This window comes from Sus scrofa, chromosome 8 (assembly GCF_000003025.6).
Source record: "Sus scrofa isolate TJ Tabasco breed Duroc chromosome 8, Sscrofa11.1, whole genome shotgun sequence".
NCBI lineage: Eukaryota > Metazoa > Chordata > Mammalia > Artiodactyla > Suidae > Sus > Sus scrofa.
In genome coordinates, this window is record NC_010450.4 from 99,773,239 (window position 1) to 99,845,327 (window position 72,089).

At 36.7% G+C, this 72,089-nt stretch overlaps 2 protein-coding genes across 5 annotated transcripts; one reads left to right on the forward strand and one right to left on the reverse strand.

The window, feature by feature from the left end:
* Positions 3,070-10,401, reverse strand: LOC102159784 (atherin-like). The gene is made up of 3 exons (XM_021100545.1): positions 10,351-10,401; positions 9,160-10,022; positions 3,070-3,490 (listed from the first exon to the last, which is right to left on the reverse strand). Exons 1-3 carry the CDS (start codon positions 10,399-10,401, stop codon positions 3,397-3,399), a joined length of 1,008 nt encoding a protein of 335 aa, XP_020956204.1. The 3' UTR covers positions 3,070-3,396.
* ANKRD50 (ankyrin repeat domain 50) lies at positions 9,559-55,417 on the forward strand. 4 transcript variants are annotated; one of them, XM_021101614.1, is made up of 5 exons: positions 9,559-9,825; positions 11,164-12,261; positions 40,950-41,179; positions 46,779-50,326; positions 52,346-55,417. In XM_021101614.1, exons 2-4 carry the CDS (start codon positions 11,750-11,752, stop codon positions 50,321-50,323), a joined length of 4,287 nt encoding a protein of 1,428 aa, XP_020957273.1. In that variant the 5' UTR covers positions 9,559-9,825; positions 11,164-11,749; the 3' UTR covers positions 50,324-50,326; positions 52,346-55,417. The 4 variants fall into 4 exon arrangements, with proteins under 4 accessions (XP_020957273.1, XP_020957274.1, XP_020957272.1 ...); XM_021101615.1 differs by having other exon boundaries at positions 9,572-9,825; positions 11,380-12,261; XM_021101612.1 differs by lacking the exon at positions 9,559-9,825 and adding an exon at positions 9,856-9,872 and having other exon boundaries at positions 11,380-12,261.

The window sequence follows — 72,089 nt, forward strand, 5'->3', positions numbered from 1 at the left end:
CTTTCAACATTGTCACTGGAATTTCTTGACCTTTATGCAAACATATGGACTCTCCAATTTGAACTTTGAAAAATTCTCTTATGGGAGGATTCTCCCTCTGAGAAATTGATCATTTTATGAGAGTTCCCTTGTGGCACAGTGGGTTAAGGATCTGGCATTATCACTGCAATGGCTTGGGTCCCTGCTATGGCATGAGTTAGATCCTGAACCTGGGAACTTCCACATGCTCCAGGCCCAGCCAAAAAAGGGGAAAAAAAAGAAATTGATCATTTTACATTCACTGTGTCTTGACTCAAAGATAATTATATATCTAGATCATTTATTCTATATCTTTTTGGCTCTGTTTATTCTTGGTCTGAATAAATGCATATAATATGAATTTATATATAATCTAACTTAAACAGAAGGTATCTCAATTCAGTTGTCACTGATGACTTATAGATAAATGGTGTTTTTTCTTAATCCATGATTTATTCAGTAGTCCTCTGACATGAAAATGCTTCGCTTAGCTTTTCACATTCATTTTCATTAAAATGAAAATTTTAAAAATCTTTCAGTTAGCAACTCACCTGCTGTTTTTATGTTAGATTTTCATTGTTAATGTCTTTATTGATTTACTATCAGTGTAACAGAAATATTATAATTTTAAGACAAGGAGAAGTAAAATTTCCTCTCTAAGTTCCAGAATGTTAAAGTAAACAAAATAGAACTACTTGGTGAATATTAAGTTGAAGGGAAATAACCTGAGGCCAATAAAATGAAAGAAATTGACTTTCTCATATCAGTTTCTCCCTGGGATTTAAAAAGAATCTTAATACTTTATTCTAGATTTCTAGTCTTCCGTCATTTTTCTTAATAGGTGACACATCCTTTCTAGCTTTATTGAACTTCTACCCTAGTATGCACTGTGTAACCAGCCATTTCAATAGTGACATGCATACACAAAACTAATGTGTTTCCTTACCATTCTGATATCTTTCTTTGACAATCTCCAGGCCTGGTCAGCCCTCCTTATCCGCTTTCTTCATTCCTGCTCCAAGGATGCTGAGCATTCCTAGTGAGAGAAAGTCACAAAATAATGCAGATACGGCTAATTGTCTTCCTAATGAATTTTTTCTACTTTCTTACAATAGAATCCTGTTTTGTTTTGTTTTTTTTTTTTTTTTTCAGGGCAGCAGTGTTCTAGCTGAAAATACAATCCATTTCCCTGCCTACCTTCTATAGATCTGGTAAATTAGACATGCACCGAAAATTACTGGGAAAGTTCAACTTTCCTGATACAGATGCCACCTATTTCTTATTTTCTAATTCTTTCCTCCCATTCTTCCTCGCCCCAGTAGATATGAGAAGCTGAAAGAAGAATGCCATCTTGAGATCACGTAGGGTGACCTACTGTCCTGGTTCTGGTTTACCAAGGACTAAGGAACTTTCTCAGAAGTGTAACTTTCGGTTTTAAAACCATGACAAGGTAGTCATCCTTCCATGAGGTGACAATGAAATGAAAACTATATACCTAGGATGACAGAGAGAAAGATGAAGGGGGCTTCCTGAGGACTGTTGAGCTTCTATACAAGCCATACTTCAGGCTTTTTATTACACAAGAGAAGTAAACCCTTATGTATCAAAACATTGGGTGTGGGTTCTGTTACATGTGCTCATATATAATCTCTAACCACACTCACTTGATACAGTCTAATCCGCCTGCGTGAAGTGCATTCTAGGCCATTTGAATGATGTCACCTGCAATTGTGTAATGAAGAGCCTATGCAACTGTATGTGGTGACCCTGACCCAAACTACACTTCCCTAAAGCCATGAGCCTCCTAATGTGGACCTTACAGACAATGCTGTTTCTCAGATACAACCTTTCTCAAAATATCTTCAAACCATATTCCATTTTTGACTTCTACGTGAACTCTTAAAAAAAAAAATGATTACTGGAGTTTCCATTGTGGCTCAGCAGATTAAGAACCTGACAGTGTCTATGAGGATTCAGGTTCGATCCCTGACCTCGATCAGTGGGTTAAGGATCTGGCGTTGCTGCAACCTGCAGGTTAGGTTGTAGATGCATCCCAGATCCTGCATTGCTGTGGCTGTGTTATAGGCTGGCAGCTGCAGCTTCAGTTTGACCCCTATCCTGGGAACTTCCAGATTCCACAGATGTGGCCCTAAAAAGAAAAAAACTTCTCCTTCTCAAAGTGTACCTCTCCCAGGATAAAGTTGATTACTTCTTTTCCCACCTTCTCTGGGCTCTTAGACCACTGATTTGATTGAAAAAAATATTCAGTTTTATAATCCTTTTTTGATTATAAGAATCAGTTTGGTGGGATTCTCACATAAAGATATGATCCTTGAGTAAACTAGTTTGCCTCCATGTTAAATATTCTAGTATTCAAAAGAAAAATTTGAATAATTTATTAAAGAGCTTGTTCACCTGTATCATTCAAAATTTAGATCTCTCTCTTAGCTGCATAAGTTTCTTAATAATGTCTTCTGAGCAAATAATAGATTTCCTCTATGAAAAATGAAACCGGAATGAAACAAAAGCTTTTATTATTTAAGGTTAATCCTAAACAAAAATGTTTTATTCTTTTCAAATTTCAAAGTAGTCAAACTCTAGGCATTCAGAAATTAAATCAATGTCATTGAGTTAATGTGCTTCTGATTTGGATTACTCTCTGACACACCTTCCCAGTCAAAGCTATGTTGGTAAATTGAGAAGGCAGCTTCTGATTCTCATTTACTATAAGACAGTATGCTAGAACCAGATGCTATTTATGTTTAGAAATATGATATGGCTGTCTGACAGGCTAGAATCAGAAATGTTCCTATTGAGTAAAGGTTTCTAATGTAATAAGAAATGTCTAGTGAAGATAAATACACCTTCTCATTCAATCTATATGATTTTAAAAAGTTCACTTTTATCTCATTTCTCCATTTCTCAAATGGATAGTGTTATGTACCATAGAAAACTAGGATGGTATAAATGATGTTGTTTCAGTTCTTCAGAACTACTTTAATTGCCCAAGAGACTAGATGAAGAGAGGGACAGAGAAATAACACGTAATAATTGCAGAACACTAGAAGATTTATTATTTCCATCAGGTAGGGTTTTAATCCTTTATTACTATATAACAAATGACTCCACAACTTAGAGGCTGAAAATAGCAATCATTCTAACATCTCTTATGGTTCTGTGGTTCGACTGGGTCCAGCTGGACAATGCTTTCACTGGGCTCACTTGGGGTTCTTTGTGAGGTTGCAGTTAATGGTGACTAGGGCTGGAGTCATCAGGAGGCCCAAATAGGATGCTGGACTGGCTGGGCCTCTCTGCATCTCCATCTGACCTCAAGGCTTCTTCACATGCCCTGCTGTGTGGTCTCTCCACATGGCCTCTTCAGGAGGGCGGCCAGGTTTCTTCAATAGTGATTTCCAAGAGGTGAGCATTCCCAGGTATGACACAGAAGCTGCTGGTCCTCTTCAGATCTCGCCTGGAGTGAATATAACATCATTTCTGCCACATTCCTTTGCTCAATGCAAGTACTACCCATTAACTGATTAAGGGTGTAAATTTCATTAGGTGAGGTTCCTTGGGGGGGTTTCTCTGTCCTACCTATCTTGGACAACAGCATTCATAGTTGGAAGAAAGGCATAAAGATATTGCTTCCTTTTTCAGGAGTGTGGGGATCTATGCATGTGCCTTTCAGAAAATAATTTTAGATGGTATTTTCCATACATTTTCAATACATTCCTAGTATGGCAATTATCTCTGATAATCCCTTGCTGTGTTTCATTGTTAGAAGAACTGGCAAATGGTGCGCCTCAACCAATTCAGTTCTAGACTTAGGGTTTTAGTTATATTTTTCTGTCTGAAGAATTTTTAAAAACAGAGGGGGCTTAATCAAAATTAACTGAATAATAAGGGATGACCTAAAGGAATAACCACATTTTCCGCTAACTGGAGAGGGCTAATAAGAAATACAGGCACCTAGATAAAACTGGTAAGGAAATTACCAATTACCTTATGGAGGTCTTTTGACATCTGACCTAGTGGAGAAAAATGAAACAAAACAAAGTTTCTGAGAAGTTAACCGCCCTGCCATAGGTCTCTAGGTGCTGCTATACTATACAACTGTCCCTGTCTCCACCATCAATATAAATAAATATACTGGCAACTTGTGTTGGGTGGGAAGTGTGGGATTCCCAGGAGCTTCTGTGACCTTAGAAAAATGTATTGTAAGAGGAGTTCTTCCCATAGACATTTCGTTCAGTTTATTTTCACGCTTTCTAGTATAGAATATTTATCTTCCAAATATAATTTACCTCCCAGAGGTTGCTAATACCAAAGTATGCTGGTCTAGTAAGTAACAGACCTGGAAAAAGACAAGGTATGCTTTTAGAAGGGCAGAGAGACTTAACGACAATACATAAAATGACATCTCTCATTTACCTGGGAACCTATCACGTTTATAATTATGTGCAGCAAATCAAGAGATTAAATATGCCTAATATTTCACTGTAATTTGGTCAAAGAATGCACAGAGGACATGATTAAGTTATGGAAGTCCATTTTGATGAATGACACTTGGCATTAGTTTCAAATTACTATAATTATATCCAATTATTGCTATTTTTATATATAACCATATAACATAGGGTCAGGAATATAACATTGCTAAATCAATTTCAACTGTTCCCACATACTTAAAACTAGGTTCAGAGAATGCTCCATGAATGACCTTTATCAGGATGAGAGATTTCATAAAAGGATGGTGGTGACTCTGTGGTTGATATGGACGTTTAAACTATATATGAGCTTACAGAAGAAAAGGTAGGAAAATGTAATTATGAAAATCTATTGGAGGGACATATTTTGGAGGATCCTAATTTACTTCTTTAAATTTCTTGCTGTGGAGTTCTCATTGTGGCTCAGCGGAAACAAATCTAATGCCCACGAGGACGCAGGTTCAATCCCTGGCCTCTCTAAGTGAGTTAAAGGATCGGGGTCTCCATGAGCTGTGGTGTAGACTGGCAGCTACGGCTCTGATTCGACCCCTAGACTGGGAACCTCCATATGCCGCAGGTGCGGCCCTCAAAAGACAAAAATAAATAAATAAATAAATAAATAAAATTTAAAAATAAACTCCCTGTTGTACTTGAGAGGCAGACAACAACACGAATTTCAGATTCATACCATCATGTGTTCTGTGGGTATAATATTGGAGTCTATTGAGAGTTTTTGCTCTAAGAGCCTGTACAATATGGTGGAGCATTGTAACCAGCTATTCAGTAACCACAGCTAGTGAGTCTTTATTCCCCTTGGCTGGTAATTCTACAAAATAAATCTTATTTTGGAGTTTGTTTAATTCTTTGAAGGAAGGGTCTGTGCCTTACACAGTTTGTAAGAAAAAAAAAAAAAAAAAACCACCTATTTTTAGGCTTGTCTTCAAGAACAGGAACAAATACAGCTGGCAATGGCACTTTTAAATGTAATGTGTAAATAAGCATTCTTCTAAAAAGTGTATTTAAGAGGGCAGTCACAGCTGAATGTTCCTAAAATTATACTTACTTTGTCAATCAAAGACTTTCTATACTCTAGGACCATATCAAGTCCAACCAACATAACTAACATAACTTGTGCATGTTTGTGTAAGCAAGGCACTGTTATTAATAGTGGTATTAAAATAATCTGGAATGGGTTTGGTAGATCTTCCATATCTATTTACAGCTTCGGCCATGGCCATGTTTAATAGAGTGTGAGATGCATTAGCAATGAACAGAGTTCTTTAAATTTGGGGGGAAAATCTGAAAGCCTACCAGCAATGACTCTTTTCCAGACTCTATCCAGATGCAAAGTAACTAACCACTTCCTTTCAAGGATACTATGCAGGATACTAGCTGACAAAACAAAATTCAACTTGATATGAGAGGCTAGGTATAGCCAACTCCATGTCTCGTTGGTAGTCAGTGAAACTTTCATGCTAGCTGATCCTACCAGGTACTTGGTGTGCTAGTCAGGTGCACTGGCCTGCTGCTTCTGCCTTTGACATGCATGAACTCACCAGGCTGCCACGTCTGAGAATCAATGGTAAATGCAGAAAATTAAAGGTAAGATATATCTGAAATATGCGAAACAGAGGCTGAGTCACACTGTAACAGAGCATATATCAAGTAGGCTGAAAGCTTTTGTACAATGAACAGAGTTCTTTAAATTTGTGATATAATCTGAAAGACTGCAGGTGATAACTACTTAAATAATTACTTTGTCACAAACTACTGTGTATAAAAGAGATAAGTAAGAGGATATATTGTGTAGCATAGGGAAATATAGCCATTGTTCTGTAATAACTTTAAATGAAGTGTAATCTATAAAAATATTGGATGTTGTACCCCTCAAACTAATACAATATTGAAAATCAACTCTAATTAAAAAAAAAATTACTTTGTAAATAAACTTGGAATTTACTAGTTAAACTAGAGGACTAAAATGAGCCCTCTAAGTTTTCATAACATTTCATTTAAAATTATTGAAACTCTAAAATCAAAATATTTGTCTTCTGCAGCTTTTTAAAGTATTGTAATTTCTGAAAACAAAGGAAGATATTGAAATTTATCTCTACCAAAGAAAGAACTAAATGTATTACATGATAACAGTACAAATACTATAAAAGACAGTTATCAAATTTATAATTGGGCTTTGGAATATTGCAACTTGGGAAAATCATTTGATGGAGCTCTGATTTTAATTGGATAAAATTATATTTTGTATCCAAATATATTAAAAATCAGAAGACCTATAATTTTGAAGCATCTAAATTAATTGAAACCACCAACATAAATATAAAATTTATGAGTTTTGTCTTATAAAAATATTTGCTGAAATGTGTTACTCTGAGTTTTAAAAAAGACATATCCATAAAAAGATCTGAGCTGAAAAATTTGTATATTTCAATATAGAGATTAGAATATAGTTTATATGTATATATTTGCTTTATCAGAGTTTGCTTTGAAGTAACTAGGTACCTTGGCATTTATAGATAAAGGTTTCAATTAAAAATATTATGGTCTAGGAGTTCCCGTTGTGGCGCAGGAGAAATGAATCTGACTAGGAACCATGAGGTTGCCAGTTAGATCCCTGGCCTTGCTCAGTGGGTTAAAGATCTGGTGTTGCCGCGAGCTGTGGTGTAGGTCACAGACGTGGCTCAGATCTGGCATTGCAGTAGCTGTGGTGTAGGCCAGCAGCTGTAGCTCTGATTAGACCGCTAGCCTGGGAACCTCCATATGCCATGGGTATGGCCCCACAAAGCAAAAAAAAAAAAAAAAAAAAGAAAAAATTATGGTCTACATTAGTTGAATGTATCAATAATTTCAAATTTATGCAACCATGAAGATTTCAGGCAATTTTATGAACAAATTAAAAATAAGAAAAGTCATTCAATAAAATGCATTCTTTATATTTTTACATCAGTATTTGTTGGGTGGAGAAAATATGCTAAGAAATTGATTAAAGTATGTGAGAATGTATCGAGAGTAATTACTCTGCTTATACCATTCTTAGCATTCAGGTAATTGATAAAAAGACATTTTGTAAAATTTGGTATATATATGTTTTTACATGTAGAAAATATATATAATTTTTTGACGGTGGGGATTTCAGACTTTAGGTGAGACAGTAATCTAATCTAGAAGTTAGAAAGAGCTTAAAAATATCATTGTTTTACATTAAAAATTGGTGAGATAAATGGATATCCTGAAAAGAATGGCTAGAGCAGTCCCAAGTTTCTTTTGTCCTGTAAACAGCCTCCCAGACTTGAAAAAACTGTGTCCATCCATCTTTATAATCTGCTACTATGCCCAACATAATACTGTATGCATAGAAAGTGTCTAAATTAGTGATTGTGGCATGAAAGAAAGAACAACCCTGCTTTCCATGCAGGGAACCTTGCTACACACCTATAGAGGTGTGTAGAGCATATCTCTGCTTTTCAAAAGTTTTTCTATTAGGGAATGCAAAAAGCCATAAATGAAATGGGATTAAAAACTTTAAAAAAATTCTAAATTAATCTGAAGATTAATTATAGCTTAGTTATTGCTAAAGTTATTTAAAACAGTATTTCATGATGGTTAGTTACCTTAAAAAACTAGGCTCACTAAACCAAGAGTTTCTGTAACTCCTCTCTCTAATTGGCAGAAATTATTTTAATCATTGTATTAGCAAACAGACTATCCATGATATACATATTCCTTATTTAAAATTTTTTTCTAAACATTATTTTACAACCATGAAACTGAAGGGGTCATCTTTTCCAAGGACAATAATATATGGCAAACAAGTGGTAATTAAAATTGCTTAAGCAAACATATAAAAGTTGTATCTTTTTAAAAATAATTTTTCATCACTAATTCTGGAGAATTTATATTCTGCCATTTTTTGCTTGTGTTTTGGAAAAGAACTTCAAAATTCAGAGCAAATGCATTAAAGTTAAATATTAAGATCAACAAACCTCAAATGCCATGGGTAGTCTGGCCATAGCCCATTTTTCTAGTTAAGAGTGACAGCTATACTTTGAAATTCCTAAAAACATATGGGAAACTCGCTTAACATTTAAGAAACAAACACATTTAAATTAATGGAGAATAGGAGGAGAGCTCATGGTTTTAGCACAAATAATAAAATAATAAAGACTACATTTTCTACCACATCAGTTGACAATGCTTTCCCAGCAGAAATTTGGAATTTGAGTAATCCAGGTCCACGTGAATGCAAAAAACTGGCTTGTCTAGTTCAAAAGTAACTGCCCTGTGGTCAGGTTCTCTAGGACAGTTCATCTGGTTCTGCATTCTGACCTCGACCATGGTTTTTTTTCCCCCTCTGCGGTCATCAATCCAAACATGATTGCTTACAACCACTATCCGGTGGAGACCCCATAACGCAGGTGGAAGCATCCTCCCATATCCCTATTTACTTTTATTTTTACAGCCTTCTTCCCAGTCCTTACTTGATTTTCTTAATCCCAGGCCGAAAAAGTAAAAGCATCACCGCAATTTAATAGATTGAAAGGGGACCCAGAAGACTGAGGAACAGGACGGACATCCAGTGGCCTTTGTGGACAAGAGGCTTAAGGGAGTGGCAAGGGGCAATTCTCCTAGCTCAACTGACCCTCTAAGCAGCGGTATGGCCCCCAAAGCAACGACTCTCTCAGGCCTGGAAGACAAAGGAAGGCTCACGGCCGAGTGGTGACGGGGTGGGTGGGGGCAGCGACTCGCGTGAGCTCGGGGACGTGAGAACGCAGCCCCCGCCCTCTTCCCGCCTCCATCCCTGAGACAGGCGGAGCCGCCGGGCCGCCCCCAGAAAGGTCTCCCGGCGGGGCAAGCAGCGAGTCCCAGGAGCCCGCACACGCCCAGGCACGGGCGACGGCGGGACTGCGCCGTGAGGGCGGAGCTGGGCGAGAGGGCGGAGCCGGCGGCCGAAGAAAGGCCGAGCGTCCGAGGGGGCGGGGCTTGCGCCGGGAGGGCGGGGCCGAAGGCGGGGAGGAGCCGGCCGGGTCCGGGGCTGCCTGAGACAGTCATTGCCCTGGCGGCGGCGGCGGCAGCGGCGGCGGTTGGCCAGTGGGGGTTGGGAGGAGCGCGGCCGAGGCTGCTGGGGCAGCTGGAAGTGGCAGTTGCCGGGGGCCAAGAGAGGCTCTGGACCCAGGAGCGTGCTCCGGGCCGGGCTGAGGAAGCGGCTGCAGCTGAGTCCGGGGAGCGCTGGCGGCGGCGGCTTCTCAGCGAAGCAAGTGCCTGAGGCTGAGAGTCCGCAGCGGCGGCGGCGGCGGCCGGGACCGAGGTAACCGAGGGGCGGCGGCGGCGCTGGAAGCGAGGCCCCACCCTCAGGTCGGAATCTCGGGGGCTGGGGTTGAGGCTCCGACCTGACCCACCCACCCTTTCCAGCCTTCGGCCGCAGACCCTATTTCTCCGGTGGCTCCGCTGTGGGCCGGGCCGGGGCGGGAGCGGCGCCCGGGGTGGGGGCGCGGAGTTGGACACCTATCGGAGGCGACCCCTTATCAAGGATTGGCGAGGACGTCGTGCACCCCCTCCCCCTTGAAAGGACACACCCCAGTCTCGAGGCGGGGCGGGGTGTCGAGGCGTTCCCAGCCTTCTGGAAGGAAGACCTCTGTGTGGAGGCTACACCTCCGTCCTTGGCCTCTACGAGGTGGCCCCCCTGTGGCTCCCTGGGGCTGCTGAACCCGAGGGAGGTTCCCGTCTTTGGGAATCCCGGAGTTCCTTTTGTCTATCAGCTGAAACTAGAGGCCGGAACTGTAGGCAAACACCCACCAGCCCCGAAGCCCTCTACTCCTTATCCCTTTCCTGCCTGGAAGGAATTCTCCCAGGCAGCCTTTTCTCCGGTCACAGTAGATTTCATTCCTTACCCCATCCGAAACCTTACTCTTTGGCGCAGAGGAAGGAAAGATTCACGTTGTATTGGTGTTTGGATTTATCATTCATGTAAACTCATCTCCCTCCTCCCCTCTTTTTTTCTTTTTAATCCATTTCCATCCAGCCGCAATCCTGATAATCATCTCCAAAATTTTGCGAACTATCAACAAAGAAGTGTGGCTGGTCAAGTAAATAGACCCCTTGATTGGCTGGTCTGTGCAAGTTAATAGAGCTTTTTTAACGGCGCTCTTCTACCAAGCTAGTCCCAAAGACCTTTCTGGCTAGTTAAGGATGTTACTGCATGTGAATAAAGTGTTCTTTTCTCCTTTCTCCAGCGAGATTTTAAAAATCTAGGGTAACTTGATTCAGATGTAGCCGTTTGGGAAGCCTAACTATAGAGAAAGGAAAATATAATTCTGGTTTTGGGTTAGTTGCCCAACTTTTTAAAAGTGCTAGAGATGAAGTGTATGGATTTTTGATATTAACTGGTAAATTGTATTCTTTGCTAAGTAGGCTTTTAGCCTGCGGTATTTTGCACTAAGATTTTTTTTGTATATTTTATTTGAGTGACTAGGGAATTACTGATTACCTGGATATCTTAAACCGAGGAACCTGTGGGCAGGTTAATCAAGAATCTATCTTAAAAAATTGCATTTAATGAATGCTTTGAATTAAGAAGGTGTTAACAGTGGTTTGTCATTTTTGCCACGTAAGAGACCATAATCTGAAACAGTTCTCTCCCTCGCAGTTGCCCATATTTCAGAAACTGGCAAGGTCTCATACTTGGAGTGACTGTCCTTCAACAAGAAGTGTAGCACTAACAATCTACTGTGTAAATTCAATCTCTTTGATAGCATTTACTATAATGGACACCTCTTCTGGATCCAATTTTCAGATACAAAGTTAACGCTTGAAATCTGGAGAAGCATTTTGTACAGATTGAAAGATTGGGCTTTCTCTTTAGTTTTCCAGATGTATTGTCTCATCTACATACTTGAAACATCCACAATCACTTAAACTCCACATGTAACCATGGAGTTACTCGACCCATCAAGATATAGGAAAAGTGTTGCCAAGGTTCGGAACCAGGCAGTTTTCCACCAGTTCCGCAATTAATATAAACTAATATATTCTCTGCTGATTATCAAGAATAAAGAGCCAAGTAAAGTCATGCACATTCTGTTGGCAGACGGACTCTGTGGCTGTTGAATTTTACTGTAACTGGTTATTACTGTGTCATTCAAAGTCAACTTAATGTGCAAGTTATGTCCTAATGGATGTAAAGACCTTGATGTATCCAGATTCTAGCAAATGTTGAAGATAAGAAACCTATTATGACTAATCCTTGGGAAGAGAAAGTCTGCAAAATGGCTCAAACGAGTTTACTACAGGGGAAGCAGTTTTACTGTAGGGAGTGGGTTTTCCACAAGCTTCAGCATTGCCTCCAGGAGAAAACTAACTGCTGCAACAGTGTTGTCAACACACAACCCCTAGTAATGAATTCTGGGAATAATGCTAGTGTTATCTCTGGAAAAGGAGCTGCTTGGGGTGTATTATTGGTAGGAGGGCCTGGCAGTGGCAAGACAGCCCTTTGCACTGAGCTCTTATGGCCAAGTTCACCTACAAGCTTGCAGAGAGGTTTACATCGCCAGGCTTTGGCTTTTCACTTCTGCAAAGCCCAGGATTCTGACACTTTGTGTGTTGGAGGGTTCATTAGAGGTCTGGTTGCCCAGATCTGCCGCAGCAGACTACTCCAAGGATATGAAGACAAGCTAAGGGATCCAGCAGTTCAAAGCCTCCTACAGCCCGGGGAATGTGAGAGAAACCCAGCTGAAGCATTTAAAAGGTAACTGTGAGAATGTCATGGTGTTCTGTTTCTATGCAAAGATTAAAGTTTTTTGTTTTTTTGTGTTTTTTTGATTTTTGACTTTGTGGGGTACTTTTACTACTGCTGGATATTTGCAGATAATCTGCTCACTTTGAATGCTGAAGGAAGTAAAATTTAAGCTTTGTATTGTGAGGATATCCATTAAACGTATGTCTTTTACTTGTTTAATAACAATGTGAAACAAGAAACTTAGTTTGAGAGGTGTGATTCTTGCAGACTTTGTAATGTGTAAGGGCTGTCCACTAAAACTCTGGCAAATAGGGCAAATCTGCTATTAGCTATCAAAATCAGGGTTAGAACTGTTGTATCATTCCTAAATTAAGGAGGAAATTTTTCAGGCAATGCCTGTATCACAAATATGGCACTCTAGGTTTGATGGGCAGGGTTCAGTATGGAATCACTGTGTATGGAGTCATAATGTAGTCTTGACTTATTACTTTTCTGAAGATAATATCACTAGTTGAAGAACTGAATTTTCATTTCTTATAAGTAATTTCATGAACTATGGATTTATTGAAACTTTAGAAAATGTTTCAAAGGGCTTAGTCTGAATTGAACTTGGTCTAACTAAATTATGTAATTATGCATTTTATTGGGATTAGTTATGTTAAATATTTATAATCAAGCCCTTTAACTATATTTTTGATATATTCTGATCATGAGGAAATCTTTCTTTATAGTATCAGAGGTTTTCTTTTTTTGAAAAAATATCCTTCTACTCAGATGGTTTTTCTATAATTTGTTTTCCCTATGTGAACTTTAGTTACTAATTGAAGGGAAATAAGCAAATAGAACTGTGCTTAAAAACCACACCAGGCTTGATTTTCTGATTGACAGAGGAGCTGATCATTTAGTATTTCCACTTAGGTAGGGAAAGTCTAGACTTTACTTGAGCCATTTTGGTGCTCTTAATCTTCCACTAGATCTTTCAAGAACTTAGGTCACTTTCTTTTTCATTAAGGTAATGAATCATTAAATAAATTAGGTAACTTTGGTATTGGAACAGCTGTTTCTGGGAGTTCCCATTGTGGCTCAGCGGTTACCCAACTCAACTGGCATCCATGAGGACGCGAGTTTGATCCCTGGCCCCGCTCTGTGGGTTAATGATCTGGCGTTGCTGTGAGCTGTGGTAACAGACACGGCTCAGATCCCAAGTTGCTGTGATGTAGGCTCTGATTGGACCCCTAGCCTGGGAACCTCCATATGCCATGGTTGTGGCCCTAAAAAACTAAAAAAACTTGGTTCTGATAATCCTTAGAGCTACATTTCCTTTACAACTGAAGCAGCAGTATAGTTGAATGCAGACATGAGAATGCTGTTAAAAGTTAAAAAGAAATATTTTTACATAGTCTGAGGCATTAGATGATCTAGGCCTCTGTTTTTGGACAAATACTTAAGATTTTATTGTAGGTTTTATTAGTGCTTGATTGACTTGTTGAATAAGTCCTTTTTGGAATTTTAATACGAATATATTTTATTTAAGCAGGAATAGATGTAATTCAACAAGTAGACAGTGGAGTAAAAGATCATTATTCTCAAGGAGTTACAATATTTTGAGGCAGACAGATGGAAGTAGTTAATTATAACTTGATGGGAGATGAAATATAAAGAAAGAAAAATAATTTTCCTTTCTTTTGACAAAAACAACCTCTTAAGCCAGTCTGTATATTATTACTTTCTTAACATCTAATATTTGGTAATATCGATGGCTTCATAGGTCCATATGTGAAACTCATGTCAATTTAATAGAAGATTGATAAAGACAAATCTTAGTTCTTCACAGATCCACAAATTCGAGGCAATTTCAGAGTGATTCACTAATTAACACTTTATCTACTTTTCTTCAGTTTTACTTCCTAATATTTTATCCCTATTTTTTTTTTACCCTCATACTAGATATAGTAGGTAATAGTACAAGCTAATTTCTTACATGAAGTCACATGCCTCAGTGTCAACTTGGTAATTTTTAGTTTTTCGAAATCATATTTTCTTCATGATAATTAAAAAGTACTGAAAGGAATTTGTGTTAATATAGCTGAATATTGATTGCTTCTTTCCTTTCTAACATGATAGAGTATACTCTGTTGATTCTGAGATTTAGTTGTCAAGAAATTTCTTCTGACATCCATTCATTTGTTCTTATAGCAAATACTTATTGAGAGCCTTTTGTGTTTTAAGCACAGTTCAGCTCAAGATATTTCCTGAGAACTGTCTGTGTGTTAGAATTCAGCTGTAAATAAATCAGTGAGTAGAACAAACAAAATACCCTGTCTTCATGGAGCTTTAAGTTCTTACACTAATATTTACCTTAATTTTGTAAGAAGAAGTAATACTTTGGGTAAATAAGTGCTAGAGTGTTCATAGAACACATGAACATTTTAACACTGATGGAATTATATCATCTCTAAAGGAAATGATGAATGAAGATACATGAGTTTCTTCTTTTTTTTTGGCATACCCGCAGTATGTGGCATGCAGAAGTTCCCCAGGTCAGGGATCAAACCCAAGCCATAACAGTGGCTTTTGAATGCCAGATCCTCAACCACTAGGCCACCATGGAACTCTGAAGACATATTAATTTTTTATTTTTGTTCCAGTTTTATTTATTTATTTATTTTTGCTTTTTAGGGCCTCACGTGTGGCATATGGAGGTTCCCAGGCTAGGGGTTGATCGGAGCTACAGCTGCCAGCCTATACCACAGCAATGCCAGATTCAAGCTGCGTTTGTAGCCTGCACCACAGCTCATGGCAACACCGGATTCTTAACCCACTGAGCAAGGCCAGGGATCGAACCCACAACCTTATGGTTCCTAGGGGGATTAATTTCTGCTGTGCCATGACAGGAACTCCCAGTCTTCTTTCTTAACTGGTTAAAGTGCAAAGCTGTGGTTGCTACATTTAGAATATACATATTCTAAATATACTCCTCTCCCCCCCCCCCACACACACTCCTATTGATGCAACTAAGGTGATGACAATTACATTTTTACTTGTTTTGAGAACCAAAGGCTAATTTCATTCTGCCTCCCCTTCAGGCTCTTATTGCAAAACTGTGTGGTGTTGAATTGTCTTTTCTAGTGTCAGTGTTAGAGGTAAGAGTTTCTCAGTAGCCCTATAATTATAACACAAATTCTAGTTATTTTTGACAGAAGGATTAAGGAACTGAAGTTACAGAATGAGGCTCGGGCTGGTGGTTTTAGGTCTTGCGACTGGCTTACAAGCACAATTGAAGATGATTATTTTATTCAGCCAGAAACTTCTTTCTGCATCTTGCTCTCCACGTCCTCCAAGGGTCTTTTTGGAGACTTAAATGGATGTGGAATGGAAAAACAAAGCTTTGTTTCAGGTGATATCCTTCTCTTTTATTTCTGGTTAACAATCTACAAGGCCATGTGTGAGTTTTCCGTGTGTGGTGTCAATTTTCGTGGGTTGAGTAAAAGATTTTGTTCTGAGTAGTGTTGATAGGAATTAAAGATCTTCAGGGTACCACAAATTAAGTGTAAATGGAATAAACTTGTAATGAAGAATTAAGGGTGAACTACTCTAAACTTTGAGAGTTTAGCAGAAAAGTTGTGTTAGTGGTAAAAGGCAACAATGGCTTGTTAGAAAAGGATTGGGACCTGGAAGACGAAACTCTGACTTTTTTTTTTTTTTTATGTTGAAAAGGAATCCTTGAATGGTGAAATTTTCTTTTTAATCTTTTTATCTCCTTGAGCATTTTATAGTCTTTGACTTGTAGCTCTTTAGATTTTTAACTTCTTTTGTAATTATTTATACATACATGTTCTCTTATCTCCTCTATTAGGCATGTGTTTCATGATATTATTCATCACTGATTAATATTTTACATTTACTTTAGGGCTTTGAACAGCACTTTGCACATTATAACTGCTAAATGACTATCATTTGAATGAGTGAATACTACTACTTACCTATCTAGAATATGTTTAACCTAATTGAAGGACAGCTGAAGCTCTTCTATAAGAAAGGAAATTGAAATGTTATACCATTTAGGTCAGTTTTAAATGCAGACTAGGCTTGTATAGTGATTACTAATTTATTAACCTGCTGTCTACTCTTTAGCATGTATGAATATGGCATTGGTCCAGACAGTTTTAAGTGGCTAGATGTCGATCTTCTGTGTCATCTGGCTCCAGGTTTTTTTGGCAGACTCAACAAGAGGCAGAGAATAGAAGGGGGACTGGAACATGTATTTTCTTCTTACTTATCCTCAGTTGTGGGGCAAAGTACTCTCTTTCCTTATCTGTCTGGTATATCTAAGACTAAGATAACTATCATTGTCTAGTCTTAAAATATTGTCAGAAAAGGGAGTGGCGCAGTGGAAATGAAAACGACTAGGAACCATGAGGTTGCGGGTTTGTTCCCTGGCCTCGCTCAGTGGGTTAAGGATTCGGTGTTGCTGTGAGCTGTGGTGTAGTTCACAGACATGGCCCGGATCTGGCGTTGCAGTGGCTGTGGTGTAGGCCGGCGGCTACAGCTCTGATTTGACCTGTAGCCTTGGGAACCTCCATCTGCCGTGAGTGCACCCCAATAAAAAAAAATAAATAATAAATAAATAAATATTGTCACGGAAGTTCCTCTCGTGGCACAGCAGAAATGAATCCAACTAGGAGCCATGAGGTTGCAGGTTCGATTCCTGGCCTTGCTCAGTGGGTTAAGGATCCGGAATTGCTGTGAGCTGTGGTATAGGTCACAGACGTGGCTTGGATCTGGCACTGCAGTAGCTGTGGTGTAGGCTGTAGGCTACAGCTCTGATTAGACCCCTAGCCTGGGACACCTCTGTATACTGTGGGTGTAGCCCTAAAAAGACAAAAAGACCAAAAAAAAAAAAAATACTGTTGGAAAAAAAATGCTCTTGTTAAAATGTCTTTATTGTTCATACTTTGAATAAGTGTATCAATATAACTTTTCAGAATTAAAATTCTACATCTTTTAGTGTAAGAGTGGCACTTTTCACTGAATTGTCTGTTGTTTCCAGCTCTTAACTATGTCATTTTGACTTTAACATGGACTTCCATTCATTTAAACCGTCCCACTTTTCCCTTCCTAAAATCTTTTCTTTCTACCCTAGATGGCCTCGCTTTCTTTTATAATGCCTAGGTGCTACTTCCTTTGGCTCCTGGTACCTTTATCATTTGCTGAACAAGCCCTCAAAGTTTAATCACTTCTGCTGTAGTGGCATAACATAATGCTTCATATTTATATTGCTTAACATCAACCATGTTCTTAATTCTACTTGGCTTTTCTTGTATTTACTTCTTGATAACTTTGTTGTTGCGGTTTTTTTTTTTTAGTTTAGTTTTGTTTTTTTTGACCAGAGAGAGTTAAGTGGTGCCTTACAGGTTAAATGTTTTTTATCCAGTTCAGGAAATTTGACACACCTATCCAGATGTGGGGGTTTTCTCGAAAAAAACTGGAAATCTTGACAATATTAGGCTCTCATTCTTTTGAAGTAATAATCTTGTGGTATTAAGTCTGCTGTATTTATATAGGGCCTATACATTCTTTTTTTTTTTCTTTTTTTTTTAGCTTCTTTAGGGCCGCTTCCACGGCATATGGAGGTTCCCAGGCTAGGGATCCAATCGCAGCTGTAGCCGCCAGCCTACACCAGAGCCATAGCAATGCAGGATCTGAGCCGCACCACAGCTCGCGGCAACACCAGATCCTCAACCCACTGAGCAAGGCCAGGGATCGAACCCCCAACCTAATGGTTCCTAGTTGGATTCGTTAACCACTGAGCCATGACAGGAACTCCCATGGCCTATACATTCTAATTTGATTCAGTCTTCTCCAGTGTTTCTCTATCCCAGATCTCTTCATCTATTTATATATGACAGCCTGGCTCCAATGGGCATTTTCAAATATGAATATGTTTTCTGTTTCTTTGAGTAAAGAAACACCATACCTTTTATCTCCCCCCAAATTTGCTCTCATATTATCTTATATTTATATATACAAGTGCTGCTACTTCTTCTCAGTTACTTCATTTCTTCTTGCTGAAATCTGACCTCTGTGTCTACTTTTTTTTTTTTTTTTTTTTGGCTTTTTAGGGCCACACCCATGGCATATGGAAGTTCCCAGGTTAGGGGTTGAATTGGAGCTGTAGCCACTGGTCTATGCCACACCACAGCCACAGCAACATGGGATACAAGCTTTGTCAGTGACCTACACCACAGCTCATGGCAGCACCGGATCCTTAACCCATTGAGCACAGCTGTGATTAAACCCATACCCTCATGGATCCTAGTGGGGTTTGTTACTGCTGACTCATGATGGATACTCCAAATAATAGCTTCTGAATCCACTGCTCAACTTGACTTGAGCCTTAGATAATATGCTTTATTTATTTATTTTTGTCTTTTTGCCATTTCTTGGGCCGCTCCCGTGGCATATGGAGGTTCCCAGGCTAGGGGTCTAATCAGAGCTGTAGCTGCCAGCCTACGCCACAGCCACAGCAACTCGGGATTCGAGCCGCGTCTGCAACCTACACCACAGCTCACACAACGCCAGATCCTTAACCCACTGAGCAAGGACTGGGATCAAACCCGCAACCTCATGGTTCCTAGTCGGATTTGTTAACCACTGTGCCATGATGGGAACTGCCAGATAATATACTTTAGAACTTTTTTTATTGTTCATAATTTATTCCATTCAGAATCCCCTGTCTGACTATAACGACCCTTCCTCTGTGTTCTATCCAATGAGGCTTTCTTGCTTTCTTAGATATTCTCTTTTTGTATATACGCCTTCAATAATTTTATTTATTTACATGGCTACCAATGCTAATGTCTACTATGATAGCATCATGTCTAATACAGTAATCATATGTGTATCAGCAGCCTTCATTCTTGATTCATTCTTGATTCTCTTCATTCTTAATTCAGTGTATATCTTTTCACTGGAATGTCCCTCACTTATCTTCCTGTGTTCAATCCAGCATCTCTTTTAGCATTTCTTTTCATTGACTCATTCATTCCTTAATCAGATATTCAGTACCTGCTATGTGATCTAATGTCCAGATAACAAAACTAAAGTGAGCCAAACAGGACACTGAGTTAGGTATGGGGAAATACGTTGAATAAACAATCACAAAAATAAATGTAAAAATGCAGCTTTGATAAGTGCAAAGAAGGTGGGACACAGGCTGATAAGAACACATATGAGTCTTGATCATTATCTGGGGTTCTGGGAAAACTGACTCTCTTCATCTCAGTTCTGTAATTTTATTTCTTAGACCCGTTCTATTTAAAAGTATAGTCTTAAGATCAACAATATTGGCATCACCTGAGAGGTTATTAGACATGAAGACTCTCACATCTACTGAACTGAATCTGCGTTTAAACAAAAATCCCTGAGAGAATTCTGCATACATTGAAGCTTGAGAAGCACTGCCCAGGCTAGATTCTAGAGTTTTCTTTGACTATTTTCTAGTATGTTTCTCCATTTTTTTTGGAATGGTCTTGAATTCTTTTACCCTAATCTAGCACCTCCTAGGTGCTTTACTTAATCTTAGCCTCTCTGTATTGTAATTCATTTTGGTTACAGTTGGCCAATTCACCCTAGTAAAACAGTGCTTCATTTTTAGGTCATTCCTCTGAGCTTGTGATAACATAAACAACAAATTTAAATTTCTCTATTTGGCTTTAAAAGCTCTTCGTAATTTAGTAATTTCATTTTTTAGTAATTTATTTCTGTTCCATATATCATGTTTCCAAACTTCATCTGAACACATTAAGTCATTTATTCTTTCAAAAAATATTTTTAAGCATGTGAGATAGTGTTAAAGTTGATGAGAGAGATGAATAAGAATATTTTTTCTTAATGTTTAGTGAAAACTTCATAATAACATAATAAACCTTCATAATAAGCCTTTTGTTTGTTATGTATGTTGCACATTTTTTAAGTTAGTTTTTTGCCCTTCAGTTTGTTTTTAAGCAATTTTGCTTTTAAAAAAAATCTGTGAAATAGAATGGTTTCTATACAGTGAAATGGTATGATTTTTTTTTGAAATAAGACAAGTAAATACTTATTTTTCTCACCTTAAAAATTCTGATTGGCTTTCTGTACCCTTTAGTTGTTCTATTGCTCTCTTTGACTGTGCTATACATAATTGTTTTAAATTTCAAACCAATTTCTCTCTCTCACATTATCTTAATCTCAGAAATATCTCTAATGTCATTTTTTTTTCCAGTACACATAGTATAGCTAAATACAGTATTTGGTAATAAAGTAGAACTTGAAAATGTTCATGTAATTACTTAATAAAAATAAATATTAAGATAATTATATCCTACTTATGAGTTGAAAAACTCTTTAGAACATTCCAAAAACTGATGACCTTTTACAGTTGTGACTCATGATTTGAATATATAGAAACTGGTTGAATTGAATTATTTGCTTTTGTTCTTCTCTCCATGTATCCTTGGTCTTTGCCATAAGATACTGCAGATCCTTCTATTTGCAAAGTGTACTTTTCTGCCTTTTTATTTTGGCTCAGTCATGTGATTTTTCTTTGGCCATTGTGATTTTAGTAGACACGACCAAAACAAAGGCTTAAAATGTGCCTGAGTGATTGGGCTTGTCCTCCTTGTGCCTCATTGCCATGAGAAGAATGTGTTCTGGCTTCAGCTTGCTGGTCCAAAGAGGATGAGGGTGATGTGGACCAAACAGACCCAACCTGAAACTTGATGCCAAGCCTAAAGTACAACACACAGGAGGAAGTATAAATGATTGTTAAGCCACTGTATTTTGCGGTGGTTGTGGCATACCACTGTAGTGGAAATAGCTAACAAAACAAAGTCTATGGAAATAATATTTCAAATAGGAAATCGTTACTTTTCATCAAAAATCTAGGAGTCCTCACTGATTCCTCAGTTTCACACATCCCCTAGTCAGTCCTTCAGCTACTCTTGTTTTACATCCAAGATAAAACAAATACAGCAACTCTTTTCATCTCATTGCAGCTACTCCCATTACCCTTGAAGTGATGTCCTAGCTGGTCTTGTTGCTATTGTCCATTTTATCTTCCCAAAGCAGTTAGGGATATCAGATCTTGTTATATTTGTACTTAAAACCTGCAGATAGCTTTTTATTACCTTCAGAATAAAATCTAAGCTTTGTAGGGTCTAGCCCTTGCCTGGCCTTTGACTTTAGCCTATGCTATTTTCAGCCTTGTTCATTGTTCTTCGTCCACATTGTACTAATTATGGTTCTGAAAAAGGTCATGTTCTGGCCAACAGATTTTTATATGGTTCCTTGCTCTGGTATCACTTAGGTGTGTCAGCTTTAATGTTGTTTCCTCAGAAAGCTTCCCTTGTCTACTGAGTCCAGAAGTCTCCCCCCACTCAATTTCTTAAATCATCCCCCTTTGCTTTCTTTATTTCTTAATTTTCAGTGTCTCTCTCTTACGGATTGGGAATTATTTTGTGCACTTGTTTTCTTTGAGTCTCTGCTTTCCTTCTGGAATGAGTACTTGTCTGTCTTGTACCTTTGTGTCCCCAGGGCTTACAATATAGTAGAGACTCAGTTTTTCCTGAGTTAATGAATAACTATATTTTAATTTAAAAGACTATAATTTTGTAATGTTGAAAATTTGTATTGGTCAATCATATTCCGTTTTGAAATATTCATTTTTTGTGGAATAATCTATACATATAGATTATATAGTTGGAGATGAAAAGTATGTTTTAAACCAGTCTTTATGATGATTATATTAGTATCTTTTACAATTCATGTTGAAATTAATTTTTATCAAATGGAGAATCTTTTTAAGAGCATCAGATTTATATTATGTGATATGAGTCATATGAGGTCATCTCTAATCCATAGTTTCATCTGTAGAATTTCTGTTATTCTTTCAGATTGTCATTTAAAATTCATATTCATCTTGAAAGGAGAAAAAAATTTTACAGCTCAAATCTCAGTTAACACGTTGATTAAAATGCTACCTTAGTGAGAAAAGCAACTTGCAAAATATGGACTTCATAGGAATTGAAAGGGAAAAAATAATGGCATGAAAGGGAAGAGATTGTTGTAGAGAAGAGAATATGATAGGGGCTCCTACCCCCAAAGTTTCAGATATATGGGAAAGTTAATAAAACAGAAAAACAAACATGCATGTACCTACTCATTTTGCTGTATTTTCTCTAAATCTGGGTTTCCTGTTTCTGTTTACAGAAAAAATAATCCACATTTAAAGCCCTCCAGGTATCCCTTTTTATTTCTGATTTATTCAGACCCCACAGGTGACCCTCCTGTGAATTTACTTTTTATGCTTATGTAGTTTGACTAGTTTATATGTGATTGACTACGTAGGGAGATACATATACACATCTGCTTGTTACGTGCTCTATCTAGTTTTATATAGTTTTGATTCCATATCAGCAATTCTCAAGCTTTTTTCTTCTAGGTCCCCTTTCTACTCTTAAAAATTGAAGCCCCCAGAGAACTCTGTTTATGTGGATTATATCTATCATTATTTGCTTATTTGAAATTTAAACTGATATTTAAATATCTATTAATATATTTAATAATAACAAATCTATTACATATTGACATAAATAACACTTTAATGAAAGAATAACTGTATTGTCTAAGATTCCCCCCCCAAAAAAAAACACTTAAAAAGTGGCATTGTTTTACATTGTTTTGCAAATCCTTTTACTAATTAGGCTTAATAAAAGACAGCTGGATTATTATGGTTCTGTTTCTGCATGCAGTCTCTGGATAATTCCACTTTATCCTTGAGAGAGAACAAGAATGAAAAAGGCAAATTACATTTTAGTTTTATTATGACCCTGAATAGGAGTCTACTAGGGATCCCCAGACTACACTTTGAAAACCATTGTTTTGTACAAATAGTATTGTGTTGCTAGCGCTATTCTGCAACGTTTTCTGTGTAACATGTTTATTTTAATGTTTATCTATGTTGTTACATGTGGATCTACATGATTCACCTTATTATACAGTATGTAATTTCATTTTTTTTTTTTTTTTTTTTTTTTTGTCTTTTTAGGGCGATACTGGTGGCATATGGAGGTTCCCAGGCTAGGGGTCCTATCAGAGCTGCAGATGCCAGCCTACATCACAGCCACAGCACCTTGGGATCAAAGCCCTATCTGCAACCTACACCACAGCTCACAGCAACACTGGATCCTTAACCTAATGAGTGAGGCCAGAGATCGAACCCGCATCCTCATGGATGGTTCGTTAACTGCTGAGCCACAACGGGAACTCCTTTAATTTCATTCTTTATACTGTGATTCATTTGTTGTCATGTTGCTACTCATTCAAGTTTTTAACTTTACAATACAATGCAGCTATAGACATTCTTGGATATACTGGTGGGCATATATTAGGAATAAAGTAGTGTTTCTTAAGTTGCATACTTAGAAGTGAAATTTTGAATCATAAAGTGTATATATCTATCTTCAACTCTGAGATAGCACCAAACTACCCTTTAAAATTGTATCAGTGTATATTCTTGTAGTAGTTTGTATTTGAGTTTTTATTCCTCTACTAGGTCGTCAACACTTGCCATGTTCTCAGAGTTAGGTTTTGGAAGGTGAATATGAAATAGTATCTTATTATTTTAAATATTCTTGATCCTGTGGCTTGTGATTTTGCTTGTGAAGTTTTTGCTTTGAAATATACAGAAATGGATGCAGTCAAATATTTCAATCTTTTTATGATTTACTTTTTAGCTTGGCCTTTTTGGGTCTTAATATTTAAAAACTTGCTTTCTAATTGATTGTTTTAGCAGCATTTGTTGAATGGCTCATCTTTCATTATTAATTTGTAATACTACCACAGTGAGATACACACACATACATGGACACAAATATGTATTTATGAGTTGTTTATTTTACTTTGGTTTATTCATTCATTCATTGATTTATCAAATATGTTTTAGATACCAGGAATACACAATATGACTTTCTTAATATTGGGGTATATTAGTTAAAAAAAATTAACAAATGTCATCTGGGTTTATTGCGCTTGCATTTGGAGGGTTGGGGTTGGATGCTGGTGGAAAAACAAGGAGGAGCCTGTGTGGGATAGAATAGAATGAGCAAGTGGTTGAGTAGTAGAAGACAAGTAGAAATGTAGTTAGGAGCCATGCAGTGTATGGATTGGAGGTTGTTGTACGGACATTCATTTTTACTTTGAGAAGGTTGGAAGCCATTAAGTCTTTCAAACAGCAGTAAAATACCATATGACTTAAGATTTTAAAGGATCACAGTAGCTACTGTGTTGAGAACTGGAGTGGTAAACATGGAAGCATGGAAATCAGTAAGTGGCTACTGTAGTAGTTGAGGTGATAAACAATGTACTTGGACTTGGGTGAAGTTATTGAGATAGAAGTCTTGTATGCTGATTATTTTTAAGATTGAATTGAGGAGTTCCCGTCGTGGCGCAGTGGTTAACGAATCCGACTAGGAACCATGAGGTTGCGGGTTCGGTCCCTGCCCTTGCTCAGTGGGTTAACGATCCGGCGTTGCCGTGAGCTGTGGTGTAGGTTGCTCGGATCCCGCGTTGCTGTGGCTCTGGCGTAGGCCAGTGGCTACAGCTCCGATTCAACCCCTAGCCTGGGACTCTCCATATGCCACGGGAGCGGCCCAAGAAATAGCGACAACAACAACAACAGACAAAAGACAAAAAAAAAAAAAAAAAAAAAAAAAAAGATTGAATTGATACCACATTGGACCGGAGAGTATGAGAAAAGTAGAGGGGTAAAGGGTAATTTTAGAATATTTGGCATGGGAAGTTGTAAGGATGGAGCTGTCCTTTACTGAAAAGAGGGAGACTAATAAGAGGAGCAAGTTGCAAGTTAGAGGTCAGAAGTTTAGCTTTGAATATGTTCAGAATTAGACATCTGAAGTTGGGTAAGCTGTTAGATTTATAAGGCTAGATTCAAAAAACAGGTGCTGAAAGTATACATAAACTTGGTTTCAAAGGAAATAGATGGTATTTAAGAGCATTAGTAAGCTTATGTAAGGAATGAATGTAAATAGAGAAGAGAGAAGATCCAAGATCTGAACCTTAATGTATTTCAAAATTAAAAGATTGGGAAGATATGAAGAGAAAGTAGCTAGTGTGGGATAGGAGGAGACAGCCAAGTGACAAAGTGATGACAATTAAATTGGAGTGATTGCCTCTGTCAGGTATTTGCTGAGTTGAGGATTAAACATTTATTTTAATAACATGGAGGTCTTGGGGGTATAGACAGAGTGGAAAGAAAAAGCTTGATTATAATAGGATCATGAGTAAATAGGAGTAGTAAATAGTAAATATAGGCAGAACTTTTAGGCATTTGCTATAAAGAAGGGGAACAGCAAAGTTGAATGATAGAGAAGAATATAGGTTCGAGGGTGGTGAAGAGGTGAAATTGGTGATTCAAGAGAGAAAGGGTACTGGAAATACATCATTGAGAAGGTAAGAGGGAAGGATCTTTTTATTTGAGTGAATGGGACAGGTGCACAGATGGTTCATCCACAGTTAGAAGGCAGAGTATGTAGACATAAGTGCAGGTGGGTTGGTAGAGTAGATGTTCCAGTGAGTATGTGGAAGCTCTCTTCTAATTATATATACTTAAAGGAGTGTGTGTGTGTGTGTGTGTGTACACACAGAAATTTATGTATTAAATGTTATTTATACTTATTTAAATATTTTATTATCTAGGAAGCAAGGGCAATAGTTGTGTGTAAGGGTAGGGAGCAAGGAAATACTGGAGGTTTGAGAAGAAAGAAGTGTCAAATGGTCATCTAGGCAAGTGGGGCATGGATGTTTAGAGTTTCTCCAATGTGGTGTAGGAACCCTGCAAGGTCAAAATTATTATTTTTTTTTCCATTTTTTTTATTATTCAAATGAATTCATCACATCTGTAGTTGTATAATGATCATAACAATCTGATTTCACAGGATTTCCATCCCGCAGCCCAGGCACATCTCCCCACCCCGCAAACTGTCTCCTCCGGAGACCATAAGTTTTTCAGTGTCTGTGAGTCAGCATCTGTTCTGCAAAGAAGTTCAGTCTGTCCTTTTTTCAGATTCCACATGTCAGTGAAAGCATTTGATGTTGGTGTCTCATTGTATGGCTGACTTCACTTAGCATGATAGTTTCTAGGCCCATCCATGTTGCAAAAAATGCTGGTATTTTGTTCTTTTTAATGGCTGAGTAATATTCCATTGTGTATATGTACCACATCTTCTTTATCCACTCCTCTGTTGATGGACATTTAGGTTGTTTCCATGTCTTGGCTATTGTAAATAGTGCTGCAGTGAACATTGGAGTACATGTGTCTTTGCAAGTCGTGGTTTTCTCTGGATAGATGCCCAGACGTGGGAGTGCTAGATCAAATGGTAGTTCTATTTTTAGTTTTCTGAAGAATGTCCATACTGTTTTCCACAGTGGTTGCACCAATTTACAATCCCATCAACAGCGTACTAGTTTTCCTTTTTCTCCACACCCTCTCCAGCACTTATTGTTTGTAGACTTTTTGATGATGGCGATTCTGGCTGGTGTAAGGTGGTACCTCAGAGTGGTTTTGATTTGCATCTCTCTAATAATGAGTGACGTTGAACATCTTTTCATGTGTTTCTTGGCCATCTGTATGTCTTCTTTGGAGAATTGTCTGTTTAGATCTTCTGCCCATTTTTTGATAGGCTTGTTTGTTTTTTGGGTGTGGAGCTGCAGAAGTTGTTTATAAATTTTGGAGATGAATCCCTTGTCAGTTGATTCACTGGCAAAGATTTTCTCCCATTCTGTGGGTTGTCTTTTTGTGTTGTTTAGGGTTTCCTTTGCTGTGCAGAAACTTTGAAGTTTGATTAGATCCCATTTGTTTATTTTTCTTTTTATTGTCAATACTCTGATAGGTGGATCTGAGAAGATGTTCCTGTCATTTATGTCAGAGAGTGTTTGGCCTATGTTTTCCTCTAGGAGTTTGATAGTGTCTGGTCTTATATGTAGGTCTTTAATCCATTTGGAGTTTATTTTTGTGTATGGTGTTAGGAAGTGTTCTAATTTCTTTCTTTTACATGTGGCTGTCCAGTTTTCCCAGCACCACTTATCGAACAAGCTGTCCTTTCTCCATTGTATATTCTTGCCTCCTTTGTCATAGATGAGTTGGCTATAGGTGTGTGGGTTTAATTCTGGGCCTTCTATCCTGTTCCACTGATCTATTTTTCTGTCTTTGTGCCAGTATCTTGCAGTTTTGACGACTATTGCTTTGTAGTATAGTCTGAAGTCCGGGAGCCTGATTCCTCCAGCTCCATTTTTCTTTTTCAGGATGGCTTTGGCTGTTCTGGGTCTTTTGTGATTCCAAACAAACTTTAAAATATTTTGTTCAAGTTCTGTGAAAAATGTCCTTGGTAATTTGATAGGGATTACATTGAATTTGTAGATTGCCTTAGGTAGTATAGTCATTTTGATAATATTAACTCTTCCAATCCACGAGCATGGTATATCTTTCCATCTATTTGTGTCATCTTCGATTTCTTTCATCAGTGTCTTATAGTTTTCAGAGTACAGGTCTTTTGTCTCTTTAGGTAGGTTTACTCCTAGGTATTTTATTCTTTTGGATGAGATGGTAAACAGGATTGCTTCCATAATTTCCTTTTCTGCTTTTTCATTGTTAGTCTATAGAAACGCTGTCTATTTCTGTGTATTGATTTTGTATCCTGCGACTTTGCCGAATTTGTGGATGAGCTCTAACAGTTTTCTGGTAGAGTCTTTAGGATTCTCTAGGTATAGTATCATGTCGTCTGCAAATAGCGATAGTTTGACTTCTTCCTTTTCAATTTGGATTCCTTTTATTTCTTTTACTTCTCTGATTGCTGTGGATAGGACTTCCCAAACTATGTTGAAGAGTAGTGGTAAGAGTGGACATCCTTGTCTTGCTCCTGATCTCAGAGGGAATTCTTTCAGCTTTTCACCATTGAGAATGATGTTCGCTGTGGGTTTGTCATATATGGCCTTTATCATGTTGAAGTAGCTTCCCTCTATGCCCACTTTCTGAAGGGTTTTTATCAGAAATGGGTGTTGGATTTTGTCAAAGGCTTTTTCTGCGTCTATTGAGAGGATCATATGGTTTTGATTCTTCAGTTTGTTAATGTAGTGCATCACACTGATGGATTTGCAGATATTGAAGAACCCTTGCATCCCTGGGATAAATCCCACTTGATGTACAATCCTTTTAATGTATTGTTGGATGTGGTTTGCTAGTATTTTGTTGAGAATTTTTGCATCAATGTTCATCAGTGAAATTGGCGTATAGTTTTCTTTTTTTGTGGAGTCTTTGTCTGGTTTTGGTACCAGGGTGATGGTGGCCTCATAGAATGAGTTCAAAATTATTTTAAAAATACTACTAACAGTATTTGTCTTTTCATTCTCATTCTCTTTTGAGGGTATGGTAGAGGTCACGTGAGAGGTTGAATGCACAAATATTCTGGCTGAGATTTTGATTAGGATTGCACTGAATGTTTACATTGTGGGAATTGAACTATTTCCAATACTGAATCCCCTAGTCCATGAATATGGTATATACCTCTATTTATTTAGATTTGTTTTTCAATTTTCCTCAGCAGTGTTTTATAGTTTCCAGTGTACAGGTCCAGTACATCTTTGATTAGATTTATTTTCAAGTATTTGGTTTTGTTGGTGCTGTTGTAAATGGTATGGTTTGTAAATACTATTTATATATATTACTATTTAGTAATATATATATAATATTATACTTAGTAATATATATAATACTTATATATAATATATAATATTAATATATTTAATACTAATTTAGTGTTATATGTAATACTAAATACATATATAGAGAGAGGAGAATTAGTTTTAGAGATTCAAATGATCTTTGTATATTTATCTTGTCACAAATCAGCTTTGCTCAATCCAGTTATTAATTGCTATTTTCTAATCTCTTTCACTTTTGAAGGATATTTCCACTTGGTATAGAGTTAGAGGTTTAGAAGATTGTGTGTGTGTGTGTGTGTGTGTGTGTGTGTATGTATGTATCCTTCAGCACTTCAAAGATACCTTTAAACGTGTCTTATACATCTTTGTTTCTGTTGAAAAGTTTCCTGAAGTCTTATTTTTGCTCCTTTTATAATAATGCCTTTTTTTCTTTGCTTCCTTTTGAGAATTTCTGTATTTGATTTTTTTTTTTTTTTGCGTTTGACTGTATTGTGCTTAAGTGTTGCTTCTTAGTAATAAGATTTACTGTTTTAGATTTATTTAGTTTCTTAAATCTGTGGATTGATGTTTTTTATAAGTTTTGGAAAAGTCTTATCCAGTATCTCTTCAGCTATTATTTCAAGCTGATTCTTTTTCCTTGAGGACCACAACTGCATGTATGTCGTATCTTTAAAATGTATCCCACATGTATTTTCCATACAATTCTGTTTGCTCTAGTCTTCTCTTCTCATGCTTCATTTTGGGTATTTTTTATTTGTCTTTTATTTTGAAATTGTTAATTCTCTCTTCTGTTGTAATCAGAATGGTATTGAATATATCCAAAGGCTTCCAAATATCAAATGCTTTTTTTTTTTTTAAGAATGGAATTTTATTCTGTGTTCTTACAGATTCTGAGTTTTTTTTTTTTTTTGTGGAACTCTTTTATGCATTTTTCCTATCCTTTCCATTTTTTCTTTTTTTTGTCTTTTGTCTTTTTAGGGCTGCACCTGCAGCATATGGAGGTTCCCAGGCTAGGATTCGAATCAGAGCTGTAGCTACCAGCCTACACCACAGTTCATGACAACGCTGGATCTTTAACCCACTGAGCAAGGCCAGGGATCAAACCCCAGTCCTCATGGATACTAGTTGGGTTTGTTAACCACTGAGCCATGATGGGAACTCTTTTTTTTTTTTTTTTTTTTTTTTTTTAATTTTCTTTAGCATTTTAATCATGATTATTTTAGTCTATGTTAACAGTGTCTGGATTATTTGAGTCTATATTTATTATCTCTTTTTCTTTTAGATTATTAGTCAAATGCCCTTTTCCTGTCTGATAATTTTTGATTGTATGTCAGACAGTGTGTTAAATAACTGTGGAGTTCCATATAGTATCTTTTACCAGAGAAGGTTTCCTTTTTCCTCATTTGGGCAGATAGAGTGAGGAGTTGAAGTAAATAGGAGTCAAGCTGGGCTGGGGCTCCTTGTAGTCTTAGTAAGACCACTGGTTTATTTTCATTATTTTGGTGTGGACTTTCTAAGCTACAAAAAGGACTTGATAATTCAGTTTTTCCTTAAGAAATATTTAATTATTATTAGTACCTGATTATCATTTCTTTATAAAAAATAAAATGGAAACAATTAAAAACAATTTAATTCTTTAACCTCCTGCCCATTATAACCTTCATATTCTAACAAATGTTTTAAAGAGGATGGATTTGTGTTTAAAGCAAGTACCCTCTCTTTAGCAGAATTGTGTCTCCATTATACAGACTATAGGAGATCTCATGCTGGCCTTTAGACACTCGTCCTTGTTCCCCTGCTTTTTTTACAACCTAGAATTTAGCAAATGTACCATGAAGAAAATCAGCCTCTTGTTAGCAACACCTCAGATTTGCACTCTGCTGTGTAAGGGAGACATGACTGACCTCTAAAAGCTGTACAGATTTTATTCCTCTAGTAGTGTTCTTTAGGGTGGCTCAAGCCTGATTCTCAGTCCATACCCAACATCAGTATATGCTTCAAACCAGCAAATAACTCCTGAGAAGAAATAAGCAGGTGGTTTGTTGTTTTTGATTTTTTTTTTTTTTTTTGCTCATTTTGGATGAACTCTCTCTAGAGTTGTAATTCATTTTGTTCTCTTGCTTCAACAGCCTTCTCATTATCTTTAAAAATATAAATTTTCTAATTTATCCTTTTTTTTTTCTTGACTGTTGCAGGAGAGTTTTGGTCTGCTGCCACCTATTGCATTTTATCTGTCAGTGGAAGTCCCTATGAGGAAGGTTTCTCTGGTTCCGTCCTGCTTTATTTGATTTGTGCCTTTGCTTGTTAAATAATTTCTTTTTTTAAAAAATGGATTTTTATCCCCTCTTTTATTTACCTGAACATCACAATTAAGTTCTTTGATAGCTTTATAAGTTACTTTCATTTGGATCTGAACATATAGTATGCTTGTTGAGTTTGCTGCTTGCTTTCTGAGCACTATGAATTTTATTTATTTTTTTCATTCTCTTTTTTGGATCACCATTCCTACCTCTGCTCTATTTGCTCCAACTGCTGACTGCCTCCACCATTCCACACCCTTGATGCAGTCTAGGATGAAGGCCAATAATTGAGATATGAAGCTTCTACTCCTAGCTGATACTAGTGATTTTGTAGATTTACAAGACTGACCCATGGTCTTTTTAGGTTAGTTTCTATCTTAACGGAGGCCGATTTTTTTTAGCCCTCCCTACTACTTCTTAAAAGCCCTAGCCCAAGGCAGTATTAAACCGGGGGTCTTGAGTCCTATTAGTAGAGGCAGAAATTGTTGCCCCTTTTACTTCTACCATCTACTCCTCAAGCTGCCATTGCAGACTTGTTTGACAAGCTGAAGTTTTAGACTCACTCACAGCATTATCTGCTTTTCTGTTTCTGATACTTTGAAATGTTTATTTTATTTTTGACTCTGATTGTATTTTTGTGTTTATATTCCATAATTCTCTGCTATATTTTAGCAAAGGGGAAACAGTTCATAAAAGTGTGAAATTACCACAGTATCTTGGCCAAAAGTTTAGAGAGAAATTTTACCCTACATTTTGGCCAAACTCCAATTATCAGTTATACTTGTTAGTTTTTTTTAAGTGAATATATATTTGATCCCCAACTGGTTTGAGTTATTAATTATACCTTATTCCACATTTTCACATACTTTAATTTTTTGGAGGGTAATTTCATTCCTAAGAAAGAAAGTAGAGAAACAACCCAAGTGTCCATTGACTTAAATGGATAAAGAAATTGTAATACACATATACACATAATTCAGCCATAGAAAAAGAAGGGAATCCTGCTATTTGTGACAACATGGTTGGACCTTGAGGGTATTATACTAAGTGAAATAAGTCAGACAGAGAAAGACAAATAGTATGATTTCACTTTTATTTGGAATCTAAGACCAACCTTATTGAAACAGAGATCAGATTTGTGGTTCGCAGAGGTAGAGTTTATGAGATGGGGGCATTAGATGAAGGTGCTCAAAAGGTACAGACATCCAGTTATTTATTTATTTATTTGGTTTATTTATTTTAGGGCCACATATGCGGCAAATCTGAGCCTGATATATTACCTATATTACCTCACAGCAACACCAGATCCTTAACCCATTGAGTGGGGCCATCCCATATCCTCATGTTTACTAGTGGGGTTTGTTACCACTGAGTCACAGTGGGAACTCCCAGACTTCCAGTTATAAGATTAATAAGTTCTGGGGATATAATATACAGCATGGTGGCTGAAGTTAGCATTACTGTATTATATATTGGAAAGGTATTAACAAAATAGATCTTACAAGTTCTCATCACAAGGAAAAAAATAACTGTGAGATGATGGATGTTAACTAATCTTATTGTGGTAACATTTTGTAGTATATACATATATCTGTTGTACACCTTATACAATGTAATATGTCAGTTTATATCTCAATAAAACTGGAAAAAATGAAAAAGTAGTACCTGGGCTTGTTTTCCTAAGACAAGATAGAATAATTAAGAATTACTAGAATTTAGTTTTTCTGCTTCTCATCTTTTAAAAAAACATTTTAAAGCATAGCATTTTTAAAGAATTTAATCATTTCATTAATAAAATAACAGGCAGATATGTCAGCATTATACTTCCAGATGACTTTGGAAAGTGTTAGGTATTTAGGATTAACCTTCTAGGTAAACTCCAAATGTATTTTACATATATATGTATTTTGTCATTATGGCCACACCCCTGGCATATGGAGGTTGCTAGGCTAGGTGTCGAATCAGAAATGAAGCTGTAGGGGTTTGTTACCACTGAGTCACAGTGGTATCTGTGACCTACACCAGATCCAAGTGGTATCTGTGACCTACACCACAGCTCATGGCAACGTTGGATCCTTAACCCACTGAGCAAGGCCAGGGATTGAACCCATGTTCTCATGGATACTAGTCAGGTTCACTAACCACTGAGCTATGACAGGAACTCCTCAAATGTATAATATTTTGATGCTGTATTTCACCAGATAGTAGTGAGATTCTAGGCTTCAGATTTCAAGTGGGTAATCTCATAATATTATATGTAATTTTTTTGTTATTGAAAGAACTTTCTCAATTGCATTACCTATGTGACTTTGTGAAAAATTCAGTTTCCTAAATTTATATGTATGCAGGTCTGTTTGTAGACTTCTGTCTGTTGCAAATACTATTTTTATTTTTTTAATTTATGAACTTTTAGAGCACTTTTATGTTCACTGCTCTTAAGGGGAGAGTGCAGAGTTCCTCTGCCCCATCTCTGCACACACACTGTTAACATCCTACACCACAGTGGTGCACTTGTTATAATTGATGAACCTGCCTTGGCACCCAAAGCCCATAGTTGACATTAGGGTTCACTCTTGGTGTTTACATCCTATGGGTTTTAACAAATACATAATATGTATCTATTATTATTGTATCATACACAATAGTCTTACTGCCTTAAAAATCCTCTATGCTCTGCCTATCCATCCGTCTCTCCCTATAACCTCTGGCAATTTCTAATAACTCTTACTGGTTCCGTAGTTCTTCCCTTTCCATAATGTTTGACAGTCAAAATTATACTTCATAAAGGCTTTTCATATTGGCTTCTTTTACCAGGTAGTATACATTTAAGACTTCTGCATGCCTTTTCATGGCCTGATAGCTTATTACATTTTAGGACTGAATGATATTCCATTGTCTGGATGTACCACAGTTTACTAACATTCACCTACCAAAGGACATCTTGGTTGCTTCCAAATGTTGGCAGTTAAGAATAAAGCTGTTATATACATCTGCATGTAGGTGTTTACCTGGATTCAGGCAAATACCAGGGGGAATGATTCCTGAATCATAAAAGATTCCGTTTAGTTTTGCAAGAAACTGCCAGCTGTCTCCTAAACTGGCTGTACGTTTTGCATTCCCACCAGCAATGAAGAATAGTTCCTGTTGCTCCACTTGCCACTATTTGGTGTTATTAGTGTTTGAATTTTGGCCATCTAATGTAGCGGCTTCTTGTTTTCATTTGCAAATGATGACATATGATGTTGAATATCTTTTCATATACTTACTTGCCATCTTTACAGCCTCTTTGTTGAGGTGTCTCTTCAGGTCTTTTGCCTATTTTTTTACTCAGGTTGTTTTCCATTGTCCAGGTGCACCTGCCCCAGGTAAGCAAGTGCTTGTGTTGTATCTGCCTGCAGACATCTGCGTCACCTTAGATTTTGGCCTAGTTGTTTGCTCTGTGACCTAAACTCTCTAGGCGTTCGAGAAAAATCTTGAACGTGTGGCTTGTCTGGCTTATTTTGTTGTAAAACTGTAGGCAAGAGACTTGTTCTCTGTGCCTGAGGGAATGAGCCAGAGAGTGAGCTGAAACTGGACGTTTAACTGTGAAAACTTTAGGAAATTATTGTACATGTAGTATCTGTCTATCTATTAGTATACTTCTTATAATACTTGTAACAGTTTTTAAAAGTTAATTCGCCTCCTGAGGAAGAGGCGGTAAGTAAATTCACTATATTAAAAAAAAAAAATTGAATGAATGTCTTTCATTTCAGAATTGCCCTAATGGTCTTGTAGCTGCCTTTCTGCTAGGAAATCAGCAGGCCAGTTAACAGAAGGATGGTGCTGCCAGTACTTACATTCAAGGTGGAAATGAAAATGAGGGAAAAACCAGTTCAAGGATCTTAAATAGAATTCATAAGAATATTAAGAATGTAATATATATTGCCTGAATTCTAATAATTAGCTAATAAATGTAAGCCATTTAATAGCATATACATACAAAGGTAAAACCCTGAAGCATAGCGCTGCTTTTAAAGATAGTGATTATCTTTGTATGAATGTGATAACCTAACACTATTACATTTTCTCATTTTGAATGATTATATGTCACACACACACACACATATATTCACAACGGGAAAATTCTGTTTTAGACTGTCGGAAGTACTGTTGCTTTATATGTGCATACCTTGAGGGACTATCATTTCATAAAATGATAAAATGTAACCTGGCAGAAAATGTGAAACTGTGTGTCATTTAGTGGTGCGAGTATCCCATATGGTGCTTTTGTTGGAACTGAAAGGGAACTAAATATGAAATTCTGAGTCTAGTACATTTTTATCTAGTATTTTAAAGTAGCAGTTTTCCTACTAATTACCAGTCATTCATAATGCAGATTTTATCGCACGTTTGTGGTGTACTAACAATGGTTTTGAGTGCCAGGAATCTAGCATTGCACAAACAGGCATTGTCCTGGGGGAGGCAGTATGGAAATGGACAAATTTCACTCCAGCTTTACCATGAAAATTGTACACAAATGATGCAATCACTTAATTAGAGAATATGATAAACACTACAAAGAAAACAGGATGAGGTATTAGAATTCAGCAATACATGATGATGAAGGCTATTTAAGATATGGTGATCAGGCAAAGCCTCTTAAGGAATAAGCTTGTTTTAAAACCTGAAGGAAAAGAAATTTTGCCTGGGGGAGCTTTCTAGGGCAGATGGAGACATAGGCCCTAACTGGAGGACACTTGGTGTTAGAACTGAAAGGAGAAGAATGTGGTTGGAACAAAATGGACTCAGGAATGAGTCCTGGGATTTGACTTAAGAAACTAGGTGGTGATGGGATCTACTAATTGACACAGGGAAGATGGGTGGGGAGGAACTTACTTGGGGTGTAAATATAGAGAGAATGCTTTTTTAAACATAATAAATTTGAGATGTCTATAGGGCAGCCACATGGATTATCAGTTTTGAGTTTAGGAGTGAGGTCAAGTCTGGAAAAATTTTCTCAACTTTTTTAAAGCCATATGCTGGCTTTTGGCTCTAACATGACTGAGGCCTGAGAAATAGTCTAATAGCAAGAGAGTAAAACTGTAAGAGACCTGTCCATAAACCCAAACCTCAAGATAAATGTGGACGTTGATATTAAATTGAGATGCAGACAAAACTGACAGAACAGTCATTCTTTAAAATAAATGTACACCCTGAACATCATCAGGAGCATAAAGGCTCTCATTTGGAACCATGGAGACAGTTATAGACTTAGGCTAGAAGTTTCCCTGGACTCAGTTAAGTAGAAAGGAAGAACAAACAGGGCAAGTGTAGCTGTAAAAAGGGAAAAACAAACAAAAAATAAAACAGTTGTAAGAAGACTGATAAATCCACACTTACATTCTTTTTTTTTTTTTTTTTTTTTGTCTTTTTTGTTGTTGTTGCTATTTCTTGGGCCGCTCCCGCGGCATATGGAGGTTCCCAGGCTAGGGGTTGAATCGGAGCTGTAGCCACTGGCCTACGCCAGAGCCACAGCAACTCGGGATCCGAGCCGCGTCTGCAACCTACACCACAGCTCACGGCAACGCCGGATCGTTAACCCACTGAGCAAGGGCAGGGACCGAACCCGCAACCCTCATGGTTCCTAGTCGGATTCGTTAACCACTGCGCCACGACGGGAACTCCATACATTCAGATATTTTAACACTCTCCTTCAATAACTGACAGAACAAATAAATAGCAAATCACAGAAAATCAGTTAAGTACAGGTGACCTTTGAACAACATGGGTGTGGACTACATGGGCACAATTATACATGGATTTTTTTCAATAAACATAATACCTGTATTTTCATTTTACAGATACTGAAATTAACTTAGGTATGGGGAAAAGTTTGTGTTCTATTAGAGATCACAATATGTGGATCAAAAGAACTAGGGTTTGAGTTCTGATTCTTTCTAGACTGTTTCAACTTGTGCCCTTGCGTGTGTCATTTGTCACTTCCTTTGTTGTTCAGTCAGAGATAGCAGTATGCTGATTTTTAACTGTGCAGGGGCTTGGTCCCCTAACCCCCAAGTTGTTCAAGGGTCAACTGTATATAGAACAATTGGACAACACTATCACCACTTGACCTAATTGACATTTATAGAACAGTCCACCCAGTAATAGCATACACAGCCTTTTCAAATGCTCACATTTACCAAGTTAGACATTCTGGACTGTAGAACAAGTCTTAATAAATTTAAAGGTATGCAAGTTATACAAAGTGTTATCTGGTCACAATTGAATTTAAATAATGATAATATACAATAATGCACAATACCTGGGAATTCCCCAAATATTTGAGAACTATACCATTCACTTCTAAGTAACCTATGATTCAAAGAAGGAATCAAAGGGAAATTGTATTGAATTGGATGGTAGTGAAAATACTTGAGGGAAGTTCATGACATTAAAGGATTATATTAGAAGAAAAGAAAAGTATGAGACAATGGTTTCAGTTTCTATTATAAGGAACTAGGAAAAGAAGAATGTACAGCCTGGAGTAAGCAAAGGAAATAATCATCAAATCCTATCAATTTCACCTACCAAATTTCCATCAAATCTGTCTACTTCATTCTGACCCTGCTGCTACTGCCTTATTTATAATACTGGTTGTAGATAGTCAGTAGACCAGACAAAGTGGATAAAAGCGTAGAAGAGGGGTGACTGACCATCCTGGTATGCCTGGGACTGTGGGGTGGGGGCACGGACGGGGAGGAGGAACAGCTGGTTCTCACTACTCAGTGCTTCAACTGGTAGGTCTCAGGCAAACCAGGATGAATGGACTACTCTCATGTGGGTTCTAGGGCCAGACCCTGAATTTGAATCACTTCTTTTAACTTTGGATAAGTGACTTATTTTCATATGCCTTGATTTCCCCATCTGGAAATGGGTATCAGTACCCATCTTCAAGAGTTAATGTGAGAATCAAATGAGTGATATATATGTAAAGTGCTTAAACACTGTAAAGCACTGAATTACAGTGGCCTTGGGGTAGTTCGGGATGGAGATTTTCTCTCTTTTTTCTCCCTTAAGTTCTAAGCAGTGGCCTCCTATTTCATCCTTCCCTTCTAGACTTTATTTCAAGCTTTCCTTCAGCTGTAACCAGTTAGCCTTCTAAACACAAATATAACAGTTTCCTGCTTAAAATTCTTCAGTGGCCCCTTAGTACCCTTAGGTCAAAGTTCATAGTTCATAATAAAGTTTTTAAAGCCCAGCCTTTAATCATCTTCAGTAATTCTTTTCTTCCATATATTTGTTCACTGGTCTTTCTCTTCTCCAAACTTGGGTGTGTCCTGTTGCCTCAACTAGATTTTTTTTTTTTCTCTTGTGTGTCTGCCTTACTCTAGTGCTTTCTCCAGACTAAGCTCCTTCTCCAGACTTTGCTGACTTCTCCTCCTATCCCATCCTTATCAAAAGTAGGTTAGGTTGGCTTTCTCTGTACTCCCACAGCACTGTGTTCTCTCCTAAGTAGCACTGATTATATTACTACAGTATATTTTATATGTACTATATGTAGAAATATATATGCATATATTGTACTATATGGGTAAGTATAGATACAGTACTATAGTACTGGTTTTTAAATCAACTTTTGTTCTCATAGTAGAGGGAATATATACATAAGGTATAATAAATTTTCCTAAATTTAGCACATTCCTCTTGCCAGGATTGCCCTGTCTCCTTTTATTTTAATTTATTGTAAAATTTATTATTAATTTATTACAATTCCTAGAGAACTATAATTGGTTCTTCAAAACTTTGTTCATCTTGAGCACCTAATGTTTAAATGTTTTACTGACATTTTCGCATTTCCTATCTACTTCCCTTGAGTTGATTGTTTCTTATCTACCAAGTTAGTAATTTTACTGTTTTTTTTTTTTTTTTTTTTTTTGCAGGGGGCGGGGGGTAGCACTAAGCCCCATTGAAGTTACTGGTTTCCCATTCTAGACCAAACAATGTGACGATGTCATTTAGCATCTGCCTTGGCACAGCATTATGATAGGTTCTGGGGTTACACCATGAACAAGACTGACATGGTTCTTGTTCTTTGGATGCTTACACTCTAAAGAGAAGTAAGAATGACATTAAACAGGTGTAACATTGCAAACTTGATAGTGCTGTGAAAAATATTTGATGTTGTGGAAGTATACTATAGGGACTCAGTTTTGAGAAGGTGACTCTCAAGCTTACAGTTGAAGATCACGGAGGAATTAATTACATGAATAGAGAAGGGAAACAAGTACTAGGCAGAGGAACTACAAATCAAAAGGCCCTTGTGTAACTGCATCTATTGAAAGTCATTGAAAGAAAGCTAGTGTGGCTGGAATAACACTGTGGAAAGTTTACTCTGGCGGCAGTAGAATTCTGGAGGGGAGTGGTTGCAGGTATGTAGTTTATAATGGTACCAGGAGAAAGATGACAATAGTTTGGAATAGGGTGATGATATAGACTGAGGTGAGTTTGAGAGACTTTTTTTTTTTGTTTGTTTTTTAGGGCCACACCTGAGGCATATGGAGATTCCCAGGCTAGGGTCTAATTGGAGCTACAGCTGCTGGCCTATGCCATAGCCACAGCACCACCAGATCTGTGACCTACACCACAGCTCATGGCATTGCCAGATCCTTAAGCCACTGAGCGAGGCCAGGGATCGAACAACGTCATGGTTCCTAGTCGGATTCGTTTCTGCTGTGCCATGACGGGAACTCCAGAGAGAGATTTTTACAAAGAAATATTTATAGGACTTAGTGATAAATTGGATCTTGGTTACTACTGGGATTGAAAGAGAGTGGTAGAAACTGTTATCTGTAAATTTTTGGTATTTATAACTAGATGGATTTTGTTTTCTTAACCACTGTATCTTTCAGTATCTCGTTCAGCACATAGAATGCCCAAGTAAGTATTTGTTGAAAATGGATAAGTATTGTTTTAGTTATGAAAAAAATTGCATTCAGTTTCAACATAAATTATGAGTAGGGAATGTGTTCTTCAGTGGAATTAATCCTAATAATTTATTCTTTACATTGAAAGTTGAACATACACTTAACGGGATCTAGACCGTAGATTATTTTTGAGTATTCTTTTAAAATGAAATTTGTGTGTGACCAATTAGGTAAAGTGCAGTCATTTTGTGAGAGACATGATGATAAAATACTTCTAAATTCTAGAGAACCCTTGATATTTTCCTATTATTGAAGTGGTCCCCAAAGTATTTTTTTTTCCTTTGCAACACATTTTAGCTTTGTCGTAAACAATTCAAGCTTTTATTCTTGATTCAAAACATCAGGAAGAGAATATGGAAATCTTATTTCCTCAAGTTCCCCACTGCCCTTAAGTATGCTGAAGCACTAATGCACATGCATACTCACCCACTTTATTGTGAAAATGCTGTTTATTGGAAATGTGAACTGTTTAGGACCAGTATTCTCATTAAAGTAAGGAATTGAAACTTGTACAACATTTTTACTGTTGTAAAAACAAAACAAAAAACAAAAAAACTTTTTTCTTAAAACATTATTTATAATGTAATTCTAATGTTTGAATAGTAAATCTCAGTATAATAGCCAGTAACATTCAAAGTGCTCATATGGATGTTTTTTACAGGTGTGTTCTGCTCCCTCTTTTGGGAATGAAGCCTCCCCAGCAAAGCCTCTATCTGCTTGTGGATTCTGTTGATGAAGGGTGTAATGTTACCGAAGGTGAACAGGCATCTACCAGCTTATCTGGGACTGTGGCTGAGCTTTTAGCTGGTCACCACGAGTTCTTTCCACCATGGCTATTGCTTCTCTGTTCTGCCCGAAAACAGAGCAAAGCTGTTACTAAAATGTTTACCGGTAAGCATCATTTCTGCCATTCTCAAATGCTTTTCATTGATGATTAATACTGTGTGTCTTTAGAGGAGAGTACCAGTTGAAAATGTGGTTGTTGCTTCTGCTGTTCTGTCAGCTGTTCTGTTTTATCAGCTGTTTTCATACCTTTTTAAGGTTGCATTAAAGACAAGCCATAGAATATTTTTAGATCGTTTAACAGTAATTTTTTTTTTTTTTTTTTTTTTTTTTGTCTCAAGATTCTTTACGTAGCTTCCTTAGTAAAGGTTAGGAATAGTTCATGCTGTAGTAGCGGCTCTGAATCTGTAGGACTGCATTTTTTATGTTGATGTATCCTGGTCAGCGCTAGACTGAGTGAGCATCGTCAAAGTAGTGAATATGCTTATTCATATTGGCAGTTTCTCTAAGCCCTTTTTCCTTGTTTAAGGGGAGTGACAGGGTTGACAGCCTTTTAGGATACCTCTTGGAATAGATCCTTTTTTAAAAGTTTTTTTTTTTTTTTTTTTGATGTGTGAGAAGACAATCTATATATGTGTAAAAGTACATGATCAGGTTTTTTGTTTGTTTTTCTTTTACTTTTGTTTCCTGACTTGGCTTTTTCACTTTTTAAACTATCACAATAAAATTGTGTTTACTCCTGTTAAATTATGTAAAGCACTTTTTCTTTGTGCTATGGGAAATAAAAGGAACATAAAACAAGGACCACTAACAGAATCAATAGTGTAATTGGAGAGATGATAATTAAATTATTGGTTAATTAGCCATATCAGTTTAAAATAGTTCTATACATTCAACAAAATGGTGAAACCTTATTAATTTATTAAAATGGTTTCCTTTAACCAGATGTATTCCTTCTCTTTTAGATTCTCTTGCTACTAATGACAGCACTTTTGATTTGGTTTCTATTCTACTGTTTTGTTTTGAACTGGTGAAAATCTAGTTGATAAACTTGGATTAATAGGATAACAGCTAATACTTATATAGCTCTTAGTATGTGAGGTACAGATAAAGATAGAGCCCCTTTTTGTCTGTGTCATTCCATTTCTTTCCCTTTATTAGAGAAAACCATTAGTCCATTTTGTATCCTTTCAATTCATATTTATATTCTGTATATTTTTAAGGTTTACATAAATGAAACACTGATATACCATCTTGGTTCCTCCATTTACTGGCTGTGCAACCTCATGTAACTTACCAATACGATCTGCGCCTCAGTGTTCTCATCTATAAATGAGGATTATACTTTGCTATTACTTTCTCACAGGGTTTTTGTGAAGTTAAATGACAGTTAACGTTCGATCAATGCTTAGTACATAATAACTGCTTCATAAATGTATTACTGCTAATAGTGGTATTCTGATATCATTTTATCTTCTTTTTTTGGCAACATTATTTTTTGATGATTTTGATTTTTTTAAGCAAACATTATTTTTGAGCCCTATTCCTATACTTGCTTATGAAGCCAGTTCATTGGTTCTAACTGCTTTGTACTATTCTTTCCCATGAATAAATCTCAAGTTTTTTTATTATCCTATTCATGGACGTTCAGATTATTTCAGTTTTTCACTATTACAAAAAACGCTTCATGAACTCACTTGAACACATCTTCTTGTGCACATGTGCTAAAGGTTGACATTATAAACCTACACATAGAATTACTAGATTACAGAGTATGTACATTTTGAGCTTTAGTTGATTTTACAAACCGCTGTCTAGTGTGCTTGAAATAACTTTCTGCTCCTACCAGCAGCACGTGAGATTTCCTTTTTCTCTATATTTTTATCGGATAACATTTGTTATTTTCAGATCTGTTTTTTCTGTTTGAGGTCTTGTGCTTGATGTTCCCTCTGACTGGAATGATCTTTTCCTGAACGTCTTACTGTCCTAACATTTAGATCTCTGCTCAGATATGTCTCATGTAGGCTTCTCTGTATTTTTCTATTTTATTTCTATTTTTGCCTCCTCAGCTACTTAGTCACACACTCTATATCTTGTTCTATTTTCTTCATATGTCTTCCTGTTACTTAAAATTGTTTTATATTTGTTTTCTAACTAGTCTGTCTCTTCATAAGAATAGGAAATATGCTTGTCTTGTTCATTGCTCTATCTCCTCAACATCTATAGCAGAGTTTGGCAAAAGCAAATAAATGAATTTGAGTTTCTTTGCGCTTTCTTGGTGGGAAAAGCAGTGAACCAAGAAGGAATAAGAAGGAACTGAATATGGTCATGTTCTCTTACCGTACTCCTCCTTCTAAAATGCTGTTAATTATTAAAAATGCTGGGCTATAATAAGCATTGGACCACACTTCTGTTGACCATAGATTTGGAATTTGGAGGTAAACATTAATATTACTCAAGTTCAAGTTATGAACACATATTGTCAAGTTGCTTTCCAGAAAGGTATATATAAATATCATGTTATATTTCTGCTGAGAGTGTTGGTTTCTCAGAACTTTCACCAGTATTAAATTACATGTATTTTCATATTTGCTAACTTAGTGTAAGAAAATTAATATCTCATTTTTATTTGAACTTCTTGTTTACTATTGGATTATTTCCCCCTTATGCTTATTGTATCAAGTTGTCTTTGTTTTTTTCCCCTAAGACTTCTGTGAGCTTTCTCACCTTTACATACATTTCCTCCAGGAAGTTATTATTTTATATTTTTTTACCTTTGAAACTATTTTCTAAAGCTTTTTAAAACCGTAATAATTCTTTTGCAGTCTATTTTATGTAATCTAATGTACTGTCCTTTACTTTGTGTATTCTTATTTTTACATATAGTATATATTCTATATGGATTTATTTATCCATATAGTATATATTCTACTGAATGGTGTAATAAGACTCTAACTTGGACACTTCATCAAATCACAAATTTTCTTAGCACAAATTTAGGAAATATTTGACATTTAAAATGTTTTCTTTCTATCCATGAACATAGGATATTTTTTTCACTTATTCAACTTAAATTTTATTTTCAGTGTTCCTTATATACATCCTACACATTTCTTTCTGCTTTTTATTGATGTTTTAATTTGAAATATATGGATCTTGAATTAAGATCCATGCATTCCACATCAGAATTGGCAGGTGCAACTTATCTCACAGGCCTAACATAAAAAGAAGTGTTAGGTATGCTAAGTACTTGAAATGCTGCTTTAAAAATAATTGACTCTCAATAAATGTTGATCTCTTACATTTCCTTCTTAAGAATCAAACCTCTTACTGTGGAGGTTTAGCCTGGATTCTGTCTTAATTACTTCAAGTTTCAATGGTGCTATCTTGGTTAAGTAGGTTTAAATTTATAGATGGTCTATATGATTTTTCATGTAAATCAGTATCTATAAGATTGCTTTGGAAACTTTAAAACACTGTACACTGAAAGGTAGTTATGATTTTTTAAAATCCTTTTTATTAGCAACATGTCAGGTGTTTTCCAACTTTAATGAATTAATAACAATTGAACATGTTCATAGCAAATGAACATGCACAGAAGGTTTGGAGGCAAGTTATCTCACTGGTAAGTGTAGATTGTTACAGATTTCTAGTCATGTTTTCAATTCTTTAGATCGAGTGGCTTTCATAATTAAAATTTATCTTTTAAAATTAAGTCTGTTGAGAATAATCAATTATATGTTTAATAAATTGTAAGTATATAAATATATGATTTTGTATATATGTTTGAGTATAATTACAGATCCCATTTTTATATAGGTTTGAGGTATGTAGATTTATTTCTTCATGTGTCATTCTTGGTAGGTTATGTTTTTTTATAAATGGTTTATTTCATCTAAGTAATTCAGGATTAGTGTCACAAAACTGAATTTATCAACTTTCTTTTCAAACCTTTTCTTTACAATTTTTATTGGAATATAGTTGATTTAAAATGTTGTATAGGTGTACAGCAAAGTGAATCAGCCATATATATACATATATATATTCCCCCTCAGATTCTTTTCCTATATAGGTTATCAAAGAACATTGAGTAGATTTCCCTGTGCTATATAGTAATCTTTGTTAGTTATCTGTTCCACACTTGGTAGTATGTATATATCCGTACCAAACTCCCAGTTCATCCCTCTCTCCAGACCTGTTATTTGTTTTTCAGTGGACAAATCCTCTTTTTCCATCCTGTTGACCACTCCAGAAATGAATGGCAACTTTGACTCCTTCTTCTGTGTCCATACTTACTAAGCTCTATGCAATCCAGGTCTTATTAGTAATTTCCAAATCCAACTTTTATTTTTATCTGCTGCTGCCACTGCTTTGGTTGTTCAGGCTTTTTAGTGATTCTTACTTAGACTTTATCATAACCTCTATAAAAGATTTTACTGCTAGTATTGACGAACTCCAGCTGTTTCTCTTTAGTAATACTAAATTAGTTTTTCAAAATGCAAATCTGATCACATTATTGCCTTGGTCAAAATTCCTCACTGGTTTTCCTTACAAAATGAAAGTCTCATCTGCTCACATAGTTCTTAGTCTGTATGGTCTGTAGTATGTGAAATATATTTGTTTTATTCAGTTCAGTAAAGTGTTTTACTCAGTATTGATTGATTATCACTAATCTTTTCTGAATTTCTAGATTTTTACCTATTAAGAGAGTTCATTAACTCAGCAGTATTTTCTTCTATGAGTTACACAATTGTCTAATAAATCTATGTCTATAAAACAGAATATTATCTCCCTTCAGAAGATGAAGTTTTGGTTCCCTCTAAAGAACTTAGAGTTTTGAGTAGCTGTAACTATTAGGTTTTTAGGTTAGTTTGAATTTTATTAAGTAGCTTTATTTTCACAGTGCTGAAGTTTTGTTAGCATAATTTGAACAAGTTGCATTTTAAGATTCAAGCTATTTACTGACAATCTGAGATTTAATTATTTTAATTGGTAATATGTAAAATGATGTGATTTAAAGGCAGTGACAGGTGATATTCTTTTTAGGGCCTCACCCACAGCATATGAAAGTTCCTGGCTATGGGTTGAATTGGAGTTAGAGCTGCTGGTGACCTACACCACAGCTCAAGGTGACACCAGTTCCTTAACCCAATGAGTGAGGCCAGGGATCGAACCCACAACCTCATGGTTGTTAGCTGGATTCGTTTCCACTGTGCACAGCGGGAACTCCAGTGATATTCTAATTGGAATAGTATATAGTTGTGTGGATGGAAATATTAATATTTCACATGAAAAAGATCAGCTTGTAAAAACAAACTTTATTTATGTCATCTGCAACTTTTTTTCCTAATTATTTGGGGTAATCAGAAAATCTTCCCCCAGGTATTTAGATAGGGATATAAGACATCTGATGCTCAGTTTACTATCTATTATAACTGAAGTTGAGAGGAGCACTGAGCCATGAAACAATAAGAAGTAGTTCCAATTGTAGCTAGGAAAATGAAATAGTTGATCTGCCATCAGTGTGTTTTTCCAGAAGGAAAGAAAACTGATACATATACACTTTTAGGTATTGATTTGTTTGTTAGTATTAACTGATTTATCATTGATTTATTTGCTTATTAGTTTATCACTTACTGAAGACATTCAATTGAATATTTGGCAACTATAATAATCATTTTCAATTGCATCTACTTTTTGTCTTTAGGTTTTCGAAAAATAAGTTTAGATGACCTTCGGAAGGCATATATCGTTAAGGATGTTCAGCAGTACATTCTTCATCGTTTAGATCAAGAAGAAGCTTTGAGACAACACCTCACAAAAGAAACCGCAGAGATGTTAAATCAACTGCACATTAAAAGCAGCGGATGCTTTTTGTATCTAGAGCGAGTTCTTGATGGAGTTGTAGAAAATTTTATTATGTTAAGAGAAATTCGTGACATCCCAGGAACTCTGAATGGTCTGTATCTCTGGCTCTGTCAAAGACTTTTTGTAAGAAAGCAGTTTGCAAAGGTTCAGCCCATTCTGAATGTGATTCTTGCAGCCTGCCGACCTTTGACCATAACGGAATTATATCATGCGGTATGGACCAAAAATATGTCATTAACCTTGGAAGACTTTCAGCGCAAGTTAGATGTCCTCTCCAAACTTCTTGTTGATGGACTAGGAAATACTAAAATACTCTTTCACTATAGTTTTGCAGAGTGGCTTCTGGACGTGAAACACTGTACTCAGAAGTATCTATGTAATGCAGCAGAAGGACACCGCATGTTGGCTATGAGTTATACCTGTCAAGCCAAGAATTTAACACCTTTGGAAGCACAAGAATTTGCATTGCACTTAATTAATTCAAACTTACAGTTAGAGACAGCTGAGTTAGCTCTGTGGATGATCTGGAATGGTACACCTGTCAGAGACTCCCTGTCTACTTTAATACCCAAGGAACAAGAAGTGCTGCAGCTGTTGGTTAAAGCCGGTGCTCATGTCAACAGTGAAGATGATCGCACATCATGCATAGTCCGGCAAGCCTTAGAAAGAGAGGATTCCATTCGGACATTATTAGATAATGGAGCGTCAGTAAATCAGTGTGATTCGAATGGAAGAACATTACTGGCTAATGCTGCTTACAGTGGCAACCTTGATGTGGTGAATTTACTTGTCTCTAGGGGAGCAGATTTAGAGATAGAAGATGCTCATGGACACACACCACTTACCTTGGCTGCTAGACAAGGACATACCAAGGTGGTTAATTGTTTGATTGGTTGTGGAGCAAATATTAATCATACTGACCAGGATGGCTGGACAGCATTAAGATCTGCCGCTTGGGGTGGTCATACGGAGGTAGTTTCTGCACTACTTTATGCTGGTGTAAAAGTGGACTGTGCAGATGCTGATAGCCGAACAGCTTTGAGAGCAGCAGCCTGGGGCGGCCATGAGGATATTGTACTGAACTTGCTACAACATGGTGCTGAAGTCAACAAAGCTGATAATGAGGGTAGAACTGCTTTGATAGCAGCAGCCTACATGGGACACAGAGAGATTGTGGAACACCTGTTGGACCATGGCGCAGAAGTGAATCACGAGGATGTTGATGGCAGGACTGCACTCTCTGTAGCTGCACTTTGTGTTCCTGCGAGTAAAGGACATGCCTCAGTCGTTAGCCTTTTAATTGATCGAGGTGCAGAAGTAGATCATTGTGACAAAGATGGCATGACTCCACTGCTGGTCGCTGCCTACGAAGGACATGTCGATGTGGTTGACTTGCTTCTAGAGGGGGGAGCAGATGTCGACCACACGGATAACAACGGCCGTACACCCCTCTTAGCAGCAGCTTCTATGGGTCACGCTTCAGTTGTAAACACACTTTTGTTTTGGGGTGCAGCTGTGGACAGCATTGACAGTGAAGGGAGGACAGTCCTTAGCATAGCCTCGGCCCAGGGAAATGTTGAAGTAGTACGTACTCTCCTGGACAGGGGGTTAGATGAAAATCACAGAGATGATGCTGGATGGACACCTTTGCACATGGCAGCTTTTGAAGGTCACAGATTAATATGTGAAGCACTAATCGAACAAGGTGCTAGGACAAATGAGATTGATAATGATGGGCGGATACCTTTCATATTAGCCTCACAAGAGGGTCATTATGATTGTGTTCAAATATTATTGGAAAATAAATCCAACATTGATCAAAGAGGTTATGATGGAAGAAATGCACTGCGGGTTGCTGCATTAGAAGGACACAGGGACATTGTTGAACTGCTTTTTAGCCATGGAGCTGATGTTAACTACAAAGATGCTGATGGCAGGCCTACTCTTTATATTTTGGCCTTAGAAAATCAACTTACAATGGCTGAGTATTTCTTAGAAAATGGTGCAAATGTAGAAGCAAGTGATGCTGAAGGAAGGACAGCACTTCATGTTTCCTGCTGGCAAGGCCATTTGGAGATGGTGCAGGTTCTCATCACCTACCATGCTGATGTCAATGCTGCAGACAACGAAAAGCGCTCTGCTTTGCAGTCTGCAGCCTGGCAGGGCCATGTGAAAGTAGTGCAGCTTCTGATCGAGCATGGAGCCCTGGTTGACCATACGTGTAATCAGGGTGCAACTGCACTCTGCATTGCGGCCCAGGAAGGGCACATTGACGTCGTGCAGGTTTTATTAGAGCACGGTGCCGACCCAAACCATGCTGATCAATTTGGACGCACTGCTATGCGTGTCGCAGCCAAAAATGGACATTCTCAGATAATTAAATTATTAGAAAAATATGGTGCATCCAGTTTGAATGGCTGTTCTCCATCTCCTGTTCACACAATGGAGCAAAAACCTCTACAGTCAGTATCTTCAAAAATGCAGTCACTAACAATTAAATCAAATAGCTCTAGCAGTACTGGCGGAGGGGATGTGCAGCCTTCATTACGTGGTTTACCCAATGGGCCAGCTCATGCATTCAGTTCTCCTTCAGAATCACCAGACTCGACCGTTGATCGCCAGAAGTCGTCCTTGTCAAATAATTCCCTGAAAAGCTCCAAAAATTCATCTTTGAGAACTACTTCATCTACTGCAACAGCCCAAACAGTGCCAATTGACAGCTTTCACAACTTGTCATTTACAGAACAAATTCAGCAGCATTCACTGCCACGCAGTAGAAGTCGACAGTCCATCGTTTCCCCGTCTTCTACCACACAGTCATTGGGACAGAGCCATAACTCACCAAGTAGTGAGTTTGAGTGGAGTCAAGTAAAGCCCAGTTTGAAGTCAACCAAAACAAATAAAGGGGGGAAATCAGAAAATTCCAACAAATCTGGGTCAGCTGGGAAAAAAGCTAAACAAAATAATTCTTCACAGCCAAAGGTTTTAGAGTATGAAATGACTCAGTTTGATAAAAGAGGACCTACAGCCAAATCTGGGACTAGTGTACCATCTAAACAAATACCAGCAGAATCGCAGTGCAAAATTATGATACCTTCAGCTCAACAAGAGATTGGTCGATCACAACAGCAGTTTCTTATTCAACAAAGTGGGGAACAGAAGAAGAGAAACGGAATAATGACAAATCCAAATTATCATCTTCAGAGCAACCAGGTTTTTCTTGGTAGAGTTTCTGTCCCACGAACAATGCAAGATAGAGGGCATCAGGAAGTGTTAGAAGGTTATCCTTCCTCGGAGACGGAATTAAGCCTTAAACAAGCCCTGAAGCTTCAGATTGAGGGTTCTGACCCTAGCTTCAACTATAAAAAGGAAACACCGTTATAAAAGGTAACATTTCATCAACATAGCCATAGAGAATACATAGCCAAAGCATAGGTCCCTCTTCTTAGAATACTCTATTCCCTATTCACCTGGCCAGTTTTCTCACCTCACCATACTCCTGTCATCTTCTCAGCAACTCCCTCCCTCAGCATGCTTCTGAATTTGATTCTCCCACTCCAGCACTCCCTTTCCCTCTTTCCTGCTTTATATTAGCCACAGTACATTGTATTTAACATACTTAATATATTTTCTTTATTGTTTTTATTATGTCTCCCCCAATTAAAATGTGAGCTTTGTGAGGGTAGATTTTTGTTTTGCTTTTTTTTTGTCTTTTTAGGGCCGCACCTATAGCATATGGAGGTTCCCAGGCTAGGGGTCCAATTGGATCTACAGCTGCTGCCTACACCACAGCCACAGCAACACTGGATCCGAGCCGCATCTTCGACCTACATCACAGCACATGGCAACACCAGATCCTTAACCTACTGAGCGAGGCCAGGGATCGAACCCACAACCCCATGGTTCCTCGTTGGATTCGTTTCTGCTGTGCCACAACGGGAACTCCCAAGGGTAGGGGTTTTCTCAAGCTTTTGTTCACTGCTGTATTCCATGTACTTGGAATACTGTTTGGACCTATAGTAGTTTCTCAGTAGAAATGTGTTGCATAAATGAATGGATGTGTGAAAGAGTGAATATACTGTTTATGGATCTCAGATTAAGAATTCCTTCTTGTAAAGTCATTTCCCCTCTTAAAAGTTGTTTGGTAACAGAGGCAGGGGCTATTTTGCAATATTATCTTTAGGGTTTGAATAAAATAGTGTGTATATAGTGCTTAGTAGGTAGTTAGTGAATGTTCATTTCCTTCCCTTTTTTTTATCCTGTAAGAAATAAAAGATTTACTCATCAAAGGTAGTTTTTATTATGACAGATTTCTAAAGAATCTTCCAAGTAAAATTTACACATATCAAGAATAGGTAAAGGTAAAGGGGAATTTCTGTTGTGGCTCAGCGGGTTATGAACCAAACTAGTATCCATGAGGATGCAGGTTTGATCCCTGGCCTCACTCAGTAGGTTAAGGATCCAACATTGCTGTGAGCTGCGGCATAGATCACAGACGAGGCTCAGATCCCACCACAGTTGCTGTGGCTGTGGTCTAGGCCAGCAGCTGCAGTCCTGATTCAACCTGTAGCTTGGGAACTTTCATATGCTGCAGGTACAGCCCTAAAAAGAAAAGAAGAATGGGTATGGGTAGTTGATAAGTGGATGTTTGGCAAAAGGGTGTTTAGGGCCCAGTATATTTAGACCTAAGAATTAAATGTTTAAACCTCAAAATAAAATTATATTCATTAAATACATCTTTTCTCCTTTCCACCATAATGGAGGTTACATTAATTATATAGAGAATGATAATGGGAAAAATGCATAACTTTATATTACAGACACTTTTTCAGAAGTACATTTCTCATATTCAAGATAAATTCAAAGATTTTATTAGGAACTTTTACTGATTTGTACTACGAGTATATTTATCCCACTTAATCATTTTTCATCCTTTAACAAAATACTCTTTAGTAAACTGAAATCTTCCTTTTGCTTTTTTGTCTTTGGAGATATATTTTAGGGATGTTTTAGTTAAAACATTAAATTCCCTATACCTTTTAATAATAAACACCCTCCAATGTGAATGTATGGATGACTGATCAAATCTCATTCAAAAATAATTTGTATAAAAGTTTCATTTCAATGTGATTTATTTTAAAAATACTTAGTTCTGATGGTACAACCCTCTGACTCTCATGATATCTTTGTAAAGTTTAAGTTAGATATATATTAAATGTATGAATTAAACATATAAATTAAGGTAAACATTTTGTGGAGTCTTTGAAAGTGATTCATACGTTAAGAAAATTTTAATAGGGCTACTTTTGTGCTTTACATAGTAAGTATATTCTTATATAGGGTTTTAAAATTATATGTAGCTATAAGTATGATGTAGAAATTAATTTTTTTTAACTTTTGCATTAGTTTGCTATTCTGTGAAACAGAAGACGTTGTGATTGGAGTGATTCTTCAGCTACTGGATGAAAACATAAAATGCCTGTTGATTTGCTGGAAAAAAAAAAAAGAAGAATGTGATATCTGCAGTACGTTACCTTAATTACTGTAATGTGCCTAAGTAGTAAGGCTGCCTTCTCACTGTAACTTCTGTGCTTAAAAATTTTCATTTTGTGTGCTTTGTATTCACTACCCAAGAATAAGCACTTTTAAAAAAAATGCAGATACATACTGCAGTTCCCTGATGAAAGCTGAAAACATTTTTTGAGTAAAGTATTTTAAGATTTGATAAATGTGCATGTGCCATGATCAAATATATATGAAGAGGCAGTGTTCGTTGTATTTATTTTTTTCTTTCTGTGGCAAACAAAACTTAAGCATTACTATTTCAGTCACATTTGCCTTGTTGTAGTGTATGGCTCGTTTCCTGTATCCTTAATGTCACTCAGCAAAATAAATCATGCAGCTATTTTATGTTCACTACACCTTAAGCATTGGTTAAAAATGTGTTTCTATTGAATGCCACACTGAGGTGAAAACATGGTTTCATCAAAGTTTTTTTTAAAGTCTAGTATTTTAGGGAGCTGCTCTAAGTAGTTTAAATTTGGATTTCCCAGTAGAATCCTCCTAATCTTCAGCTAAAGGTGTCAAAAAAAAATAGGAAAAAAAAAAAAAGAGGGAAACACATACACACACACACACACACTATAGGCAGAACAAAGTTCTGTTTCATTCACTGGGATGCAGTGTCATTTTCACTCACTTGTCCTTCCACCTCCAAGAAGACAGATGATCATTCCTGAGGCATGAAAATTCTCAGGGACAAAGCCAGGCCTCAGTGGCATGTGTGTAAAGAGAGATGCACCTGTCTATCTGAGGGTAGATTTTTGATCCCTGAACAATTCATTGACTACCCTTATCTCTTCCATCTGGTTAAATAAATATGACTAAATTTTGATGCTGGTTTCTAATTTGTTTCTATTTTGAGGATCACTTCATGACTAAAACAGCCCATGCAAAGTCAATTGGATCGATCTCAGTGGATTAAAATTCAATTAGATGAATATTCTTGTTAAACATAGTATGTGTTTTCCTTCACAGATGACACCACTAACCTATCCGCCATAGCACAGGTGTATATTTTTATTCCTATTTGATAAACAGTAGTGATGGATTTGCACTTTTCTGTCCACATACTCCTTCCTGTTTTCCTCTGTGGACAATCACTTCCAGAATGATGGATACCAGGGTTAAGGGTGAAGTATATAACTAAGGAAAACAAAGTCAACTGCTCATATGAGCATGTGACCCCACAGTTTTGGCCTCCTGGATGGACTCTAAACCAGTTGAGCTAGCTTAGGTGGGTTGTATGCATGTCTGGAAAGGTTAGAATTTACTGTTTAGAAACAAGTTTGTTGGTTTGATCTTTGAAAAAGCCCCAGGATCTTACAAAACCCAGAAATTCTGTCCTTTCCATGTGGTGTTGATAAGGAGGAATAAGGGAAGAGAATCTGGAGATTCAGCACAAAAGCATTGCCACTACTGGAAAAAAAAACCTTTAGAAAATGTCTTTGTAACAGGTCAGTAATGTCATCTTCTTATATGAAGGACACATACATGATGTATTGTTCGCAGAAACAGACATGTGTAATAGGTTTTGATAATTGCTTCACTTGATCTTCCTTACGTAAGGCCTTTATTTTAAAGTCAGCAACACTCCTTTATGTCATCAATAAATCATAATCAGGAATAGGAGATAAGTTCAGTCAACATTAAGGTGACTTGGCAATATTGATAACACGAATGTGAATGTTTCAAGTATTGAACTTTTGTCCCTATGGGACATTTATTAAATACACTTAATAGGACTCTTGCAAAGTAGCCTTAAAAGTGTTGTTGATTCTGTTAATAAATTTGAACACATCCTATTATTAGAACCAATTTTACTCATAGCTCAAATACAGTACACTTACATAATTTTAGAAGATGAAGCTCTAATTTCTTATTAGGTGTATTTTTCTTTAAAAAGAGAACCCTGAAAGCTGCCAGTTTTTCTATTAAACCTTGAATTATTGAATTTGTATTTATTTAATTTTATTGTTTTTACAAAAAATGCACCTTGTGGCCAAAGGGCAAGGCTATGACTCATTACAGAAGGGATTTATGTTTTTTGAAGAGCTAAGTGTTTTCATATCCATACTACATACACTTGAAACAGTTGGTAGGAAGAGAATCTGTTGGAAAAAATATGGTTTTCAAACGTAAGTATTCCTCTGGATTTTTTTTTTTTTTTTTTTTAAACTAAAGTTTTGGCATTGAACAGCAATGGCTTTCAGTTAGGATAAAGATAAGGGCCCTGAAGATGCCCTGCTTTGCTCTTTGGTTTTTGTGGGGATTTATCTAATACCATGACTGAAAATAGGTTCTGCTCCATTAAGAGAGTAAAACTAGTCCCTCAAATATAAAACTCCTAAATAGCTATTTTTAAAATAATATTTAAATTTTGTAAAGCACCTAATGCCACACCACAACTGTGATGCCATGTGCTTACAGCATTTTTATACCATTCCATCTGTGCTCATTCCCTAAAAGTCATGAGTTGATAATAAAGTGATCAAAAAATAATGAAAAATAGAAATCTCAGTGTTTGTAGGAAAATGTTTAGAAGGGAAGTTGGCCAAAAGAGTGTGTATTGCAGAGCACAGCCAGTACGTTGTGCCCTTCACCCTCACCCCCATGCCTCCAGAACCCTCACCTCAAATAGGTCACTGCTTAAAAAACAGGAGTAAATACTTTTTTCAATATTGTTTGGCTATGCAAATATTTGTTTTACTTAATGTCCTCCATTTACACTTCTTAGCGAATGTAGTTGCAGACAAGTGCTTTTTCCTTTTTAATTTGTCCCTTGGTTTGGGGTATGTAAATAGCCTAAAATGTACATTGAATTTCACATTGTAAAAGTTTATTTTATTCCTTGTATGATATTAAGCAAAAATCCCTATGTATATGAAAGTGCATAATAAATATATTTGCTTTACAGAGGATATCTTGTTTTAATTTTATCCTTGAACCAACAGAACATGCATGACATGCTTATAATAAAAAAATAGTTGTTTTAAGTAAATACTGAGCAAATGAATTTGGAAACATTTTACAAAGACAAAAAAAGTGAGATATAAGAACTTCGAAGGAAGGTGAAAAAAATATCTAGACTTAGTATCTTTCTTTTATTTTTTTGGTCTTTTTTTTTTTTTTTTTTTTTTTTTTGTCTTTTGTCTTTTTAGGCTGTGCCCTCGGCATATGGAGGTTCCCAGGCTAGGGGTTGAATCGGAGCTGTAGCTGCTGGCTTGGTATCCAAGCCTCGTCTATGGTCTACACCACAGCTCATGGCCATGCTTAACCCACTGAGAAGGGCCAGGGATCAAACCCATGTCCTCATGGATGCTAGTCGGGTTTGTTAACCAATGAGCCACAACAGGAACTCCAAGCCTCAGTATCTTTCTAAAACATCCATAAGCACTTACATCCTCCCCCACCCACCCCAATGACGTACTGTATCTCCCCAATGATATACTGTATCTTCCCATGTCAGCTTTCATGCCTCTGCAATTGCAGTGGTCCAGTAAATTGTGTGCATGTATGCTCCCCCTCGATCCTCAGAATATTATGGGCATCTTTCATGTGATATTTTGGGGCTTCATTGCAAACATGGTCATTCATTTTTCTAAATAAATTTCTATATACTCTTCACTCAGTAAACTTAAGTCATTTTTTCATAACCTTCTACTTGCTCCACCAGAACAGTGTGTGTGTGTGTGTGTGTGTGTGTGTTTGCATGTGCCCCAAAGAGGTTTCTATATAGGCCAGCAAGGCATGTTCTGTTAGGTAATTTTACAATAATTATAGGGTTTTACAGTAATTACATTCTTTATAAATTTGTTGGAATAATAAATATCTTTCAGATGTTCAATAATTTTTAAACACAAATGGGTGATGTATACAAAACTTTAAAACAGACTGGTTGACTAAATAAACTTGCATGGAATTTTCTAGCTGGGGGGTCCAACCAAATGCAATGGGAATTTGGTAATATCGAGTATTTTCACTCCTTTTTCCTAGCAGTTGGAAGGAGTCCAACTAATAATAATGAGATGTACAGTGAAGGCATAGATTCCTGAAGTTCTGGGAAAATTTCATTCATCATATGAATATGTCCATTAATCTTACTTTTAAGATAGGGTCTCTTTTTGCCTGTGTTGCTAATAGAGTAAAATTAAAATTATCCAACATTAAAATGGAGTCATTTGAAATTTAATGCATATTTAAATTTCTACTCTTAAATATACACTATCATCACCTACCACACCAGCAAAATTTAGCTGCATTCTAAGAACCATATTCTTAGAATATATTTGATGTTTAGAAAAAGGCTCTATGTACATCTAGCATTATTATTATTAATCTACATGTGTGGATACTGATACAAAAGCATGTCCCAAAATAACTGATTTCTATATTTTTAATGAGTGTCTGTTACTCACATTTTGTTTGTAAACTTAGGCTGAACTTTAACAGATATACAGGAACTTACACAAAATCCTGTTACTGTCCTATGCATTTTTACAAACTTAACATCACCTGTTTAACCATCACCGCCCTGATCAAGAATCAGCCATAATCATACTCTCAGAAACCTCCCTTGCCACTTTCTAGACATTTTCCTCCACAAAGGAAACCAGTATTCTGACTTTCATCAACATATATTAGTACTGACTATTTAACTTTGTATTAATGGAATCAACAGTGTGTCCTTTTTGTGCTAGCTTCTTTCTCTTAACATAGTTTATGAAATTCAGCCACAATGTATGAATAACAGTGATTTGTCCCTTTTTGTTGCTCTATAGTATTCTTTTGTCTTTTTTAAACTGTTGTGTGATTTTACCATACTTTTCAAAAATCCATTTTACTACTAATGGGTATTTGGATTGTTTTGATTTTTGGTTCTTAGAAGTTCTGCAAGCAGTAACATTTTTGTGCATACTTTTAGTATCCGTATATATCTATTTCTTTTTAATGGTGAGTGAAATCCTGGGTCTTACAATACGTGTATGATTAGCTTTAATAGATGATGTCAAACCACTTTCCCAAGTAGTTGCAGCAGTTTCTATTCACACCAGGCATGTACAGTAGCCTCTTATTGCTCTACATCTTTACCGGTATTTGGTATTAATTTTCTTTTCTCTCTCTCTTTTTTTTTTGTCATTCTGTTTGATTGTATCCTACTATTGCATTGAGGTTTGAATTTCCATTTCCTGGATATCTAATTAGACAGTTTTACATATGATTTTTGTCTATTTGCATATTCTGTCTTGTGAAGAAATTTGCCTTTTTCCCCCTTCAGGTTTCTTGGTTCCTAGAAATTATATTTTGAATATAATTTTTTATATTTAATAGAACACTATCACAAACAGGATATTATCATTGATAGAATCAATCAAGCATACTCCAGTTTTCATGTAGTCCCAGTTTTACATGTACTCTTATATACTGTCCTATGGTGACTCAAGATGCTACCACGGGAGTATATTAGAGAAAGGGCACATAGGATATTTATTATGTCTTACAACTGCATCTGAATCCACAATCACCTCAATTAAAAATTCAATTAAAAGGACAATTGGGTGAAAATGTGGAGAAACTGGGAGCTCACCCATTGCTGGTGAGAATGAAAAATTGTAGAGCTACCTTGTAAAGTGTTTCATCAGCTTCATACAATACAGTTCTGTGACTACAAGGATCCCTTGTGCTTCTCTCTCATGACTGCACTCAGCTACTTCTACTCAGCCCCTCCATTCCTAACTCCTGGCAACCACTAGTCCAGTCTCCATTTTCATAATTTTATTATTTCAAAATTGTTATATAAATAGAATCAGAGTATTTGATTCACTTTTTTTGGATTGGCTTTTTTTCACTCAGCAGAATTCCCTTGAGGTTTATCTAACTTGAACTTATCAATCATTTTCTTTTTATCACTGAATAATATTTCTGGTATGTACACATCACAGTTTATTTAGAGTCACCCATTGATGACATGCAGACTGCTTCCAATTTGAGCTGTCATTTTTGTTGTTGTTGTTGTTTGTCTTTTTAGGGCTGCACCCATGGCATATGGAAGTTCCCAGGCTAGGGGTCTAATTGGAGCTACAGCTGCCAGCCTACACCACAGCCCAAACAAGGCCAGATCCAAGCCCTGTCTGCCACCTACACCACAGCTCATGGCAACACCGGATCCTCAACCCACTGAGCAAGGTTAGGGATTGAACCCGCAACCTCATGGTTCCTAGTTGGATTCGTTTCCACTGCGCCACAACGGGAACCCCGAGCTGTTGTGAATAAAGCTGCCATCACTCTATGTAGATTTTTTGTGAACATACGGTATCATTTCTTTAGGATAAATGCGCAGATTGCAGTTGTTGGTTCACCAATTTATTTCTTTATATTTGAAGTGGGTTTCTTATACATGACTTGTAGGTGGTCCCTGCTTATTTTTATCCAATTAACAATCTATCTTCTGATTAGAATATTTGAGCATTTCCATTTAATATAGTTTCATATGACTGAGTTTATCTACCATCTTGTTATTTCTTTTATTGTTTGTCTTATCTGTTCTTTGTTCCTTTATTTTCTGTTTTCCTGTTTTATTTTTTGGAGTAAGTATTACTTTATGGCTCCATGTTATTCCAACTATTGGCTATATTTATAGATCTTTATTTTTTAATGACTGTTCTAGGGTCAAATGTATATATCATTAACTTATCACTGTGTTCCTTCAGATAAGATTACACTTTATATATAGTTTAACAATCTTATTTTCTCTTCCCCACAATTTGTATTATTGTTACCATACGATTTACATCTAAACATGACATAAACCCACCAATGTATTAATATTTTTGCTGTAAACTTTCAACTACATTTAAAGATTTAAAAATAAGAAAACAAACTTTTATGTTTACCCCCCCTTTTTTTTAATCATTTCTAGCACTCTTCACTTCTTCATAGATCCAATTTCCCATCTACTGTCTTCTCTCTTCTGATCAAGAAGTTCTTTAACAATTCTTATAGTCCCTGTCTTCTGGCAATGATTTCTTCCACCTTTCGTTTCTTTGAAAAGTTATTATTTTCACTTTTACTTAATTTTTGAAATATATATATATTTTGAGCATATAAATTTGTGTGGTTGATTTTTTTTTTTTTCAGTACTTTAAAGATGTTGCTCCATTGTCCTCCGGCTCCCAAAAGTTTCTAGTGAGACAAACACTATGATTCTTTGTCTTATTTATTTCCTCCCCTACAGCTCTCCTCTGGCAATCTCTGGCTGTCTTCAAGATATTTTTTTAAGTATTATTTTTTTGTAGTTTAAGGAGAATGTCTCCGAATGTGTTTTCTTATTACTTTGCTTGGAACTTTCTGAGTTTTTGCATATATGGTTTGCTTTTCTTCATTAATTTTGGAAAAATCCTGGCTATACTATCTTCAAATATTTGTTCTGTCCCCTTTCTCTTTTCTCCTTTGAGGCCAAATTCTATCTATTTTACACTATTTGATATTGTCCCAGAGTTGGATCCTCTGTTGTGTGGTTTTGTTTTCACTAACTTTTTTTGTTTATAGTCTGGATAATTTCTATTGAACCATCTTCAAGTTCATTAACTCATTTTATACTGTGAGTAGTCTGCTAATAATACTGTTGATAGAATGTTTCACTTCTAATTATCATGGTTTTTATTTCAGGAGATTTTTATATATTAAAATTAGGAAATTTTAACTTGTGACTTGGCTTGAATGTTTTATACTATCTACCCATTTAAGTTTCACAATAAAGAGAGCATTAGTGTCATCATCATTTTACAGATGAGACACCCAAGGTTTGTACTGAGGCTTAAGTAATTTGCTCAAGAGCATATGGTAGATGAGTCAAAAAGCTGGTCGTGAAAAAAAGAGGAAATAAAAAAGCTAGGCATGAAGCCCAAAAGTCTAGCTTCAGTACCTGTATAACTAATCACTGTGGCTATACTATTTTGGTGTGAATGAAAAGTGGCCCCATCTTTATGTATTATGAAATGCCCAAGGTCAAAGGATTCTCTAGACCTAAAATTCTAACAACTACCAAAAAATACTTGATAAATGCATTATTATGGCAAATGGAATACTGTATTTTAGGTTTTTTCAGTGTATTAGACTAAAATTCTTAATAAATAATTCTTTAGTAACTTGCTTGCTGCAAACTATTTAAAATTTCCTAAAGATTCCATTTAGTTATCTGATTATCTTTACTCAACACCATGAACCTAATTTTAAATATGAAAATGCTCATATTTAAATCTGCTATTTAATAACATACCATGTTAAAAAAACAACAGCATATAATTTGGGGGAAGAAACTTTAAGGAGTATTTGTGGATTTATTCAAAATCCCATTAGTGATAATAGTTATAAGAAAAGTCATGTCCAGACAAAAGAATTATCACATGGGAATAAGTGGCACAGCAAGAAATTCCTTATAAAAAGGTAGACCACTGCAGGTGGATGTAGGTCTCTCCAAGACCAATGTTGTGAAACATGAGTGTGTGGCTCTGAGCAGCTCTGATGGTGCAAATGCCCTACTTCCTGTGAGCTACATGGACCACATCAGTCATGCTTTTGTAGGAGGTGAGGGAGATTCGGGAGTCATGTCAATTCATATCCTTGATCTTGAGTACTTCCAGTACTGCTCATTTACTGATCTGGTAATAAATACAAGGGAAGCAATGATAAACAGATGACTCATCATTCCTGTCAGGCTTTTAACCACACCTGTCTTTGGAATCTAGCCTAGCTCAATAGTTTAGGACTTGGAACATACTGTGTATCTACCCACTGTTTGAAGCTAAACCCTTTTCTCTTAAGGATTTGAGGATGAATTTTACATTGGGCACACACAATACCATCATTACATACAATGTTAATTCTGTGTATCAAAATGGGTTAGGCTACTGTGCCCATACCAGTGCCCATACCGGTGTCACACACCAGTTTAGATGTTGCTGTCATGGTGTTTTTTAGATACGGCTAATATTTAAATTACTGGACACTGAGTAAAGCAGATTACCCTCCATAATGTGAGTGGGCCTCATCCATTCAGTTAAAGGCTTAAAGAGAAAAAGACTGAAGTCCCCTGAGAAAACAAAATTTCTGCCTCCAGGATGCCCTTGGACTCAAGATAAAACACCAATCTTTACTGTTTTCTACTGTGCTGGCCTGATCTGCACAATTCAAATTTGCCAGTCCCGTGATCATATAAGCCAATTTATTAAAATATCTCTCTGTATCTCTCTGTCTCTTATTCATTCTGCTTCTCTAAAGTATCTGAATATAGTAAACATTCTTTAAAAATCCTAAATTCACACATGGTAAAGGAGATAAATTAGCAGTAAGAATTAAGATAATTTCTTATACTAATACTACATTTTTATAAGAATTTCCAAGAGAAAGTAAGTTGAATTCTTTAATTTTCTTCACTTTAATTATATATGAGGAAAAAAAATGTCCATGTGAATGTTCAACTTGACACATGGAGTTCAGAAAATAACACATGGTGTGCACAAAACATGCATTCAACATGAGGATATATTCACATAACACAATAGTGATAAACCCCACTCTATACATCCACTCGCACAAATCAATAGCATTCAGGGAGATTAAGTCATTTTGAGAAACTAGCTAGTTTGCTCCAAATAAATGGAAAACTCGACTTCCTTTAGGGAAAACTAATGTAATACCACCACTTAGCAATGGTGTCAAACTTTGAAGAGCTGTATAAGAGAATGGTATGCTGTCATTGCCAAAGATATAACTATTCACAAGATATTTTTCTAGAGTTTCAAGACATTTCCATTGAGTTTTCATTAAATATTCCTGTAATTCTGAGGTAGATTGGTTTTCAACAGCAAGTTTGTGTTGTCACTAGTGTGGCACCTGTTTGTGCTTCTCTGTCATTCTTGCTGGAGACAAGAACCAGTGTATCAATGTGTGGTTTTTATATCTAAATGCAAACCTCATGTGTCTGAAAAAAATGTTTATTGTGAAAGGTTTATTGATGTGAAAGTAAATAATGTGATTTTATGAGATTTGATAGTGATTTAATAGCCTCAGTAGCAGATTCCAGTAGGTAAAGAAACAACAAACACACTCTTGAATACATGCAAAAAATTAAAAATTTAACTGTGAGTAATTCTAATTAGGGAAAGGCAAATTTATGCATTTCTAAATACCTGCCAAAGAACTGTGTGAATATTCTGAAAACACTGTAAATTCAGTATATCCAAACCCAAAGCCATCTATCTCTCCATCCAAACTTCAGTCCTCTTCTTAACTCATCTGTGAATAAGTAGAGTTTGCCAGTTCACTTAAAGAAACTGAAATCAGATACTGTAGATGATGCTGTATGGGTGTGGCTTATGCAGGGAAGAGGACCTTGAGGGGACCCTGTGAGGAGTCCTTCCTGTTACAAAAGCTTTGGTCCTTCCTCAAGAAATTAGCTGAGGGATATACTGTCACATGCTTCAGGTTAAAATGTTTCGTGACTAAAAACTAACCAAATATTTTAATTAAAAAAACAAATGCCATCCTGCCTGAATCAATTAGAGGGCTTCTCCTTTATAGTTCACTCTCCCTGGCACATTGATTTAAGAACCCAAAGTAAGATGACTGCATTTTGTTTCTAAATTGGGTGAATATGCCTAAGACAGGTTTTTATTGATTTTATTTTTAGACTAAGAAATTGCTCTATGCTGGTCTTTTCTCTTGGATAATTGTAATACACATTATCATATAAGTCACTGAGAGGTCCTTCAGGAAAAAATAAATTAACTTTGGAAAACTAGTGTTATTTCAAAAACAAAGTTTGGTGATAGAGTGCCTGACTCTGCACTTAAAAAAAAAAAAAAAGTCCTGTTAAAACATGGGTTAAGAAAACATCCCAGAGTCACCCTGCTGCTCTTTACTGCTCCAAACCATTTACACTTGATAGTCATTACCTATGGGCTCCACCTCCACCTCCACCGCATTCCTGACCTCCTGATTCTCTCCCCTGCCTCTCCCACCCTCTTCATCCAGGGCCTCCCTTGCTCTCAGAACCCACTCTGAACCAGTATCCTCTTCTCTGTGTTCTTCTCCAGCCCAACATATTGGTGGACCTATTGTGTGGCAGGGGGCACATCACAGACTCTACAGCCAGCCTGTGATCTGTCTCCTCTGCAGTTTGTCATGTGGCCACCAGTTATCTTTTCAGAACCTCCCCCCATATGGTTTATTCCTGCCTCTAAACCATTAACAGTTCTCACAGATAAGCAAAGGCTAAGAGAATTCGGCACCACTAAACCAGTTTTACGACAAATACTAAAGGAACTTCTCTAGGCAGAAAAGAAAAGGCTGCAACCAGAAACAAAAATACCACAAATGACAAGGCTCACCAGTAAAGGTATATATACAGTAAAGATATGAAATCATCCACGCACAATTATGCCACCAAAATCAGAAACTGTGAGGAGGGTACAAATGTATGACACTGAAAATGCACTTATGATTAAGAGACCAACAATTTAAAACAATCTCGTATATAGACTCTTATATCAAAACTTCAGAATAAATGCAAACCAAAAATCTACAACTGATACACAAATAAGAAAAATCATCACAAATACAACATTAAGAGAGTCATCAAACCACAAGAGGAGAGAACAAGAGAATAAGGGAAGAAAAAAGAGCAACAAAAACAAAACCAAAGCAGTTAATAAAATGGCAATAAGAACATACATATCAATAATTACCTTAAATGTTAAAGGAATAAACACCCCAACCAAAAGACACAGACTGGCTGAAAGGATACAAAAACAAGACCCATATATACGCTGTCTTCAAGAGACCCACTTCACTTCTAGGGATACATACAAATTGAAAGTGAGAGGATGGAAGAAAATATTCCATGTAAACGGGAATCAAAACAAAGCTGGGGTAGCAATACTCATATCAGACAAAATAGACTTTAAAAAGAATATTTTAAGGGACAAGGAAGATCACTACCTAATGATCAAAGGATCAATCCAAGAAGAACAATTTTAAATATCTATGCACCCAACGTACATTCACCACAATATGCAAGGCAACTGCTAACAACCTGAAAAGGAGAAATTGACAATAACACAATAATAGTGGGGGATTTAACACCCCACTTACAGCAATGGACACATCATCCAGAGAGAAAATCAACAAGGAAACACAGGCCCTGAATGAAACATTAGACCAGATAGACTTAATAAATATTTATAGGACACTCCATCCAAAAGAAACAGAATACACATTCTTCTCAAGTGCACATGGAACATTCCCAAACATTGATCACATCCTGTGCTACAAATCCAACCTCAGTAACTTTGAGAAAATTGAAATCATATCAAGCATCTTTTCCGACCACAATGCTATATGACTGGAAATCAATAACAAGAAAAAAACGCAAAAAACACAAGCAGGTGGAGACTACACAACATGCTACTAAACAACCAAAGGATCACTGAAGAAATCAAAGAGAAAAGTACAAAATACCTAGAAGCAAATGACAACAAAGATACACTTCAAACCCTATGTGATGCAGCAAAAGCCATTCTAAGAAAGTATATAGCAATACAAGCCCACCTCAGGAAACAAGAAAAAGCTCAAATAAACAATCTAACTTTACATCTAAAGCAGCTAGAGAGAGAAGAACAGACAAGACCAAAAGTTAGCAGATGGAAAAAATCATAAAAATAAGAGCAGAAATCAATGAAATAGAAATGAAGAAAACCTTAGAAAAAAATTAGTGAAATGAAAAGCTGGTTCTTTGAAAAGCTCAACAAAATTGATAAATCCTTAGCCAGATTTATCAAGAAAAAAAGAGAAAGGACTCAAATCAATAAAATTAGAAATGAAAAAGAATTAACAACAGACATCACAGAAATACAAAGGATCATAAGAGACTACTGTTATGCAACTATACACCAATAAAATGGAAAACCTAGAAGAAATGGACAAATTCTTAGAAAAGTACAATCTTCCAAGACTAAACCAAGATGAAATAGAAAAGACGAATGGACCAATCACAAGTACTGAAATTGAAACTATGAGTAAAAAACTTCCAACAAACAAAAGTCCAGGACCAGATGGCTTCACAGGCAAATTGTATCAAACATTTAGAGAGGCACTAACACCAATCCTTCTGAAACCATTCCAAAAAAACTGCAGAGGAAGGAACACTCCCAAACTCATTCTAGGAGGCCACTGTCACCCTGATACCAAAACCAGACAAAGATACCACAAAAAAAAAAAAAAAAAAAAAAAAGAAAACTACAGGCCAATTTCACTGAAGAACATAGAGGCAAAAATCCTCAACAAAATACTAGCAAACCAAATGCAACCATACATTAAAAGGATGGTCCATCATGATCAAGTGGGACTTATCCCAGGGATGCAAGGGTTCTTCAATATCTGAAAATCAATCAGTGTGATGCACCACATTAACAAACTGAAGAATCAAAACCATATGATCCTCTCAATAGAGGCAGAAAAAGCCTTTGACAAAATCCAACACCCATTTCTGATAAAAACCCTTCAGAAAGTGGGCATAGAGGGAATCTATCTCAACAAGATAAAGGCCATATATGACAAACCCAGAGCCAACATCATTCTCAATGGTGAAAAGCTGAAAGAATTCCCTCTGAGATCAGGAACAAGACAAGGATGTCGACTGTCACCACTACTATTCAACATAGTTTTGGAAGTCCTAGCCACATCAATCAGAGAGGTAAAAGAAATAAAAGCAATCTAAATTGGAAAGGAAGAAGTCAAACTATCGCTATTTGCAGATGACATGATACTATACCTAGAGAATCCTAAAGACTCTACCAGAAAACTGTTAGAGCTCATCCATGAATTTGGCAAAGTCACAGGATGCAAAATTAATACACAGAAATTGACTGCATTTCTAGGTACTAACAATGAAAGATCAGAAAGAGAAATTAAGGAAGCAACCCCGTTTACCACTGTATCCAAAAGAATAAAATACCTAGGAGTAAACCTTCCTAAAGAGACAAAAGACCTGTACTCTGAAAACTATAAGACACTGATGAAAGAAATCAAAGATGACACAAATGGATGGAAAGACATGCCAGGCTCTTAGATTGGAAGAGTCAATATTATCAAAATGACTGTACTACCCAAGGCAATCTACAGATTCAATGTAATCCCTATCAAATTACCAAGGACATTTTTCAAGAACTCGAACAAAATATTTTAAAGTTTGTTTGGAATCACAAAAGACTCAGAACAGCCAAAGCCATCCTGAAAAAGAAAAATGGAGCTAGAGGAATCAGGTTCCCGGACTTCAGACTATACTATAAAGCAATAGTCATCAAAACTGTATGCTACTGGCACAAAGACAGAAAAATAGATCAGTGGAACAGGATAGAAAGCCCAGAATTAAACCCACGTACCTATAGCCAGCTAATCTATGACAAAGGAGGCAAGAATATACAATGGAGAAAGGACAGCTTGTTTGATAAGTGGTGCTGGGAAAACTGGACAGCCACATGTAAAAGAATGAAATTAGAACACTTCCTAATACCATACACAAAAATAAACTCCAAATGGATTAAAGACCTAGACACAAGACCAGACACGATAATACTCTTAGAGGAAAACATAGGCCAAACACTCTCTGACATAAACGAAGCAACATCTTCTCAGATCCACCTCTTAGAGTCCACCTCTTAGAGTCCTAACAGTAAAAACAAAAATAAACAAATGGGACTTAATTAAACTTAAAAGTTTCTGCACAGCAAAGGAAACCCTAAGCAAAACGAAAAGACAACCCACAGAATGGGAGAAAATATTTGTAAATGAATCAACTGAAAGGGATTAATCTCCAAAGTTTATAAACACCTTCTATAGCTCAATACTAAAAAAACAAACAACCCCATCCAAAAATAGGCAGAAGATCTAAACAGACAGTTTCCAAAGAAGACATACAGATGGCCAAAAAACACATGAAAGATGTTCAACATCACTTGTTATTAGAAAATGCAAATCAAAACCACTATGAGGTACCACCTTACACCAGGCAGAATGGCCATCATCAAAAAAGTCTATAAACAAATAAGTGCCGGAGAGGGTGTGGGAAAAAAGGAACCCTATTACACTGGTGGGATTTTAAATTGGTGCAACAATTGTTGAAAACAGTATGGAGATTCCTCAGAAAACTAAAAATACAACTACCATTTGATCCAGCAATCCCACTCTTGGGCATCTATCCAGAGAAAACCGTGACTCAAAAAGACACATGTACTCCAGTGTTCATTGCAGCACTACATGTGATAGCCAAGACATGGAAACAACCTAAATGTCCATCGACAGAGGAGTGGATCAAGAAGATTAGGTACATATATACAATGGAACATTACTTAGCCATTAAAAGGAACAAGATTCGGGCATTTTTAGCAACATGGATGGACTTAGAAATTATCATGCTAAGTGAAGTCAGTCAGACAATTAGACACCAACATGAAATGCTCTCACTGACATGTGAAATCTGAAAAAAGGACACCATGAACTTCTTTGCAGAACAGATACTGACTCACAGACTTTGAAAACTTATGGTTTCCAAAGGAGATTGTCTGGGGGGTGGGAGGATGTGCTGGGGTTGTGGATGGGAATCCTATAAAATTGGATTGTGATGATCATTGTACAACTATAATGTAATAAATTCATTGAGTAAGAAAAAAAAGGACTTAATAGATGCCACTATAGTTAGGAAAACATCCATTTGGCCTTTAATTATTAGCAAACATGGAAAACCAGCAGTTGTCAGGAATTCAAAAGAATAAGTGTGGGCTGTTTACCACACTCCATATCTCTACTGGCAGACCACTCTCTTCTCCTGAAAATCCACCATAAGATCTTTTGGTGCAATAATAATAGACATTTGATTGGGACCTGGTAATAACTTACTTGATATAAATGTTAACAGAAACTGAACTGGAAATAGTTGGGTTAGTGGGGAATATAGCCCATTAAAAATGAAATTAAATTGATGAAATGAAAGAAGAAAATGGAAAGGTGGAACGCAAAAGAAAATGTGTCAACATAAACCAAAGGAAATGTATTTTGGGAATATTAGAAGCTCACAAAATTCATGAAAAATGTTAAGAGTAGGCAGAGTTCAATTTATCTATAGATTCTAGAAAAAGGATATTCAGAAATAGTAGGAAATATTTGTTTAGGGAGTCACTGTAGGGATGTCAGTTGTTTTCATTGTCTTTGTTGCTCTGTTTAAGTTCCTGTGAGGTTAGCCTGGGTCATGCTCCCATCCTTTAACGAGAAGGTCTCCATCTAATTATATTCTTAGAGATAGTATCCAGTAAGAAATACAGAATTCTCAAGAGGGAATCAGGATGTTACTAGGAAAGGGAAGTAAGTGCTAGGAAAGTCCAACTAGAAAAAGGCCAGTTATGCTGCTTTTGTAAACTGAGGTGTATTAAGAACTGAAAGCTCTGAGATTTTACCCCACTTGTAGGCTCATGAATCACAAGCCTGCCACAGTTTCATAGATGCCAGCAGAAGGCACAAGACTTCTTTCTGGGTCAGAGACAAAGCACATCATTACTCACACCACAGCAGGCAGCATGAGCTTCATGTTTGTGTTGGCTCTCCTGGTCCCTCAGTTCCACAGGAATGATGTGGAAGCAGGCCCAGAAGGATGCTACATGCACAGTGGTTGTGGTTGTGCATCACAGCCAAGGGACCCAGTGCCTGAGCAACCCTCATTCTTATAAAGGGGCTGCTAACAAACTTTCCCGGCTTTTACCCCAAAGAGAGCTGTTTATTGTTTTGGACAGCAAAGAGGTCTGCCCCCTGCACTGGAAGGAGATAGTCTATCTCCAGGGTTGTCTGCTACACAAACATCCTTGAAAAGTTGGTCCAGGACAACAGATGTCAAAAGACTGGCAGAAACAAGCGCGATCTGGGATGGGGAACTGTCTACCAACAAGGTCAGAGGGTAAGCTGAGAGAAGCAAAGAAGCACTGATGGACAAATGTCTAATTCAAATCAAAGATGGAAGAGAAAGACAATGTCAAAAACATTAAAACTCAAGATCTAAAGGACTAGAGGATAAAGATTAGGGACAGATAGCTGGAAGATTTGGGTTTTGTAGATTCAGAGAGATGGAGATGGTGGAGATGGGGCAGGTGTTGGGGGTGTCCTCAACCCCCAATTGATTGTCACTTGTGGCTGGCATGGGTTAGGCGGGCTTATAACACCAAGAACAGGGTGGACATTTTGTCAGTTTGTGCCTCCATCTGTTGGGTAGAACTTGAAGAATTAGATACATGTATTTATGAAGATCACACAGGCACGTGTTAAGATCAGGCAGAGCTCATTTGGGATTCAACAAAGAGATACATTTCAGGCCAGTGCCTGATAACAGTGCACTTACCCATGATGCTGCACTGAATGAGCTATTCTTTGGTATTAATTCCCAGAGTAGCTCCTGGGCCCTTCATAATTTCCTAAGAAGGAAGAAGACTGTGGCCTTTGTACTTGGAAATACTTTCCTGTTGGAGCCTAACTATGTATGCTATAGACGTCTTCTTACAGGTACTTCCTGGGAGAAAAAAGCTGTTCTCTGTCAATGCAGATCCCAGCCCTTCCCACAGGGAGTGATGAGAGCACAAGTGTGAGACCTGAGCCAAAAGTGACACCCTAGATCCTTAATGGGAAAAGATGGGCAAGTGTAGGCAGCGTCCCTCCTTATCCTGCTTATCATCTCTCTTGTAATGTGCCTGTGAGGAACACTGGAAGAAACAGTTCTTGGTTTCTGTTTTAAAACTATGTCGATGGCTTACAGGTGAAAATTGGTATTAAAGAAAAAACAGTCTGAAGGTAAATTTTTTTTTTTAACTGAAGCACAGAATAATTCACAATGAAGCAGAGTCAGGATTTAAAGCAAGTAGCCCCATGTAGGTAGATTCTTCTACCTAAACAATTTACAATTGTTCTACCTATGGAATTTAAAGCATATATTTTAAAGGAAAGAAAAAATGCCTCGGTCAATGTTGCAAATGAAGCAATGCAAAGTTAATGAGAATATAAAATAAGACATTAAGCAAGAAATGTGTAATCACTTACAAAATCATATAGAAGTTTTATCCAAAGTATTTCTTCCTTTTTTTTTTTTCTTTTTGGTAGTGACCCTATTCAAATCTTGAGTAATGAATTACAGTACTTCATAAAATATCAAAGAGAACTTTGATTTCATTGCACTAAAGCTGCTATTTAGGGTCTATTTCAGTCAAATACACTCTCAGGGAATGCTTAAGAATGAAGATTTGAAGGTGATCTGGAATTTCCAATGGATTAAAAAGCAATTTTTAAAAAGAATTAACTATTCCTCTGTGGTCTGTAAAAGCAATATAGGGATTGGTTTAAAACCTCATTTTTTCCAATTAATTGGTTGTTAATTGGGAAAAGTATCTCTGCACTGAATGTTGTTACAGTCCTACTTAAAACAATATTTTTAAATGGAAAATTTATCTTGGATCAGATTTTCAAACCCAACTGGCCTTCAGAATCACTTTAGCAGCTTCCCAACATTTTCTGAGAATCAGCCCTGCTTGTGAAGCACTGCCTTGGGTCATCTAGTTCAACTTCCTCCTTTAACAGAATGACTCAGAAAACTTAGTCTCAATCATATGACAGATCTTCTTAAGCCATGCTGAATGGTTTCCCATCCCTACCCTAACCTCTAAGATTTTATGTTCTACTTTCGCATTGATTATTCTGACATTCTTCCTTCCCCACAAGGAATCTATGGTGAATTTGGATTATTTCAAAGGACAGTGGATCAGATTTCCTTCTCCAACCTGTCATGCTATGAACAGAGATAATTCTTTTTTCCTGTCAGAGATCAGTATAGAAAACAGCAGTGTATAACCTAGCTGTGAGCAGTTTTTAAATCCAATTTTTCAAGTGAAGAGATAACAACGCTCTATGAAAACACAACCATGACACATATGAAACATATTATGAACCTTGAATGTGCATAGACTAAACACTATTATTGAGTTCCCTACTATCTGTAAGCATATCTGAGTATCTAAAAGGTCTAAGTTTCTGTATGAAGAAATTAGTCTAAGAATTAGAACAAGAATTTGCTCAAATGCAAGCAAACTTCTTTTTATTTTAGTTGCAAAATAAAAAGAGTTCAGAGTTGTTGTGCATTCTTTCTCTGGATTTTCCCAATGATAACATATTACATAATCATAGTACACATACTAAAACAAGGAAATTTACATCGAACAGTTATAAAAATCTATAGAATTTGTTTGTATTTCATAATTTTCATGCACTTTTTTTATAGTCCCATGAATTTTTATCACACAGATTTATATAACCACCATCACAATCAGGATACAGAACTTTTCCATAATCCCCCCAAAACTATTCTCCCTTTATAACCACATTTCCCACAAACCAAGCTACAATGGTTGCTACAATGACAAAAGAATTCACAAATAATTTCAATTTAAAAACCCAACATTACTGAGTTAGATGTATATATTAATAAAATTGTCTAGCTTTGTGATGA

What these genes read in the sequence shown, in the direction of transcription:
- LOC102159784 (XM_021100545.1), bottom strand. Translation starts at nt 10,401, where the DNA reads ATGAAATCTACTGTGACCGGAGAAAAGGCTGCCTGGGAGAATTCCTTC. An exon ending in CCTGGGAGAATTCCTTCCAG is followed by an intron (nt 10,023 to 10,350) that starts GCAGGAAAGGGA and finishes CGCCTCCGATAG; the next exon opens with GTGTCCAACTCCGCGCCCCC. An exon ending in GCCATACCGCTGCTTAGAGG is followed by an intron (nt 3,491 to 9,159) that starts GTCAGTTGAGCT and finishes TATTCACTCCAG; the next exon opens with GCGAGATCTGAAGAGGACCA.
- ANKRD50 (XM_021101614.1), top strand. Translation starts at nt 11,750, where the DNA reads ATGACTAATCCTTGGGAAGAGAAAGTCTGCAAAATGGCTCAAACGAGT. An exon ending in CCAGCTGAAGCATTTAAAAG is followed by an intron (nt 12,262 to 40,949) that starts GTAACTGTGAGA and finishes TGTTTTTTACAG; the next exon opens with GTGTGTTCTGCTCCCTCTTT. An exon ending in TGTTACTAAAATGTTTACCG is followed by an intron (nt 41,180 to 46,778) that starts GTAAGCATCATT and finishes TTTTGTCTTTAG; the next exon opens with GTTTTCGAAAAATAAGTTTA.